At 41.8% G+C, this 72,089-nt stretch overlaps 6 protein-coding genes across 6 annotated transcripts; 2 read left to right on the forward strand and 4 right to left on the reverse strand.

Annotated features, from left to right (window-relative positions):
- Positions 1 to 604: 604 nt before the first annotated feature.
- On the forward strand, positions 605 to 10,362 carry LOC306732853 (LIM domain kinase 1-like; the record flags this gene model as incomplete). The annotated part of the gene is made up of 15 exons (XM_079214026.1): positions 605 to 648; positions 3,400 to 3,538; positions 4,297 to 4,406; positions 4,551 to 4,724; positions 4,861 to 4,966; positions 5,119 to 5,390; positions 5,469 to 5,634; positions 5,769 to 5,855; positions 6,139 to 6,270; positions 6,341 to 6,400; positions 6,486 to 6,551; positions 7,193 to 7,379; positions 7,996 to 8,051; positions 8,549 to 8,706; positions 9,082 to 10,362. The coding sequence occupies 15 exons, from the start codon at positions 605 to 607 to the stop codon at positions 9,611 to 9,613; spliced, it is 2,289 nt and encodes a 762-aa protein (XP_079070152.1). The 3' UTR covers positions 9,614 to 10,362.
- A 3,271-nt stretch (positions 10,363 to 13,633) lies between these two features.
- On the forward strand, positions 13,634 to 20,062 carry LOC306753944 (septin-5-like; the record flags this gene model as incomplete). Its single annotated transcript, XM_079237857.1, has 13 exons — positions 13,634 to 13,682; positions 14,550 to 14,608; positions 15,198 to 15,554; positions 16,142 to 16,238; positions 16,652 to 16,738; positions 16,999 to 17,122; positions 17,355 to 17,489; positions 17,649 to 17,766; positions 17,870 to 17,971; positions 18,065 to 18,161; positions 18,359 to 18,521; positions 19,805 to 19,907; positions 19,991 to 20,062. 13 exons carry the CDS (start codon positions 13,634 to 13,636, stop codon positions 20,060 to 20,062), a joined length of 1,563 nt encoding a protein of 520 aa, XP_079093983.1.
- A 3,406-nt stretch (positions 20,063 to 23,468) lies between these two features.
- On the reverse strand, positions 23,469 to 33,550 carry mntb (MAX network transcriptional repressor b; the record flags this gene model as incomplete). The annotated part of the gene is made up of 6 exons (XM_079235151.1): positions 23,469 to 24,262; positions 24,898 to 25,090; positions 29,503 to 29,614; positions 29,972 to 30,013; positions 30,150 to 30,738; positions 33,478 to 33,550. 6 exons carry the CDS (start codon positions 33,548 to 33,550, stop codon positions 23,469 to 23,471), a joined length of 1,803 nt encoding a protein of 600 aa, XP_079091277.1.
- Positions 33,551 to 37,651: 4,101 nt separating this feature from the next.
- Positions 37,652 to 44,261, reverse strand: LOC306753945 (lissencephaly-1 homolog A-like; the record flags this gene model as incomplete). Its single annotated transcript, XM_079237858.1, has 10 exons — positions 37,652 to 38,958; positions 39,125 to 39,281; positions 39,363 to 39,464; positions 39,839 to 40,067; positions 40,279 to 40,381; positions 40,759 to 40,927; positions 42,314 to 42,523; positions 42,706 to 42,780; positions 42,885 to 42,969; positions 44,230 to 44,261. 10 exons carry the CDS (start codon positions 44,259 to 44,261, stop codon positions 38,885 to 38,887), a joined length of 1,236 nt encoding a protein of 411 aa, XP_079093984.1. The 3' UTR covers positions 37,652 to 38,884.
- A 7,364-nt stretch (positions 44,262 to 51,625) lies between these two features.
- On the reverse strand, positions 51,626 to 65,116 carry LOC306753946 (clustered mitochondria protein homolog; the record flags this gene model as incomplete). Its single annotated transcript, XM_079237859.1, is given in 29 exon segments — positions 51,626 to 51,711; positions 51,804 to 51,877; positions 51,964 to 52,095; positions 52,195 to 52,288; positions 52,507 to 52,628; positions 53,061 to 53,186; positions 53,334 to 53,414; positions 53,546 to 53,685; positions 54,493 to 54,646; positions 55,150 to 55,234; positions 55,401 to 55,651; positions 55,750 to 55,812; positions 56,309 to 56,461; positions 56,710 to 56,810; positions 56,902 to 57,003; positions 57,841 to 57,946; positions 58,048 to 58,059; positions 58,063 to 58,372; positions 58,480 to 58,655; positions 59,485 to 59,703; positions 59,980 to 60,072; positions 60,184 to 60,331; positions 60,571 to 60,696; positions 61,379 to 61,533; positions 61,650 to 61,780; positions 61,878 to 62,018; positions 62,684 to 62,855; positions 62,948 to 63,105; positions 63,751 to 65,116. Coding segments are annotated over 29 exon segments (5,070 nt in total). The 3' UTR covers positions 51,626 to 51,632.
- Positions 65,117 to 68,295: 3,179 nt separating this feature from the next.
- Positions 68,296 to 71,176, reverse strand: LOC306733163 (uncharacterized protein; the record flags this gene model as incomplete). The annotated part of the gene is made up of 3 exons (XM_079214361.1): positions 68,296 to 69,364; positions 70,868 to 70,915; positions 71,047 to 71,176. The coding sequence occupies 3 exons, from the start codon at positions 71,174 to 71,176 to the stop codon at positions 68,649 to 68,651; spliced, it is 894 nt and encodes a 297-aa protein (XP_079070487.1). The 3' UTR covers positions 68,296 to 68,648.
- Between the last annotated feature and the right edge of the window lie 913 nt (positions 71,177 to 72,089).

The following is a 72,089-nucleotide window of genomic DNA, read 5'->3' on the forward strand; positions in this document are numbered from 1 at the left end:
ATGTGAAGCACTTTGAATCGCCTTGTTGTTGAAATGTGCTATACAAATAAACTTGCCTTGCCTTGCCTTACTGTAGGACCAGAGCAGTGCAGTAATTGGAGCATTCATAAAGAGATTATGTCTGTGCTAATAGGAACAGAGCTCATTTCAAAACACACAGACTCAACACTTCTGAGAAAAACACACTCATCTTAACTCTTATAAACACCCATCTAGCTCCACACTCTGCTGAGGAGTGTAACTGTATCTTGCAGATGTCTACATACTAGAAGTAACAGGAGAGGAACGGTGGACCAGAACTTCTATACTGGGATATGTCTCTTTCTTGGCAGCCAGCAGAGGGAGACTGGCCAGCTGGTGTCAGTAGGTCAGAGTGTTTTCTCACATAGCTACTCTGCCCATTAGAGAGTGAACTCAGATGCACAGGAAGCCTCTGAGCGCATGGAGAGAGCGAGAGACAGAGTACAAAAACAACAGACACTGCCTGCTGCCGTGGAATAAATGTAGGATCCGTTAATGACCACATGCAACTAAAAAGCTCCTTTCGTAACTGGGTGGATTGCTTCTGAGAGAGAGCTGTCTACCGGTGAACCGACAGGGCAGAATGTCACGACGGGACCAACGGTTTCGGAGAGGAATGAAAGGACGGTAAGAGCCACTGTCATCAATTTGCTGCTGTGTGTTTGTGCAAGTGAGAGAAAGAAGAGAAAAGAGGACGAAAGCGTGAGTAAAAGTAAAACACAGAATATCTCAGCACATTGTCGTTAAATGTCTGCGATACTTCCTCAAAAACAACTCTGCTGTGACAAACAGACGCATGAGTAACCTGTGGCGCTTCGATATTCTGTGTACTTTCACATCAACTGTGAGTATGTGTATGAATAATGAAACCAAAACGATACAAGGCAACGTTATTGCCTGGTATCCAAGCAGCCTACAGTACAATCCATAAAAAAAAAAGTTTGTTTTTGTGGATCTCTGTTTGTTCTACCCCATCAACAACTACTCTCCCTCGGATCTATATCAGAAGATGCATACATAACACTGCACTCATAACACCATTGAGACAATATCCTTGTAGCACACAAACGCACAAATGCTACCTCTTAATATCTGCAGTTTTCTAAAGGAAATCCAGCAGGGTGACACAGACAGAACACGCAGGAGAATACGTCGTCAGATTCTTAAAGTTCTGACATCACAACATGTTTGTTTTATGTACACTAGGTGCTGGCACTTTTAGTGACACAGGAACATATCTCAGGTGATTTATGAAATGGCTAAATATAAGCATAACACGCAGCAAAAGTCAGGTGAGAGTAACGTGAAGAGATGCAGTAGGAAACAGAGAGAGGATAAATGACTGAGCTTTCTCACGACCAGATGTCAAGGTGGAAATCGCAGATGTGAAGCAGAGAGGCTCCACATCCGTTGCCAGCAGAGGACAACAAAGACAAAGGGTCGAAGAAAAAAAATCTGCAGCTGCTTGATGGCTTTATTACTTAATTATTTCCTCAGCAATTATGATCTCTAACTGTACTTCCCATAGTGCACTGTTTCCCCAGCAAATCTAGTATTTGTTCGGAGTAGAAACTCCTGTGAGTGACAGACTTTACTCGAGTCCTTCTGAAAAAGAACTGCAGCAGTGAACCGAAAGACCATGTTGTTGTCTCTATTAAGAACAAATTAAAAGCGATCCTATTCCCAGTTAAATTAAGTATTTACAATCTCAATAAAATAATATGATTGATTGCAGTGAAATGTTGTCACTGTACAAAATAAGAAACTCTCCAACTAATTTATTCTCAATAGAAAGGCAACCTGTTATTTCTCTGCTAGTCAGCATGACATTCACAGTTGAGGTTGGGAGAGAGGAAACATGGGGCGGTACCCTGTCCAGGAAGTCACTTCCCACTAAGGCTGTTGCATTGAAGCGATAAGGAAACAGGTTTTTGGTATTATTCATCATTCAAGGACAGGACTGGGAGTTTCTGTTTTCAGTTTTTAAAGGAATGAAAGTGAACATGGTTGTGCTGCATTCAAGCAAAATAGCTTTTTAAACTGTTTTCACTTTGTTTAGCTCTATTTTGCAATCTTTGAGTGGGTGTGTCTCTGGAGTGAAGTGAAGACATGTGACAGACCAGTGGCCCTGCATGAGTAGTCCTTTTGTAAGATGCAGTATTAGTTTGGCATCTGGCTGAATGTGCTCTCTGTCACATTGTCTCACAAACGTATTCACCCCCTTGGCAGTTTTTCCTATTTTGTTGGATTACATATTTGAATCATAATGAATTTTTATCTAGATTTTATATAATGAACCAAATAGTCAACATTGGTGAAGTGAAATAAAAAAAATAATGACGTTAGTTTAAAGAAATACAAATTTTAAAAACTGAAAAGCGATGTGTGCTTATGTAGGATTCATCTTTACTATGAACCCCAAAACAAGGTCTAGTGTTACCAATTACCTTAAAAAGTCACATCATTATTTAAATAAAGTCATGTGACAGATCATTTAAAGGAGCACCATTAAATCCTTTGTTCAAAAATGGAAAGAATATGGCACCACAACCAACAAGAAAAATAATAAGATAACACATTTGGAGTCTCCCACACCTTTTGGTATAAATCTATGGAGTGTACGGCTTGAAGTGTCCCTATGGACAGATACTCCAATCTCCTCTGTGGATCCTGCAGGGTTGTCTTTGGTCTCTTTGACGCCTCTCTGATTAGTGCCCTCCTTGCCTGGTGCATGAGTATTTTCCTCATTTGGCCAGTTTGTTGTGGTGCTAGATTATTTTTGTATTAAATGGTCATGTGAGACATCATGTGACACTTATATTGCACAAAGGGACTGCAATGATTACTAACTCTTATTTAGGGGCTTCATAGCAAAGGATGGGGATAAATACTCATGCACAAGTTATCAGTTTGTTTGTTTATTGTTTCACGACGACACCGACACTAACACTTAAAGCAGTGGTTCTCAAACTTTTTTGAGAACTAGCCTGCATGGCTGCTGTGTGTGCTCAGTGCTCACCTGTGTGTGTGCGCGCACGTGTCTGTGCGCATCAGGGGGGGGAACTCCACCGTGCGCGATACAGTGTTAACGCAACCATGTAGAAACATAAATGACAAGCTGTCGTGTTGATAAGATCAATAAAATACAGCCGTTTAGTTTGTTTAATAACAGAACAAGGTGTAGACCTGTTCTATAGCAAAGATAACCTTAAATGACGACTTGTGACCATTTTTTTATAATGGTAGGGGAAACACTGCCTTACTTTGCTCTTACACACCTCTGAAGCACCTATCATCTTACAACGGCTCTCAATCTCCATTTTATCTTGTTTCCACATCCTACTCTCTCTCTCTTCCCTGCTTCACACTGTTCTCTAGGTGTTGTGAATGCGGCTGCCTCCTGTCTCACTGGTACTATGAAAGAGAGGGACAGCTCTACTGTAAGAAGCACTACTGGGCCCGCTATGGAGAGCACTGCCACGGCTGCAAAGAGACCATCACAACAGGACTCATTATGGTGACACGATAATCACTGAACATACCTCAAATTAGGGCTTCAATTAATAGGAATTACTCTTATTATGGAATATGATAGATAATCAAAAAGAGAGTAAAACTGTTGCTTATCTTTTTGTATGTGCAGGCCACACACTTTACTGTTCATGCACTTCTAGACTACATAAGAGGAAAGACTAATTTCCGAACCAGTACTTTCCTATTTTGGGGATGCCTACAAACATTTCATTATAATTAGTCACAATATTGCAGTTAGAGACCAAGCCAAAGCCGCCGAGCGTGTAATCCTCCTGTCTGTTTTTCTGCTTACTCGCTCGAAAACATTTTGTACTCAGCCAATAACAAAATAACAAATTGATTGATAGTTGGTGGGCAAGTTTAAAAATAGCTGTACTATTGATCATTTAAAGCCACCATTTGATGCAACTGAGACGTGGCCATACAAATATCAAAATGTCTATAATGTAATATTCAGTTCTCTTGAAATACCAAATCTAAGTATGATAACCGACTATTCAGACGTTCAAAGCCTTCCTGTCTCTTGGTTTCTTCCTGGTATGAAAGTAAATGCATTTTTTCTTTCAACACTCACACCAGAGGATATCCTCTGAAAACATCCTGACACTACAATGCCCTGTTGCAGGAATGCACAGAAATAACTCTGCATTTGGTCCCTTTACGTACCAAACATCATCTTCTGTATAAAACAATATTATGACATTGTCTTCTGCCACTTATTTTACCACACTGCCTAAACAGGTTGCTGGAGAGCAAAAGTACCACCCTGAGTGCTTTACTTGTGTGAGCTGTGAAATGTTCATTGGAGATGGAGACACCTACACGCTCGTCGAACGCACAAAGCTCTACTGGTAAGTGTGAAGCTGAAAGGAAAGAAATGATGTTTGAAGCTGAATTTTCTCCATGTGGCAAGCTAACAAATGTGTACATTATGTATAGATTTAGGATTCTGATGATTGCCCTTTATTCCATCTCTTGATTTGTCCATTCTGCAGTGGCCACTGTTTCTGTCAGGGTGTAGTATCAGCTGCGAGGTCAGCTTCTCCACTCACCAAGAGTCCCCACATAGTGGCGCTGGTGTCTCTCCCTCCCCATGCAGGTGACCGACGAGCCTTGACTTTCACCACTAACCTCAGCCAAGAGAAAGGCCCTCTTGTCACTGTGACAGCGTGAGTCTCTGAATCCAAGACATGACAAAGAGTGAACTTTGTCTTTAGTTAGTGCAAGTCGGAGCCAATAACACAGGATCGTTGTGTCTTACCACACCTTTCCTGTACCCATTAACTCATTGTCTTTCTCCCTCAGGTTAGACACAGCTGCCCTCAGCCCTGACCTGCTGTCCTCTGTCCACAATGGTGACCGAGTACTAGAGGTCAACGGCATCCCTGTCCACAACATTTCTCCCGACGAGGTAGGCCTCAAACTATCCACCGATTCCACCGTGCCATAATACCCTAACTAAATGAGAAGTGGTTCCACTTATTGGCATCCACAAAAAAAATATATATAAAGAAATTAAGACGGAAAAACGAAAAGGTCACCAAACAATATCCTTTCCTCTAGATAAACTGTGTAATCCATGACACAAGCCGACCACTGCAGCTGACCATTGAACACAACCCGCAGTCTCCCGATGACCTCCTTCGCTCAAACAATCCCCAGAACGACCTCAGCTGTCGTGACCCCTGTGTGCGGGACACACTTTCTTCAACCCACAAACTCCCAAGTCTGGAGGAAGAGCCAAGTCCAGGAGATGAGACAGATGAACCAATCAGCATGAGCCTCTCACCTCCTCAGCACCAAAGAACCATGGGAATGCGATCCAGACATATTCTGTAAGTGCTCACTCTCGGCTTACTTTGATGTATTACTCTTCTTCCTTTCTCTGTCTGAGTCTTTCTTTTCTTTCTCAGACGCAGCTGTAGTATAGATAAGTCGCTTTTATCTCATAGGAGAGACATGGTTCGCTCAGAGTCTCTTCGTGTGGATGCTGGCGAGCGGACCCATCGCATCTTCAGACCTTCGGACCTCATCCACGGAGAAGTGCTGGGCAAGGGCTTCTTTGGTCAGGCTGTCAAGGTACCGCAGTTACTTTTCCCTTTCCTCATTATGGGTGACTTTCTCAAAACATTCTTAACGACTCTACACCTAGTCGTCAGTTTTTTTGTAAGATTGATATTAATCAGCATTGTGATTAACCTTTTGTTGTCAAGGTAACGCATCGGGAGACAGGGGAGGTGATGGTGATGAAAGAGTTGATACGTTTTGACGAAGAGACCCAGAAGACTTTCTTAAAGGAGGTAAGTTAGAGGTTATTAGAGCAGGAGGTTAACCTATGTAAACCCCGCTGGTGGTCATTTTTGTTTAGGAGACTACTAAAGATGTAACAGGTCTAAGTTAAGGAAGATAAGTGCTCTTCTCTATGGAAGCCCACTTTAGCTTTTAACTTGGTAAGAAAGCTGGATGTTTTTTGCTAAGCACAGTTTTAACCTTATCTAGGTCACGATTACCTGTGAGATATTTCCATGCTGCTACGGTGACATGAAGCATTTGCTTCCCCACTCTTCCTCTCAACTTGTACAGGTGAAGGTGATGCGCTGTCTGGAGCATCCCAATGTCCTCAAGTTCATTGGACTGTTTTATAAAGACAAACGGATAAACTTTGTCTCTGAATACATTCAGGGAGGAACTCTCCGAGAGACCATCATAAAAATGGTAAGTTAAAACCCCATGAGGACTGTCAGAGTCCATGGGCACAGTATGCTGATCACTCTGTTTGTTGTAGGGTGAGGATTTCTCCTGGAGTACAAGAGTGGGTTATGCCAAAGACATTGCAGCTGGAATGGTGAGTCGTTCATGGTTCATATCCAAAACCATTGTGTAATCTTGTACCAACTTTCCCTAACGTATATAACATCTCTCCCTTTAAGGCATATCTACACTCCATGAATGTTATCCACCGAGATCTGAATTCACACAACTGCCTGGTCAGAGAGGTAAAGTGGTTCCATCACACACATCAGCGAACATCAGATACCTTCACAACACAAACCCATCACAAATTACAATTTCCCCAAAGTGTTGAGATGTTACATCAATATGTTGATTGCTTCATTAAATTGTATACTTACTGTGAACAAACAAAACTAAGTCTATCAAATCAGTTGTTTTAACCAGCAGAGCCAATCCACAAAACAGGTCATCTAGCCAAAAAGTAATTATGTAAAATGGAAAGAAACTGATTTATAGTTATTTTCGATAGTATATATATTTCTTACATTTTAAACCTACATGTAACTTTTGTTTGTTAAAGTTGTTATTTGGATGATTGATTTAGATATCATTCAAAGACCATCTCCCAGCTAAGGCTAGCCTCTGTATGTCATTATGTTTCAAATTATCAAACTAAAACTAAAAACTAAAAAGACCAAACTCTGTATAGTATAGTTTTAACTTAATGTTTTCCTTCTTGCATACATGGTTGATTTCCAGGCGGCAAAATAAGCTAATGGGTTTATGGGAAATGCTTCAAACTACTGCTCCACTTTTAAACAAAAACAGACCAACATAATAATATAAATGCTCCTAACATGTCTCCCTCTCTCTTCTCTCTCTGTCCCCCTCCTTCCTTGTTTAGAACCAGTCTGTGGTGGTGGCAGATTTTGGACTAGCTAGGCTGGTAATGAAGGAGAGGAATCAGACTGGGACATCCTCAATGGAACGGCCAGCGAAGGGGACGCTGTCAGAGCTCCGCAGGCCTGACCGGCGGAAACGCTACACCGTGGTAGGAAACCCCTACTGGATGGCCCCTGAGATGATCCATGGTGAGTGCAGATCAGTTATCTCTTAACCTGAGCGATTTGACAGAGGCTTGTGTGTAGTGAAGGTAAAGAGATGCCAGTATGATGTAAGTAAGTCTAACAACTTTGGTAGCCTGGAGGCCCTGGACTACATTTCCTTAAAGCTATAATAGAGACACCTAAAAAAAATAATTGTATGCCTCATTACCTTATTTATACCAGCTAAAATATGGCAGATGGACTTTGGATTCATGTGAGACCTCACAGCGTAGGAGTAAGATTTACTTTGGATATATACCTTCCTACAGTAAATGTTGACAATGTTACTTTCCAAAGAATGAAAATGTGCACAGAAATTATTTTCTCAAGTGTTGTACACTATGATGACTTGAGAAAGGTATAAATACTCTAAGTGACGTTTCGAAACAGAACTGACTAACCTCAACTTGCCACTTGATGCCAGAAGTCCTGCAAGATAGCAAAATATGCAAATAAGGGGTGAGCGTGTGGGAAACCTGAAATTATTCTGAGGTCTAGTTGTAGGTTTCATGAATACACTAAAAACATGTCCTCTACATCTCTACCATAGGCCAGTAAAGCCGTGGCTCACATTTTCCAATCTTTCCTCTGCACCTCTCAGGGAAAAGCTATGATGAACGGGTAGACATCTTTTCCTTTGGTATCATGATATGTGAGGTAAGAACATCTGGGCAAAGAAAAATATTCCTAAAAGTGGTGTTGACTGAAGAATTTCAAACAAACAAATATAGTATCCTATAGGCTGGGCGATTATTTTATAATCAAATATCATGATTTTCTTTTTTTTACCAAACACTTCGATATCATTATTGCAACAATATTGTAGATTAGACTATTGGTGCTTTAGCAAAAATATTTACAGAATTGGATTATCAGTAATAATCATCAGTAATGTTGATATAAAGTGGGTAAAGGTACATAGTAGAACAGTCAGATTCAGAAAATTCAGAAAATGGTATCACTACTGTGATGCAATAATTGTAATAATTGTAGTTTATATGTCCAAAATCTAAGAGGATATCTAGTCTCATTTCACGTTATTGATCAAATATAAATATATTGCCCAGCCTTATATTATCCATACTTTTTTGGGGGGGATCAACCAGCTTATCAATTTTAACGCAAAGTACGTATCTATCTCTGTCTTCCTTAAGATTATAGGTCGAGTGAATGCTGACCCCGACTACCTTCCCCGGTCAAATGACTTTGGGCTGGATGTAGCCGGTTTCCTGCAGCAGTACCACCCTCCTCAGTGCCCCTCGGCCTTCCTGCCCCCGGCTGTCCTCTGCTGTGACATGGACGCTGATAAACGGTACGACTGCACAAATTCAACACAACGTACAGTACATTTCAGTTCAGTTTCAGTGAACACAACAACTATGCCAACACTACCTAAAATGTAACTATGTTGGAAAGGAAATTGCGAAACAAAGTATTTTTTTCATCTGTTACACCACTACGGTGAGGATTTTTGAGGTTACTTTCTAGGCAGTTGAGTCTACCACTCTACTACTGTATCCCAATGTATGAACCCATATACTGTACACAAACGGCAAATAATCCAAGCAGTGCATTACTCAAACAAACTAAACTAATACAGTGCAGAATAGTCCACTAAATATTAATTGCTGCATTATAGAGCATGGAAAGCTCTACAACCTCTAATCACTAACTCTTTGTCTTTCAGTCCTTCCTTTTCAAAGCTGGAGGAGTGGCTTGATAACCTGCTGATGCATCTGGACATCGGCCTGCCTCTACTCTCTGAGTTAGAGCAGCACCGCAGAGCCTTCTGGCTGAATCACAGCCATCAAAACAACTCTCGCAACCAGGACAAGACCCTGGATTCTCATGAACAAACCCCCCACTCACAGCCACAAAGACAGAGCTCAGACCCCATGCAACATCCGGACAATGCTAATCACCACATAGAGCCTAATCCCCTCAATCAGAGCCGAAACCAAAATAGCATACCTGAAAGCCATTCGGACAGAGAGCAACACACACATGGCCTGACATGTTACAGGTCGACGTGCACAGGCCACAGCGAGAATGGGTCTGAAACCTACGAATGCAGTAACCCCTCAGGACAACCAAAAGCCGAGGACGAGCCCTTACAGCCGCTAAAGGTTAACAACTCGCTGCTGGGCCGTTCTAACAGGCAAAGAAGGACATGCAGAGTGCTGTGGGACAGATCCACAGAGGACAGCTCTTTTCTCTGACTGCACAGCACGTTTTTGAGGGAGAAAACACTTTTTGAAGACATGTGTGCCTTTTTACACAACTGGGAGAGAAGTGAACGTTTCATAAAAAGGTGTGTGGAGAATTAATGCACGGAGAAAATGCAGAGGCATAATAATGGGATTCATAAGGGATATTGTGTATGCTGCTTGAAAACTATGCTGAGCACATTTGCCTCATATTGCTCTGTGAACCAGTATTCATAATGTTTCAACAAGACCCCCACCAATGCTCGATTTAGTTGATACCCATATTGACATTTCAGATTTCAATATTAATTAAATTGCAGTACATTGGCCGGTAGTTATTCATTAACATAAGCACATAAGCCACAACAGAAACCAACATTGTTGATAAAGATTCCTAAAATTCCTTAACGTTTGTCAGTGTCCTCTGGTGGAGAGACTACGTAATGGCAACACTGTTTCTAAATTACCTCAGTCATATCTCTGGCATTTTAGTGTGACAGTTTATCTTTACTTATCAGCCAACATCTATGATGATGCTAGTAAAAATGTATTGGCCAGTGTATTGGTTGGGCTCCAGTGTCAACTTTGTCCAGAAGCTGTGAAACACATGGCACTTTATACTTACAGCTACACTGCATGGGTCAAGTTTAAGAGAATGCCTTTTGTATTTTCTGTTGAAATGTTTCCGCTCACATTTAACATACTGAGCAGTGAACATATACATGTACAATTGTAACTTAATAAAGATAAATATAAATGAATGTGACTAACGTTAAATCACTACCATTGAATCACCGTGGGAAAAAAGTATATATATACTTTTATATATATATACTTTTTATATATATATATACATATATATATATATATATATATATATACATATATATATATATATATATATATATATATATATATATATATATATATGTATATATATATATATTATTTTATAAGACTATTCTTTCTACTAATCCTGAAGTGTCCACACAGTATTATGATATTTTACATAAATGGTAACTTGTGTAAAATATAACACTAGTGACATTAATACATTTAAAAGTATACTAAGCTGAAAACCTATGAATGGTCCCTGAATCACCCACTTACCTCCTGTGGGCTTGACAGGTGGCTCCGGAAAAAAATTGCAGCTTATTAAATTGAATTTATGCAAGACAAATTCTCCTCTTCTTACCAGTATCCGAGAGACAGCGAGTGTGATTACTGGCAGTGGCAAGCGTGTGGCAAGTCTGTGGCAGGCGTCAGTCAAGTGCCAGGACAACAGCAAGCGAACGTCACTCGTTGGGCACCCCACATATTCATGAGTTCTGAGAAGATGAACACGTTGGACAGGTTGTAAACGCTTCAGAGAGGAGAGAGGGAGCGCTCTGAGGCCTTCAACAAATAATATGCACACACCCCATATCAACACAGATCAATTTAAATTTTAAAGGCATATTCTGCTACCATGTTCTGCAAACCAGTGAATCAATATTTCATTCAGCATTGCTTTGAGTTTGAAAGACAAACATTAAATGTAATAAAACTACAGCCATACTAGTGGTGAAGGTATCATATTGAATAACACATATTGGAAGAATATGGAATACAGAGCACTTGATAAAACATGTTTTCTTGGCCACAAGAATAGCAACAAAAAAATCAAGTGGTGTGATTAAATTGTGTGCAAAGAGAAAGGAGTATATTTCGATGCTCAATGCTTCCTCCTGCAGTATGCAGCATGTAAAAGGCCCTCAGCCGTCCCTTCAGGGGATAAAATACAGCACACCTGGTTCAAGAGCGTGTACCCTCCTACACACCGATATGTAACCGATCTAATTCCACACATCAGGTCACACAAAATCCTTCAGGTTTAGTGTCGTGTTTACAGACAGCAGCGTGTTTCACCTGCATAAACTCATTATGTGTGGACTATTGGTGCTCTACCACCAATTTAACCCAAGATTGTCTACGATGTCAGACTGTGCATAATAAGTGACCATTGCTGTAGAAATTTACTTCTCTTACAAAGTCAACAGAAAGCACCAACTAAATTAATACAAATTATATATATAAATTATATATACCAGTGAATCTGTGTTCAATACCACGTTCTGTTAGACATGCACATTATTTTGGTAATTTGCTGTTAAAAATTAAGGGTAGAGCACCACTGTCAATTATTAAAGTTGTGAATATCCATGATTTCCAACAATTCTTCCCAAAACCCTATATTTAAACTAAAAAACCCAGCCCGGTGATAAAGCTAGCTAGATAAAGCTAGCTAGATTACACGTTAGCTAGTTTAGAAAGTCAGCAGCCAGTCCGTGAGGCCCCCTCCAAGAACACGCCCCCCACAATATCATTAATAAAGTTTAATATCACAATGGACATAAACAATGAAAATGGCTATGATTAGTATCAGTACTCACGTGGTTCTCTCAGCCCTCGCGCTGCCTACACATTAAGACTCCGGTGACGCGCAAAGAGTGCACGGGTCGAGTGCGCGCCTACTCAATCTTTTTTTCCATATATTTTATTGATTGATTGATTGATGTTGGGATGTAATGATAATTTCACAGGCAAGGCAAGTTTATTTGTATAGCACATTTCAACAACAAGGCGATTCAAAGTGCTTCACATAAAATCATTAAAAGCATCAAAACATAATGCAGATTTAAAAACAGTTAAGAAAACATTAAAACAGTCAAAAAGCAAAATAAAAGTTGAAAAAGCAAAATAAAAGTTGAATAAAAGTTGCAGTGCAGTTTAAGAAATAAAATGCAGTAGTGAGATGCAGTAATTGAATCTGGTTCAGTTAAAGGCAGCAGCAAACAGAAAAGTCTTCAATCTGGACTTAAAGGAGCTGAGGGTCTCAGCAGACCTGCAGCTTTCAGGGACCTTCTTCACAGCTACCCAGCTCATGAGACGTTCACTGACCTCCTGAACATAACATTCATAACATAACATTTCCCTCAGTCAGTTAAATACATTGCCATCGGTCCAAACGTTGCTAAGAGCTAACGTGTTTAAAAAATACTCATCATTACACAAATGACTCTATTTGATTAGCGTTAGTCCTGTTCAGATGAAAGTGTTGTAAAGGTTTACCATGGAGCCTATATATACATTTTGGCAAGATGCTAATAGCTGGACTGTCTCCACCGACACTTCATCCTCAGCCAGGAAACAAACGGCAGACAGCCAGAAGGTGAGCTTTATGGTTTCTCTCTTACAGGCAAACCGGCAACGTGAGCTCACGGGAAGCTAAATATAGAGACTTCATATTGTCATAGTAGTTGGCATAATGTTGAGCATGAAAAGTGCAGTAATATCAGTTATTGGTATTAGTATTGTTGTATATGTATTACTGTTATTTTTATTATTGCCATTATTATTATTGTCAGTAGTAGTAGCTCGCTGTTGCTGTGGTACATATTATTGTTATTATTATTATTATTATTATTATTATTACTACTATTGTCAGTAGTAGTAGCTAGCTGCTGCTGTTGTACATTTATTATATTGTACATATTGTTATTATTAATATGACTATTGTCAGTAGTAGTAGCGTTAGCTAGCTGCTGTTGTTGTACATTATATTGTACATATTAGTGTTATTATTATTAAGACTATTGTCAGTAATAGCTATCTGCTGTTGTACATATTGTACATATTATTATTCATATGAAGACTATTGTCACAAGTAGTAGCTAGCTGTTTTTGTTGTACATTATATTGTAGATATTATTATTATTATTGACTATTGTCAGTAGTAGTAGCTAGCTGCTGCTGTTGTTGTTGAGTCTTATCACCGAGCTGTCAGTGACTGCGGTCAACTGAGTCCCTGCTCGGTCTCGTACTTAATAAACAACGTCAGAGCGGACTGCACCCGGAGATCAGTCTGTGCATGAGCCCGCGCGCACCGGAGGCCTCATCACTTTGTGTTAGTTGTTCTATGGTTTGGTCTTTTGGCATCAATCCCAATTTCCTTCCTCTGATCTGGGTACAGGTGGAGAAGCCATCCGCATTATGGAGCACATGTCCTCCCCGGTCAGGTTCCGCAGCAGCAGCAGGAAAGGTAACTTCGTCTGTAACACTTCTAGGTTTCATCACCGATTTATTGTAATAACCGATAGTTTCTGCAACTTTAATTACAGAGCTAATCGAAAAATCACAACTGCAACCAGAGCCAAGTTGTTTAGGTGTTGTTTCGGCACTTAATTGTATTATTATTATATATGCATATTTTACCCCTTAATCAAGTGTAGTAATAAGTATAGTGCATTATTAAGTTTGCATCAAGTGTGTGTGTGTGATATAAACTATGGGAGGAAATGTTGTTCTAAGCCACTCAGTGTTATATTTAAAGTATGTGCATTGCTAGCAGGAGGGTGTCACAAAGCTACTTATTTATTTCACGAGGCTAGCCAACAGCCATACATTCTACTCATTATCCATCTTATACAAGTCTCTATGCATTTGTGTTGTCTTTTTTACAAACATTAAATGTTTTCCCTTTTATGTATTCTATCCTCTGCTCAAAAAAGATGCAACTTTCTCAGAAAAGGAGGTAGGACACGATTGTAGAATAGTCTTTAATGATATTGTTTGTAGCTTGTGTGTGTGTGTGTGTGTGTGTGTGTGTGTGTGTGTGTGTGTGTGTGTGTGTGTGTGTGTGTGTGTGTGTGTGTGTGTGTGTGTGTGTGTGTGTGTTGTGTTTAAGAGTTAAATCTCCAACCCCCCAACTGTCACAGCATTAGAAGCTGGGTTAAGCCTGCTGCAAAGCTTTGTGGGTAATGAGAGCTGACAGATAGAGGGATGCCAGACGAACCCTGATCAGGCCAGCAGTCTGTTCTGTTCTGCTGTCTTTGGGCCTCAATAGGAAAACGTGAGCCTCCTTTTAAAGCAGGTGTGGACTCTCGGGTGTGCTGACTGCTCATGATAGTGAGTGGAGTCACTCTCTATATCACCTGTGAGGTAACCAAAGCAGGTGTGGGCTGCATGGTCAGTCATATGGCACCTGATGCATATTTGTATCCACTAGCTATAACTCCACACTGATGTGGAGTTATAGCTAGAAGATGGACCTTGACATTTTTATTTATTTATATTACTTCAGTTTAGTCAGTATATCCAGTTTGACACTAGTGTCATCCTCCAACTCCAGATGGTGTGTTGTTGGTCTCCCCACACTGCCTGGACAGATGGAGGAAGGCCTCTGTAATGGTATAATGGGATCACTTGTCAGGACTAATTGGTGAAGAAAGGGTAGCCACAGAAGACGTTGTATTCAGAGAGCAGCAGCCACTTAGTCAGTTCGTGATATCAATGTATTAATGTGGATTAAAGATTATTACATTTCATTTGAGGGGAAAAAGATTGATTAACTACAGACTTTAAGGTTTATGTGCTCATTTTATCACTCTGTCTTTTACTTAGAGCAATCTACTTTCTTATTTCTGCCATCATCTTTCCAAGCAGAGCAGGAAATAGGAAAAATAAATAACTCCCCTTTTAGTTTTGATTAAAAGCTAGCTATATTTTTTAGACTTTCGATTATACATAAAAATCCATAATGTGCCTCCTGTCACAGTTGTCCAGTCTGTCCATTGAGGACCAGGTGGACGCTCCGTTTCCTTACGCCATGAGGGATCTGCCTCCCATCTCTCAGCCTGGTGACCAGCACCAGAAACCAAACCACCAGGTACCAGTCCACCATGAGGCAAAGGGAACTGGGACAGCAGCCACTCGGACCCGTGCCTTCCTGTGCAATCCTACTGGCTCTCCGACAGTCCCCCATAGACCAAGTCGCTTGGGATCAAACGCAGATCTTCAGTTCTTGGAGCTGAGGAAGCAGCTCATCTCTCAGGTGTCTATGGATTGTCCACTCAGCCCCGCATCACGCCCACACAGCTCTTGGGGACGCTTTGACCCTTATGACTCTCCAGAGGTGTGTTTCTGTGTACCAGAACCTGTGTTAGAAGAAGCCCCGAAGTTACATAATTTCTGTTTTAAATATGGCTGATGGTTGATAAATCAGCCAATCGATTAGTGAGTGTTAGTACATTTCTTTGATCGAGGACAGCCCTAGTTTTATACATTTCCTAACAGTGTTGAACTCCCACTATGGAGTTCAGAATCATGGAGCACATTTTTAAGTCCTAGTATATTTCTAAACTCTTTGGAAACCCTTTTGTAGCTGCTACATGTACACTATCAACATCAACTAAATATAAAGTTAGTTACGGAGATCAGACATTAACTTTCAGATCAATTCAGAGCTGCATGTTGACGTGGTTAACAGGTATTAGACCAGACTGAGGCGGTCTGGCCCCAGTTAGAGGATGCAGATCAGCATGAGGGACATATTGTCCTGGTCAGGCCGCTACAGTGATGGTTGTTACTAGACTACAATGTGTTAACATGACTATAACGTAAAGCATTAGTAGTCACTCAGTACAGTACAGCGAGTACACCCACAAGCCTTACTTAAAAACAATATGCATGACATGTTATGCTTGTGCTTTCATTCTGCAGGATCAGGACAAAGAGTATGTGGGTTTTGCCACGTTGCCCACCCAGGTTCACAGAAAGACGGTGAAGAAAGATTTCACATTTACGCTTCTGGTGGCAGGTGAGTCCTTCCATATGTCTGCTAATGGGATACTTTAACAGACTGTTATCATGACAGACTTTAGCATCTCTCCTATAATGGAGATTGTGTAGCACACAGGATTTTTATAAACACAAATCATACCACCATCTACAAACATCGAGAAGATCCAGCTGGTAACATCAGCGCGATGTCAATTAACTGATACAATGCTCAGATATGCATTCATCAGTGTAGATTACAGACATACCTGCTCTGATTTCTTCATTTCTCAACCACCACAAAAAACGATCCAGTCAGTGTGTCATCTCGTTTGATAGTTGTTGTTTTTTTACTTTATTGAAGTAGATTATTCAGAGGAATACAGACATTGCACACTTGGATGTGATATTTTACTCATGCTAGAGGTCTGAGTTGTCTCTTTCTCTCTGTAGGGGAGTCTGGCCTCGGTAAATCCACACTCATCAATAGTTTGTTCCTCACGGACCTCTACAAAGATAGGAAGGTTCCCAATGCACAAGGTGAGATTAGTTATATTATTTTATATTACGTGTGGCTCATGTTATGTTGTGGGAAAATAAGTGGAACCGGACTATGCAATCAATGGTATCTCTGTAGAAAAAAATGACTTCGCTAGCTTTCTTTTTTGTTGTGTAAAATGTTGATGCCGCTACTCCTCTGAACCCTGAGGTGTGCGTGCGTTCTTGTACATGTTTGCACACACTGTTAACTTGTTGCCTCTGTAGATTTAGTTACTTTGCACTCATGTATGTTTCTGCAGAACGGATTAATCAAACAGTCGACATCGTAAAACACAGCGTTAGAATTGAAGAGAAAGGAATCAAAGTGAGGCTCACCATCATAGACACACCGGGGTTCGGAGACGCTGTCAACGACATAGAAAGGTGAGGTTATCAACATGCGCCCGCAGCATTTTTCTCCTCCTTTAAACTCAAGGCATCAGATGTGGCACTGTGTTGGTGGCACTGCTGCTCTCTTGGACAGGGTTGAAAGTTATATAGCAAAGACAGGCCCCAATGCATCACAAGCACACTGAATACTCATTTTCTCCTCACGTCTTAGTAGCTATCCGCCAGGATTGTTGTTTTACTCACAGATGTTGTTCATCTGTATCAGCTGGAATCCAATAGAAGACTACATAGACCAGCAGTTTGAACAGTACTTCAGAGATGAGAGCGGGTTGAACAGAAAGAACATCCAGGACAACAGAGTTCACTGCTGCCTCTACTTCATATCTCCATCTGGCCACGGGTATGCTGACGACATGTTGTACTTCTGCCCATGAGGCTAAACTAGTAAAACAGTACTGCTACAGCCTCACCTAAAAGTTGTTCTATACCTTTTTGGCATGTTCCTGCTTGTGTGCAATAACATGCAAAATACATGTGTTTTTTTGTGTGGAATCATCAGTCTCCGGCCTCTGGATGTGGCGTGTATGAAGGCTTTGCATGAAAAAGTGAACATAGTTCCTGTTTTGGCTAAAGCTGACAGCCTGACACAACCAGAGGTCCACAGAAAGAAGCTGAAGGTATGACATCATTAAACAGACACTTAATGGAGGAGGAGTTTCATTTTTTATTTCTGTCTATTTCTCTCAATTGTTATTGTTTCAATGTGTCCATGTACTCTAGATCAGACAGGAGTTTAAGCAGTTTGGGATCAAAGTCTACCAGTTTCCTGCGTGTGATTCTGATGAGGATGAAGACTTTAAAAAACAGGACCAGACACTCAAGGTTCTTCCAATGACTCTTAATTTCACATTGTTTAAAAGTGCCGTCTCATCCACGTTTAGACTAACAGTTTCTTGTTTTTGATTCTCTCTGAAGGAGAGCACCCCATTTGCAGTAATTGGGAGTAATGTTCAGGTGGAGAGTGAAGGTCGCAAGTTCAGGGGCCGTGTCTATCCCTGGGGTGTGGTAGAAGGTAATGCACACAAACACAGTTTTGAATTCTTTGAAATGTTTTCCAGATATATTTGTAATTTCTCTTAGTCAGCTTTTACAGTGGCTTTAGACATGTTGTACTTGATTTTTGTATCAGTTTTTCACATTACTTTTGTTCTATTTGATAACAAAGAAAAAACAGTCTGATCTCGTATCGCCTTGTCGTTGCATGGTCAGTGGAGAACTCGGCTCACTCTGACTTCCTGCTGCTGAGGAACATGCTGGTGAGGACTCACATGCAGGACCTGAAGGATGTGACAGAGGAGACACACTATGAAAACTATAGAGCCCGGTGCATTCAGAATATGACACGCATGGTGGTGCAGGAGAAAAAACACAGGTGGGTGGTGTCAGGACGCAGAGGGCCACCGTTTGATTGATCATTAACATTCTGTCTCTGAAGTTGCTTATTTGTGGGCAACCATTTATATTTCATATAAGTCTTGATGATTATTTCACACACTTACCTTTTACATTGGTGTTTCTAGGACAGGGATCACTGATAGGCAGACCGCAGTCCAGGTCTTGAACCAGGAGCCGTTGTTTCCGGACCTATCCCCAATTCAATTGAATTAAACCATTGCATTTTGACTGAGGGCTTCAATTTTAACTGCTGTAGCTTTTCTAGCCTGCGGCACTCATTCAGCAGTCCAGGAAACACACCAACCATAAGTTGTAAATCACATCACGTGAGGCTACTCAATCAAATAGGTGTATTCCAATAAGCGTCGCAGCTCCAGTGAGATATAAACAGACGGTCGAAAGGAGGAATAGTGCGAGAGTCAGAGAAGTTGTTTCACATGTTGTTCTCCAAAAAGAGAAATGTAAACAGGAAGTTAAAAACCAGTGTTTTTTCATATGTTCAGAGACTGTGTCGATTATTAAAAGCAGCAATATGATGTGCTACTAAGAGACAAAGCACACATCTTTTGAGCACTCACATCCAAAATAAAAGGCACAGAAAATATATAAGAGTCCAATATGATCAGAACCCTAACACTTTAATTCACTGCTCAACAATGATGTTAACAGAGAGGCGAAAAAAGCTGAAACACGTGGTTTCAATAACCACAGATAAAGTCCTTGCTCACAAATTTCGCTTATTAGAAGATGAGACGGATATAATATTGTGGCTTTTTTGGGTGAAATCACTTAACACGTGAATGAACGAAGCTGCAGGGCAAGGACAATTTAGTTATATTCATTTTCTTTAAATAAAGTGCTTTCTTTTAAGATAAACATTTTTCAAAAGCTTTCTTAAATAATTGTCTTTATTTTTAAATCCAGCCCTTATTGTAAACATTGATTTATTATTAGAGTATCTATTATTTATAATTTATTCAGTTAAATTTGAACTTTCTTTATTTGATTCGACAGTCAGTTGTTGTGATACAGCCGTTAATACAACTGTTAGCTACCTTAATAATCATAGCACTATAAATCAGAGGAGGAGATGGTTTTGTTTACAGGATGTTTTTAATACAATATAGGCCCTTTAAAAAGAACAATACATCCATGCAGCACATGTGCACTGCACACTGATATTTTCTGTGAGGATTGAGTTCGATGCTCACGCAGGTTGTGTCTTCTTTGTATGCATGTGGGTGTGAATCTGGGTTTTAGTTTGCGCGAGAAGCATCGAGAGCAGAGCGAGGCCGATTTTCCTCTGCCGCTGGCTTCCCCTGATTCTCAAAGCTTGGAAAGACTATTTGAGAAAGACGAAGAGGTATGTTTCTCTTTCCAACTGACTCATTCATCCACTCTGTTACAGACGTTATCACCACTCACCTCATGTATTCCTCTCTGTAGCTGAGGAGGATGCAGGAGGTGCTGGAGAGGGTCCAGGAGCACATGCAGCACAGCCAGAGAGGTGGTTTCTGATGGAGGAAGAGGAGAAGGAGACGACAAACTAGGAGCACCCAAGAACACAGAGGAGGCCTCGTCTACAATTTAATGACCATCAAAAAGAGATGGAACAGAAGTAGCAACGTTGAGCACTGCCCCTCCCCCCCTCCTAAAAAAAAACAAGTGAACTCTACATCCAACTCTGAAAGTATAAGGACGCAGCTACACAAACTCCTGCGCATGTTGGCTTACCTGCAGCCAGGAGGTGGTCCAGACTTCAGCAGGCCACACTGGCTCACACGTGGATTCTCTGTGATTTCCAAAGACCACAATCATCAAACATTTTCATCCAGAGACAATAATTACCTTTATTCCATTAATATTATTAATGTGTTCCAGGACTGCAACTTGAGTAAGGATGTGACTGTTGGGTTTAAAGTTTGTAAACAGCATTTTTTTCATGTTTATTACTTGAGTCAACTGTATTTTTTATTTTGAATCTTACTGAAGAAAAAAAAAGTATCATGAAAAAAAAAATCTTTCTAACTGCAGTTTGTCTATATATTCACACAAGACCAATAAATACAGGAGCAAGATGTGTTGTAAATGTAATAAGATTTATTAAGAATCTTTATTATTTCATCAGCATAATTTTTCATCATTAATATGTTTTATCCATTATCATCATTGTTATCTTAAACAGTGGACAGTTAGATCTAAAAAGGCAGCCCAAAGTGTACAGGCGATATATAACTTAAAACTTTCTCCATAGGGAAAACATGTTTTTATATTCATATATAATATCAATGTAGCATGAGGTCCAAGATCCTGCCCACGTTATACAGTATTGTACATGGTCCCAAAAAGAAACAGAAAACAAAACGTTTAAACAAAAAGTAAACTAAACGGCAATCTACATGCAAAACAAAACCAAAAAGAAACAAGCATTTAAAATTTTAAGATGCATACACTCATATGCCAGAACATGCATACCATCACAAATTCACAAATCTTTCATACGTAAATACAAATATTACAAAAAAGTCAAATTGAATATTAGACATTATGTTATCAAGAAAAGAGCAATAACTTTTTTTGTTTTTTTACTTTTTCCACTCCACATCTCAGTCCAACTCACAAAATGGAAAACTTAAAAACATAAAATAAAAAAAAATTAACAATCATGACAGTAAATCTTTGTCTCATCAGTCGCTCAATGTGTTCGTGTTTTGCCGGAGTTGTCACAGTGTTCAGGAAAACAGAGTATAGGCACACACGATAGCATTCAAACGGGCTCATACCATAAATCACTTTTGTGTAAAAAAATATCTTGCTTGACACACACACACACACACACACACACACACACACACACACACAGTAGGATTAACTATAGTACAGAATATAAAACATATTGAATACGCTCACATATACAGACATAACATACAGAAACAGCAGAGGCAGATCCACGCGACATTGAGTACGAACGCATACGATGACGGGAGATTTCATGGTGCGACATGTATAGGCTGGCAAGAAGGCTGTGAGGCCATGAACGTTGTGAGTATGAACACATGAACACACACACACACACACACACACACACACACACACACACACAAAGAAAAGTAGGTGTCACAATACATTTTCCTTTTTGAAATAGAAACAGATTTCCTTTAGAGGATTTGGCATTGTGTTTCATATAGTTTGTTGTGAAAAAATGACCATGTTGCTGCCAAATTATTCGCCACAAAACTGCAATATGTAAACTAATTGTAGGCCTAAAAACGATACTTTTTCCAGTCTATTTAACATTTTTTTGTGCTATATCCACAATGTCGCATGAGACAAATCTATCTTACCTAGTTTGACAAATAACAATCTTAACTCAAGGTCCAGACTACCATTCTGGAGGTGCCACCACATCTCACAATCTTACAATCTTCTCAGCAGTTTGAGTTTCTCACGTGACTGTAATATAATGCAGTTCAGTTCTTGAGTTAAGATTTGTTTTCTTCTTCAAAGACAAGAGGGAACTCAACATGTCTCTCATTGTTCCCCCAGATTTTAAAAGCCTGTGGAGGAAGTTTGTTTTTGAGTATCATCAGTATGAGGTCTGCATGAGGCAGCAGAGGGCGCTGTTGCATTAGACTGAAGAGGGTGAAGCCAGCGGAGCCCTGGAATACCTGCCACTGAATGTTTTGAGAGCAGTTGTACAGAATCTTTTTCGGTCTTTGACATTGAATTCACCACACATATTTTAGGCATTTGGGATAACGTAGATTCTTGTTCAGCATCATGTCAAAACGGCCTATAACAATATATATTTCAACGGACTGCATCGTTAAGTCTGAATCTCCAATAGCCAACAGGCAAAGGTCATGTTGTCCCCCGATATCTCCAGTAAAAACCAGATGATTCTGTATGTTGAGCAAACCAAGCAATCATTGCCCAAATTCTTCCCCTTTAACCCTGCCCCTCATGTCTGGAGTTGCTCCGTATTTAATAACAGAGACGGAGTGGATGAAAACTCTATTATTGAATGGGACACAGGGGACCAAAGTCGATGAGGTTTTCCTTGTCTTTGTCTTTTTAAACTGCAGATCTGGTTTTGTTATTGCACTGTTCATTCCTTTTGCTAAACTATTTGCAAGATGTTTGGTACCAAGTGAAGTGGCAATGAACTTTCGTTTGGAGGTAAATGGAAATGGCTTAACAGTCACTTCGTGGAGCAAGATCGGAAACAAAAGCCAAAAAAAAAAAAAACTGGATGCAACAAAAAATAATGAAAAGTGAAGAAGACTGTCGCTCAATTCAGCCAACTATGTAATGGGATCTACTTTACACCTGTGAGCCCACTGAGCTCCCTCCTCCTGCTCTCAAACACATCAGTGACATTATTCCACCAGAACTGTCCCACGTGACATCATGATTACGAGTATAAAAACGGGCACAAATTTAATTCCCACGCAACAGTCTAACGACACACAACTCTCTCTCATTTTCCCTCAATGAGTGGATGAATAGTTAAGGTAAATCCTTGATGCCTGAGTGTGAACTGAGCTTATTATGTTAGTGCTTCTGGTTGTAAAGGAAGGCGGGGAGGAAGGAAAGGAAGGATAAGAAGGAAGGAAGGTAAAACAGAGTTCCTGTCTTTGCAGCGCAGACGAGTGTCTTATTTTCACAAACAATGGCCTGACCCACTGACTGCTTTCATGTTATTGTTCACAAACTAAGAGCTGTGACCAAAATATCTTTGGAGATATTTATCACAAGTTGTCCAAAAAAACAATTCATGTATTTCTTTGTCAATTTTGCCCGCCAGAGATTCTCTGCAATTGATTATTGATCGGAGTGTTGAAACGCATCCAGAAGTCCTGAACTTTTCTCTCCTTCAACTGACTTCCATCAGTCCCACCTTGATTTCATTATCTTTTTACCTTCAGGCCAGTTTGAGTGTGCCGACGGGGAAGGTTGGGACTGTAACCATGGTGACAGGGTTGAGGACGGCGGCCTGTCCAACCAGATGAGGGTGGGGGGCCAGCACCGCCGTGGGTTTCCCTAGCGACGGGCTCCCCTGGCTGATCACGGCCGCGGTGTTCATCTGGGCTCCGTTAGTGTTGGCTTGAGGATTAGCCTGGACGTGCGGCAGGGCGTGATGGGTGAAGGTGTGAGTGATGTGGCCCATCATGGTGGGCTGGGAGACGGACATGCCCTGGGGGTAGAGCGTCGGGAGGTGGGATGGCAGGGGGCCTCCCAGATGAGCCACCGGGTGGACGGTGATGTGTCCGATGGGCTGGGCAGCCATCGGATGGGCAGCCGGTGCCGCCACGATCGGCTGATGGATGGAAGAGATGGGGCCGGGCGACGGGGCAATGTGCGTTAGATACTTGTGATTTGCTGGCAGGCTGTGATTGACCGCCTGAATGACTGAAGGGTGGGAGACGGCGGCGTGAGCGATCACGGTGGACTGGAGATGCAACGTCGGGGGCTGAATGGGATGCTGTGGAGGGGGCGGACCCGGGGGCGGACCCGGGGTTGGACCCGGGGCCGGAGCGATGGCGTGAGGGGGAGCAGAGGAGCAGGGCGTGTTCAGGACTCCAGAAAGAGGCAGGCTGGCGTGCTGGATCGACAGGTGATGGTTGAGGAGAGGCTGGGCCTGCAAGATGGGAGGTGTTGGTTTGGGAGAAGCAAGGACGTCCTCGTCGATGTCCTGCTCAAAGTTGTCTTCTCCTTCTGGAGACCAGAGAGGAAACCGTTAGTCATCATGAAACCATCCCAGTGCCATGAGTGTGTACCTGAATGCTCCACTGAGACAGTCAAAAGGCTAAAGGATTAGTTAATTAAGGAAATTCAATGCACATCTAACCACCACCTACACTCCTGTGCCTGCCCTTCTACAAAAACTAAACTTCTTGTGGTTAGTTCTGTAGAGTCTCAGGATGCATGCATGTCTGAGAGTTAAGAGATGCACCAATTTAAATCTTCTTGACCGATTCAGATTTGTTTATATGTCAGACCTGATTTGGATTGTCTTTCTTTCTAAGAACTACAATTGACAGCATATACAAACAATTTTATAACTTTTCTTTCATGGAAATATGAAATGTAATTGTATATTCTTAAATTTTCCAAGTTTAAAATGTACAAGTTATCTTGTTTTTTAAGGTTCTTCCTCTGCGACTTATTTTGGACTTGAAGGTTACAAATTGCAAGCTTTACGTGGCCAACGATGTGTGCGAGTGTGGCTGTGACGATATTCGCTGTCCAGCTGTGTGTGTGCGTGTGTGTGTAAACTACAGCAGCACTACATTTTACTTTCAAAAGAACAAGTGATATACGAGACTGATCAGTGCATCTCATCCCCGTACCTGAGGCGGTGGACGTGGAGGCCTGGTCGTCCTCCGGCTGGATTGTCTGACGGAGGACTCGGTCGATCTCGATGACATCCATGCATTGGCTGAGCTCGTTCTTCAACTCGGCCAGCCGTTGCTGCGTGGCGATCTTCTCTCTGGCCAAACGCTCCATCTCGTGCTCATACTCCTTCTCCTTCCGCTTCAAAGTCTAACAGAGGAGATACAAACCGAAAAGATTAGGATCACCAGCACACCTAAAAGCACCGACAATCACAGTGTATTTAAGATACTGGGACTGGTACGTGGTTGGCACATGTAGGGCATCGACTCTCTAATACAAGGCTGTGTTCAGACGAGGCTCCAATCTGCAAAAATAAAACCGTCACAATGGTTCACATCACGCAGGTTCTGCATAATATTGATTTCAACAGCAGTATTTTCATCAGTACAACAACAGTCATGCAACAGTCGACCTCGGAGTTTCTCTTTCCCAATAAATTAGTCCTCACTCATGATTTGTTCTGTTCATTTGTTGCATTTGAAGCTGTTTAAGTAGTTTGCAGATATTTTCAAGAAAAGCCTTTGAGGGAAGTAGAGGGATTAAGCCCCCTGAAATACTGGGCACGTGTTAATATGAAACAGATGGAGTGTAGGAAGATTAGTGCGAGTTTGCACTAATAGTTAACACCAGCAACAGCAAATCAACACGGAAAACAGCAGCAGATTATAAAACAGGGAAACAGGGTAATAAAATATACTTTAAAAAACAGGCCATTATTACTCTTAGAATGTACCTTTTGTACAGGCTGTGAAGCTAGAAGCAGTTTTAAACATTTTCCAGAACTGTCACTGCAACAGAAAAGGGAATTAAGACCAAAAAAAAAGTGTCTGCTGAGTCTTGGCCACGCCCACATTTCTCCAAGTTTGCACAATCCTGAAACAAAATGTTCCCCATGCTCTCTCAGTTTCATACATCAGAAGGAAGCCACGCACGCAAATTCAAGCATGTTCACACTGCTTTTGTTGCCGTAATCTACTTAAGCTCCTCCCATTTCCTGGATATCATGCTTGTTTTTCGAGTCAACGGGGTCAGAGTAGGAGTAACCGCCCTGTCGTGTTTTATTTCCACCAATAACTCAAGTTTACCATCATCCCAACAATTCTAATGTAAATAGATTACGTCTGAACATTACAGTCACATACGACTGAATGGAAGGATTCATTCTGAGCACAGCACCGTCATGCGCTGAGCTGCATGTGTGTTTGTAGATTTACAAATGAAACAAGCAAGACAAACACAGCAGTAGAAACAAAAAGACAGAAAAATAAATAGAAAGGAAGCTCTGCCAGTCCCACCGTGCGGTCTCTGTGACCTAGTTTCTGTGTGGGTCAGCTGATGCATGAGCACCAAACAGCATGACAGGCTAAGGTCATTAACAGATTACTAGGAATGAGGGAGGGAGGGGAGGGGAGGAAAATGGAAGGGAAGGGCGTCGAGAGGTGGGAAACGATGGTCTCTAAGGCATGGTGGTTACCAGAAACAGAAACCATTCAAATGCTGGGAAGCTTTTACTGGTTATGTCTTAGCATCACCGGAATTAAATATCCGGCTGAGCGGTTAAATGATCTGGTGCAACCAAAAGAGAAAATAAGGATGGAGATGCATGACTGGGAATAACTAGTAAGCACATGGGGACACACCGTCCTCCGACAGGACGCTCACTCTCTGCAGCCATGCAATGACCTCATCGCTCACATCCGAATTCACAGCCCTCTTTACATCAGCTTGTTGCAGCCGAGTGACAAGGCTTTGTAACATTGACTTCGAAAAGTTATTTCAGCTGCTTTGTGTCTGTTATTTCATGTCTGATCTATCTATTGCACACTGAATATAGTGTCTCTCCATGAGTTCATGACACACACACACACACACACACACACTGACTTACTTCCTGGCTCAAGCTGGCAACAGAGGAACTACAACTGCTTGTGTATGTGCACATGTGCATCCATGAGCATCACTCCAGGGTCTTAAAACCCAGACACCATTAGGCATGCAGCAAATCACCAAGGAAACAGCTGTCACCCATAGCAGTTTCCTTGGCAACCTCATCCGTGAGGATTTGGCTGCCTGAGCAGCAGTTTGTAAAAAAAAAAAACACACACAAGGAGCGATCTAATTGGGTGAAGCAGGGAGGTAATTACATAAAAGGAGTGATGTGACTGGTTGTTGCCAGTCGGGTGCTTCAGACCCCCCCCCCTTTCCTGCTCCTTCATCCATCGCTCCCTCGACACCCTCCTTTACCCCTCCTCCCCGTTTCATCTATACCTCCTTTATCCTTCCTCTTTCAAGATGTCTGCCCTCAGAAAAAAAAAGGTGAAAATGACTTAAGCGTGAAAGGTGTCTCAATCACACACGTGGTTTTATTACATGTGGTTATGAGGACAAGGCAAACAAAAAGTCTGCAATGGGAGAGAAAGGAAACCAGCAAAAGACTAATAGAGCACACATACACACACAGGCCACCTGCTGCCTGTTGCTATGGTTACCAAGAGACAGCCGGGAGAAACAGGTTGAGTAGGACGGCGACATAGAGAAGAAAAGGTTGAGACGACCGGGGGTTAAAAGACAAAGCAAATCTTATACAGCTGTTGCAAATCTGCACCTACTCCAGTGTCATAACCATGGAAACGCTGCTGCACCCGACACCTATCGCCAGCCTCTCTGCAGTCAAGAGGCGCAGAGCAGATCGGAGTGGGTGAGCTACGGTGACGTCACCAGGCTCGGGCTAGCCATGTGCTCCGATCTCACATGGCTCCAGGAGGGGGAGGGGTGAAAAAGGGAGGGGGTGACACGAGGAGAATTAGAGAGACGGTGGGGAAAGACGGGGCGAGCCACAATAAAAACTGATTAGATTATAGATCAGAGAAGACGGTGGAGAGCAATAGTTAGATATACAGCTATAAGCAGTTTAGGATTAGTGCAGCTGTGTAAGGCTGTTTTGGTAAATGATTCAGTCGTATTGTTTTTGACTTTCAGTAGAATCATATTATGTGCGCATATCAACACATTGTGTTGTTATTAAAGTTTGCAGGTTAAAACACCAAGAAGGCATCTCGGTTTAGATTTGACATGTGAAGAGTTTCGTCAGATGTGATGAAGTTGAAGGAGTGAAACAAGTCATTGGGCTTTACCATTTCAGCCATATCTTGATATTGAATATTCCTTTAAATATTGTGTGTATTTCCCCACTAAGCAGTCTCAGTGTGGGCTGAGGGAAACACTGGAAGCAACTGTGTAGCATCTACTGGTAGCTGTGTGGCTACCCAAACTGCAATGATTATTTGTACTATCAATTATTCCACTAATGCAATTTTTGATTGATCAGAAGATTCTTGAGTAAAATAGTGAGATATGGCCTAAATACATTATTAGAACCCAAAGGATAATTTTCAAATTGCAGTTACTCAATTTACATTCATATAAAATAGAGAAGAGCAGCAAATCTTCACATTTGAGGAGATGAAGTCACTGGATATTTGACATTTATGCTCAATAAGTAATTCATCAGTTCTCAAATCAGTTGTTTATTAACTGTTTAGTACGATCCATCCTGTCTGCATTTGTTTTTCTGGCTGATGAGAATAGTCACTTTATAAACTGTAACTTTATTTAGAACACATGGAAACTGGAACTACACTGTATGGATTTCCTCAGCAGCCGCTTGGCTCTGTCTTTTATCAAAACCATCATAATCTCATGTCTGCTGTGCTCCGTGGCGGCAGGCCCACAATCTTGCAGCTTGAAGTTCTTCCATCTCGTGGCCTGATTTAGCTCCTTTCCACCGACTCCCCATTGCATATTCCACTGAAGCTTCTGCTCCACTAAAAAGGAACCACTGAATCGAGCTCCAGGCTGCGCTTCATTCCTGCCACAGTGCAGAAATCCTCCCTCCTGTACTTTTGTTGACAAAAAAAACTCAGCTCTTCAGGCTACACAGTTCCCATCCAACCCTCAGCAACGCAATGCTGCTTCTCCACACAACTTCAATATGAAAGTATTTCCCCACACAAACATGTCACTCCATTATTCTTTACAGTTTGTTTAGTTCTTTACAACCAGACCCTCTTCTATAAACATACTTCATGACACTACATGACTCGAAGATGGAGTTACACAACAACACTTCCACTTTATAAGAATCTCAATGAAATGTTTCAAAAGGCAAACTACTGTTCTCGGGAAAAGTTAAACTCCAAGTGTGTTATTCAAAATACTCATTACATTGTACAGGCTCAAGAAAACACAGGATTTATTCACTACTTGATGGGCTGACTCGCCATTATTTGGAGGATGCCGTGTCATCAGTCACAAGAGACTGACAACACAAAAGAGCAAAATGGTTCACAAACAAGCAATGTTTATCGACTGCAGTGGACCAAAGCCCGTGCTGTACCTTGAGCTGAACCGATCAATTCAAGACCGGAGAAAGAGGAAAGCAAAAGGATGAAAAACAAGAAGCGAGTAGCACCCAGAATAATGCGTCGGACCGCACCAGTATGTGAAGGCTGTCAGCCTCTCCATGCTGGGAAAGCTGAGAAAATGTATTGAAACTCTACCTGTATGTAACGCAAAGCGCTGCGGAGTACACTGAGGTTGGAGGTTTTCTTCTCATCAACATTTGGAACGTTCTTCTTCAGCGTCTCAAAACACTCTTTGAGGTGCGCTCGCCTGAAGGGCCAAGAGTCAGAAACGAGAAAGGGTCACACTTTTGATATGGTTGTCATTAGCTTACTGTCTTGGAGAATATTCACCATTAATTAGCAAGGCTTGAGAGTTTTAACCAAGTTGTGGTCATTAAAATAGACTTCATGACTCCAATTTTGCATGCTTGAGAGGGATTTCATGGTTTTGTATGGGATGAGGAAATGTCATGACTTTTGGGCTGATGAAACTCTTTCACAACAAACTTGATAAACACAAAACTTTGTGTGAATGTGGTGGTCAAGATAAAACAAATAGGGCTGCTTCCCTTATTCCTGATGAGTTGACACCAACAACAACAATGAGAAGTTTATTATGACTAACCTGTTCTTCTCCAGTTTATTATGCACCTCTCTGGTCCCCGCTCTGGAAACACAAAACAAATGATCAATACAACCATGAACCCATGTACACTTTAATACCAACACAAAAACACGTGTGCGCACACGCACACGCACACGCACGCACACGCACACACACACACACACACACACACACTGACCCTCCCGGTCTCCTCTTCCCCTCCATCGCTCTCAGGTCCTCCATCGTTACTCCGTTCGGCCGCGGTTGAGATGAAGGTGGGAGTTGATGGGGGACCAGTGCATGTAGAGAGCCAGCTCCATTAGTGCTGATGGAGGCCGAGTACTGAATCTGAACCTGCGGCGGTGATTGGCTGGGCTTTGCACCAATCAGCTGTGGACTAGTCTCTACCTTAATCTGGTGAGCGCACAACAGGTGAGGAGAGAGCGGCTGTTGCGGCTGTTGCTGATGCTGCAGTGGAGGTGAGGAAGAGTTCTTGACTTGTGGCGAGCCATTGAGCAACGTCGCCGCCGCTGCAATCTGCGCTGTAAGTGGAAGGGGTGGGACAGAGGGTGTCGCAGTGACAACTGGGACCATTGGGATGACAGCGATGGGGATGTGAGGGGGTGGGACAGAGGGGGAAGGAGGGTGATGCGGCTGTTGGCGGTGAGTGTCATTGCCCCAAGTGACGTGATTGGCTCTGATTGGCTGAGACAACGCGGTCACAAGTTCCACGTGCCTTAACTCGGACTCCCTGTTGATGAGCTCCTTCTCTTTGCGCTGCTCCTCTTCTGTATGAGGTGGGGAAAGAAAATGTACAATTTAGTGAGCAATAGAAGATGGAAAAGAAGGACAGAGGGTAAGAGTGGTTGGAAGGGGAGACAAACGGGAGGACGATTATTGAACACTGGACAACCTGCCCTGAGTTCAAGTTGAGGATAAACTCACGGTTGACTATACATGTTGGTTAAATCTGCCTTTCACACCCGAACAGACAGTATGCAACGACACTGACGCACAGACACACAAACATCCACACTGATTATAGAGAATTATTAACATCCAGTTTGGAAATCATTAATAACGTATCATTAAATGTATCAATCAACAGAGTGTAAGGGTTTCCGGCAGTATATTGTGCAGAACACACAAACGGTACACAGAGAAAATAGAAAAAAAATCACACTCCTGTTCAGACGAATGATGTAACAGTATCGTCTTCAGGTCGTCTGAGACGTTTCATTGGTGAGCTACAGATCGTTTTGCCAGAGCGAATGTCACTTTGTTTGTATAATGACCATCTCTCACACACACACACACACACACACACACACACACACAGAAATGATGTCATCAGGCAATTGAATCGTGGAGAGGGGGAAATAATCGCAGAAATCACATCTGCATCTGTTTCCTGAGGGGAGAGAACCCCCTCCCCCCCCTCTGTCTGCGCCGTGATTGGACCACTCCGGCTCCGAGCATGCTGGGTAACGTCAGGGTCATCTGACCAACAGCAGTGGACTGTTGTCAAGGAGCCCCTCTGCTGGCCTGGGTCAACTAGAGTTGGCACCATGACAACATATAAATGACACATCGTCGCAAACAAAAAAAGCCCCCAAAAAATGCAATCTAAAAGTCACATCGTAGGACGGGAATGTTCCCACGCTATGCGCACACACATGCGCACACACACACTGTAAATGTTATGAGTGAGTCTTTATTGCACACCGCAGCAGGCGACTCAAAGCAATGTGGAAAGCCCTCCGTCGTCATGGAAACAGCAACATTAGAGACAGAAGATCCCAGGGATTCCTCAAATCTGCACAATGCTAACACACAGATCAGCCCTCGCCACCATTATGAAGAGAAAAGTCACACCACATGACAACATGCCTGACTGCCGGTTAAGTCATACTTTCATTTCTTCTCCACGGGAAACTAGAAAATGATGCAATTCCCCCCTCACCGGCAGAGACGGCTTGCACAGTTTAGTCTGATGACATACCTTAAAAACATGACACTGCACTTTTTAATTCATATTGTGTGTATTAATTTGTGGGATTTGTCAACAGTTAGTTGAGTATTATTAATGCTACCTCAGAGAAACAATGTTACTCATCAATTATTCATGAGCTCACATATATTCTAACTCTTGCTGAGCCGTGGAAGACAGTCATACACGTACAACTCCCTCTTTGTGAAGCATTGTGCTGGCTTTGAAGTCGGACTGCATGGGATATCGTCACAGTATCTAGAGCTTAAAAAAGAATTTCAGATATTTATTCTATCCAGGGTCTGAGACAAAAAATAAAACAGTTTAAAAGTTTAGTCTCCTGTCATGCCACAGAGGAGCCAAGTAGCAGAAGTAAAAAAAGAATGTCCAAGATAAGTTGACATTTACTGGTCTATACCAATAGTTTCTCTAGATTATAGCTTATGCCCTGAGAGGCAGGGAGGTCGCCCTTCTTACCCCTCTCTCTCTGACCCGCCACTGTCAGTAGACTGAATGGGAAGGGCGGGGCCGAGGAGCGCGTGTGAGTGCACGTAGGTGTGTATCCAGAAGAGGAGGGGGGACTATGAGCACGTGGTTGTTGTGGGCGGATCCTACCACGCGTTAGGGTAAGTATGCTGGGGGAAGGGGGTTGATTTGTCCGACACGTCATCAGAGGCGAAACACACAAAAAGCAGCCCCCAGGTCTCCTTCTAGCAAGTCACGGATCAGTATCTCAGTTGACTCATCATCGTTTCAAATAAATATAAGGAGCGCAAACAAATAAGTCTATATGCTCGCACGCAGATAAACAAAAAAGGGAGGCAGCGAGCGCGCGAAGGCCCGCCCCGGTGCGTGTCACAAGATAGCTGAGCAATGTCAGGGTATTATGTAAAGAGCAGCCTCTGCTCGCCACCGCCCTGTCGGGACTCGACGGACAAAAAAAATTGGGCAAATTGATCTGCAAGAGGTTATTTGTAAGAGATATGTGAGCCTGTGCTGAAAACGATCACAAGCGATGTAGGGGGGAAATGTATTTGAGCCTCTAAATGCATGTTATCCTGCAATAAACGGCACAAGCAGCCTTCACTGAGTTACTTCATAACAAAGATACAACAGATAAATGGACCTCGGTTAATGACAGGAACTCCTCTGCGGTGCATCTCACACGCACACAAGCGCGCGCACACACGTACGGTGAGTCACTAGTGTTCAAACTGTCACACATACACACATCAATAGCGCGCAAAATAGTTCCGAAAACAACTTAGCCCGTTTCCGCATTAAGGGAAGACACATTTGTGCAACAATTAGCGACTCGGGATTCGCCGACTTCAGTCTCTCCTTTTTTTCTTGAACCCAGGACGATGAACAAAAACTGCAAACGCCTTCGTTCATCATAGGCGGGTCGGTTGAAAATGCAAAGCCCGGTCGCTGGTAGTAACGGGATACGGCCCCCCCACCCCCAAACGCAGTTTAGGATGAAGCACGCACTGTCACGTAGGTCCGGCGCGATGCACCAGTCTGCTGTTGAACTCACCACGTGTGATCTGTTGTTGCTGGGCTTGCCATTCCAGATATCTGGCCGCCTCCAAAAGTGTGTCGATGCTCATTGCGCGAAAACCCTCACGACAGGCTACCCGGTGGCTCGGGACGGAAGGAGGAAAAAACCGAGGGGGTAGGTAGGTAGTGTCCCCGATAGGAAGCGCCGTGTGCACGGTTCACACCCACAGGCCCGAGCTGCTCGTCCCCTGTGCTTCTCCTGAAACCAGACGGTCGATTTTTAATCCGACCGAACGGAAAGTAGATCCTCGCATACGTAAAAAAAAAAAAAAAATAGGATTGCAACAAGATGGCGATGTGAGCACGGGAATACACACAACAAGGCGAGTCGTGTTCTCGTTAGGACCCGCCCTCCCTGATTCCAGCCCCGCCCTGTTACTACGGCTTCTGACAAAACCCGGCGGCGGCATCGCTCCCTCCGACTCCGCGCTGTCGTTCAGGCACCAACCGTTAACTCTCCCAAATCATGTCAAACTTTACACTGACACGGTCTAAACCGCTGTTAAAAAACTCCAGGATCGAATGGGGCTCACAGTGGGCTCGCGTATCTCCGTGGGAATCGAGAAAGGGAAGTTCGGTCCATGTCACCGGTAGTCCATGTTTTCGTTCTCGCCGTTGGCCCGCAGCGCATGAAGAACAATCAGGCGCCGGCGAGCCAATCAGCGCTCAGAACAACAAGGCATGGTGCTGGTCCACATGGGCACCCGCCCGGCCTGAGCGCGGCTCATTTACATGTCGAGAGCGTGACTGGCCACCCTGCTGTCTCGGGATCAGAGATGTCAATCAAACGACGAGGGGCGGGCTTAGTCGTGTCCGTGTGTGATGCTGAGGACAGGCAGCCGGCCAAAATGAGTTGTTATCAATATTATTATTGTTATTCAGTTGATTGGTGTTTAAGCATCATATAGCAACCACAATACTAAGTTCAATCAATTCAATACAAACGATTTTTTGCAATTTTACAATTAAAATGGTGTGTGGGGTATTGATAATAATGTCGCTTTATTCAATGATCCCACGTAAGGTTTTAGAAGAACCACTATGAGATTATATGCTTCTGAATTTAAAAAACAAGTAGATCTATTTTAGTTTCCCCTAAACAAAATGTAATTGTGATTTTATGGAAAATTATAAACTATAATTAAATACATATATTCTTTACACCTACAAATGATGTATGTTAGGTGACCGTAATATAAAAACCGTAAGGATATTTCTGAATGTTTATTACTAAGTTATTATTAGTACTTGCAGTTTCTTATGTTATTTTATCATTATCTCTCTTTTATTATGTCATTCATTTCACTTTATCCTTTCCAGTTTACTGCATCTCTTTTCCAGATTGTTTCAACTCACGCCCACTGTTTCTGTCTCGCACACTGGAATAACATTTTGCATCACAAGGATTTCCTCTTTCTTTTTTATTTCCACATGGTATGATGCATGTAGTCTCCTTATAATGTAGCATGCTGTGACCAATGTTGGATGTGTTATGCGCTGTAATTATATGTAACATGTGATGCATGATGTGACTAATCATTTAAGTTACAGTGTTGTGTTTGTGTCACATATATACAGATGCATGTATGCATAGTGTATTTGTTGCTGCATGGTAACAGTCGTTGATTGGACAACGCTCAGTCTTATATATCCTTTAACACATCCCAGGTTCTGACTGTCTCTCAGCCAATCAAAACAACAGATCAGAAGAACACAAGCGCTGCCTCCCCCACGCCACGTGCCCTGCCTGCACATACAAACCTACTAACAACATTTCTATTTAGACTGTCAAACCATGAGCGTGCGTGCGTGCGAGCGAGCGAGCGAGCGAGAGAGTGAGAGAGAGAGAGAGACTTTGCAACAGGCTGTATTGCAGGATGGATGACAGAAAATGAATTAGGCAGAAAAGAAGGAAGGAGAGAATAGGGAAGAGAGAGCTGCTGCACATGGTAAGCACATGAGCTGCGAGAAAAAAAAGTCCATAGAGATGTTATGCATATACGGAAGAAAAGAGGAGGAGGAAAGGGGTGGCTTGGAGAAACAGTGAGGGGGAGGGATGTGAGGCATTGATGGGGCTGACCCAGTTAGAAGTGCTGCATCACTAGTGGATCTACAGAGAGACGCAGAGGAAGCAATGCAATACAGGGGACTTTATGCAGAGATTGCCTTCAAAGATTAAATAGATCTAGCAGCAAAGAGTGTCGGGAGTCACAGCCTCATGGGGGGGGACTTTATCTATATTGTATGTGATGAATGTGTAAAAAATAGTGCCCGTCTATATCAGGCGGTTCTAACATTTCTCACACACAAAATAGGGAGGCCCAAAAATATATAATTTACAATCCAAACCCCAAACCTTATCATGACTGTCACCCAAACACTTCCATGAAGCGGTTTGTATTATCGCCACCAGCCTTTCTCTAGTTGACTTCCTAGGTGAGGAGTTGAACTTCTTGGATATTAACACATTATCAGAGCTTGGATTAATTCTGGTGTTGTGTTTGACAAATACTTGTCCTTCCCTCAGCCTGTAGTCCTAGACTTGATAAACACGACGGAGCCAAACAAAGATCCTGTCACGTACTGTCTCTGTCTTACTGACACTGTTATCTTTTCCATGATGCTAAGTTGTGCAGGGAAACGACAAGTTTCTTTCCTTTTAGGGACATGGGCCTCTCAACACATTCTACACTAGAGGGTGCCACATCCTGGGGAAGAAATACCTCATCCCACCATTCTCCCCCAGCTTTGGAGGGATTAGAATGCTGGTCACGTAAACTACAGCGGGACTCAAGTAAGATATACGGGAATGACACACAAACCTATATATTAACACAGACCCCGCAGCTGTGTGTGCCTCGGTCTGTGCACAAGACTACCAGTATCTGTTTGCATACGTTATTAAAGGACATCCAGCCTGCCGAATGACAGTTTAATCCTCTCAGAGAGAATCGATACTGCTGCATCTGACAGAGACAGGTCGTATACAGTGACCTTGAAACCTCTCAACGGGTCCATATCACGCCAGCTTATCGGAATCAAAGCTGCTTTATACATCTCTGCTGCTCCTTTCACTTTCGCTCTTTCGACCCATAAAGAGAAACGGGTGACCCAGAAGAAATATAAATGAGAAAGTGAGCTTCTTCCTCCCAGTTTTGATGTATTCAGCTTGCATGAGAGGGACATGTGTGCAAGGCATGAGAGTGGTGGCTGGCAGATGTAGGCCAATGTTTCTACTCCTGTGCCTCTGTTGAGAAACACCAGAGTTTCAGACCGTGACAGGTTGATTATCCTTTTATTAAGTCCCATGAAGCCACTTCTCTGCGCGCGCGCACACACACACACACACACACACACACACACACCATACTTGGTTTCCGTCGACAGTGTCTTTTTACTACATGAACCTTGTGCTGTAGTTTTTGGCATCTGCATCCTTCTTTACTCCCCCACTCCCAGTTTCTCCACCCTCAGACCTGCAGGACAGAGCAAGGTGTGGTGCTTGCAACCTTGCAACTGTTGCCAGGATACTGCAGAGCACAGAGAAAGAGTAATTGCTGTGTGGGTGAGTGAGCAGGTGTGTGTGTGTGTGTGTGTGTGTGTGTGTGTGTGTGTGTGTGTGTGTGTGTGTGTGTGTGTGTGTGTGTGTGTGTGCGCGCACACACACCGAAGTAGGCTGGGGTACCGTACATAATTGATAAGGGGGTCTGATCTATCCCTTTTTGCCCCTCTCGTCAGAGCTTGCAATGGAAGTAACTGGGCCGTACCGCAGGAATACAAGTCAGAACGTATTATGCTATTCTCTCCACATCCTCCCAACTCATCTTTCATAAAAAAACTAGATCAGGACTGATCTATTCTTTTATCAACTTCTGACCCCAGCTCAGATTGAAGTTAACTAAAGATGCCAAGAGGCCACAGTGCAGCACCAGAGCAGATAGGTATACATAAAATATATGCATTGCCTAGAGCAACGGTCTCTCGTGACCTCTTTCTTTCAGACCAAACTCTTTTATTAACATAAACACTTAATGTTGTGGGTCACAGGCTGTCTCCTTGTCCACGAAACAATATGTCTGAAACAACCAAAGGTTTTCCTCCTTTTATCAAAGAAAGCATACAAATGGATAACTTATATTTACAGAATTTTATTTCATTATGTTGCAAACAATGACATCCAGATATATTGATACACAACTTTTACTGTGCGTGTATGTGCATTTGTGAGTGTATGTGTGTGTAAAGAGAGCAGTGAGACCACAGAAAGCAGAATGAAAATCCCGTGTGAGGGAGCCCTCAATGGGTTAACAAGGCAGAGATAGTGAGCAAGAGGGCACTGGGCGATTCTCTGGGGCGACATACACACACGCACACGCACACACAAACCTCATAGAAGGTGAGCAGACGTTTTCCTCTGTAAAACACACTTTTGCTATGGGGCATGTGCCTGTGCTCTCAGCAGCTTAGGGATCATTAAGGTCCTGTGAGTGTCTACGAGAAAGCAAGTTTGTTAAAAGAGATGAAGTAGTATGAATGAACACAGTGGATGAGAAACTTTGCCTCCTTTCGCTCTCCTCTGACCATCAGAGTAGAGACGATGGAGAGATTCTCCTGTCATAATATACAAATACACACACACGCGCACACGCACACGCACACACACAAAGTATACACACATGTACACGTGCAATCGCCCACAGAACCTAATGTGATTCGACTAGGGAGCTGCTTCCTGCTTAGTTTTTTCTTCGACTTGTTATCATCTACCCCCGGACAGCTTCCACTCATTCTTTCTTTTATGCTTACTTTCCTCACACCTTCTCTATCACCATCCACGCAGTGACAGACTACAACAATGAAAGCATGGAGAAAAACGAAACAAAAACTAAACCCCCTCAACAAGGGGGGCCATTGGTTTCCGTGCACTGTCAGTTAACTGGAATCCACCTGCGCCAGCACACAAGGATATTTACCCTTTGACCTGACAGGAACAGTATGCAAGTTCGGCAAATTTAACAGTATACATTTTTTTTGTTTGAATCACCATGCAAGGAATACTTCTCTTCTTTTGAGTGTGTTTATGTGTCAGAGATTGCGTGACATTTATTAAGCGTACCCTACATCCAGAATAATTTACATAAAAGGACAATAGTCATCTTAATAGGGCTGGACCGATGTAGGGGAGGAGGAAAGGAGAGTGGACGGGGAGAAGGTAAAGCGCGATGGTCAACTATGGTTTGGAGTGCGACAGGTAAGGGCTGGGCTGGGCGTCAGGACAGAAGGATAGGGCTGAGGGGCAAGAGAGGGGTGGGATAGGGCGGGGCCTAAGGGCTGCTTTTGGGGTTGGGGAGGGGGCCAGGACAGGGCAAGAGATGGAGACTGTCTCAGCGGCACTCCCAAACTTTGACTGTCTGATCGACACTGCCCGTCACCACGTAGGGAGCAGTCTTGTGGAAATCTGCAAGAGAGGTAAACATTTGTTCAGGTACACTGCAGTTAAGATAATTTCAGGCTGAAATAAGTTTGATGTGCGAACAAAGTGAGCATTTCAGCTTCTGTATTTTCACAGGTTCAGTGCAGGTTAACATTGGATGTTTTTAATCCTATTCATCACTGTGTCTTACCCAGAGAGGTAACAAAGTGTTCATGGGCATACAGGGTCTTCATGCAGCGTTTGTTCTTGTAGTCCCAGATCCTAAGGGTTTTGTCATCAGCACAGCTCACTATGAATCTTCCTCCAGGATGAACCAACAACCCACGCACCCAGTTGTCGTGTCCCTCCTGAAGACACAAGACGATTACCCACCACTCCCCTCATTGCAAGCACAAACACGAGACTGACGTAGAAATCAGACAACTCACCAGAGTCATAAGGCAGATGCCAATGCTGATGTCCCACATCTTAATTTTTTTATCTCTAGATCCGGAGAGAAGGAAGGGGCCAGGTTTCCCACTCTTCTTGCTCTGCCAGACAGAGACACAGGGAAGTTGTAAGAAACAGAGATTGGCTAAATCAAAGTTTGTCATCAAAAAACGCCAACATGTGATGTGAAAATCTGACCAATTGCTGAAACCTGTTGAGTCTGAAAGACTGACTGCATCTAATCTTTTGGAGATAAACTCACTTACTATCTAAATAACCCATTTTCACAAAAAAACTCACTGGCTTCACTTAAGAGCTTTACAGTTCCAATTAATAAAAGTGCATTAATGTCTTATGAGGCACTCATTACTTGCGCTGCATATGGTATAAATAATTGGGAAACCCTCCAGTTGAACCAAACATACACAAACATCCTCTGTCGGTAAATATTAGATCCTGCAACAGCTGTACATACCTCTGAGCCTGTGGCCTCCAGGATGGTGGGGTGAGCACTGTCAGGGGCCCAGGCGATACACTCGACCACATGTTCATGCTCCCGCAACTCGGCTTTGCACTCTTTCGAGGCGACCACCCAGACACGCACCGTCTGGTCGTTGGAGCAGCTGGCAATCAACGAGCCGTCCTGGTTAGGACGCACCATCCTCACCCATTCCCTGTGGCCTGTAAATGTCTTCACGCAGTACCTGTAGGCGTAAATATTATAAGTTAAATTATGAGCAACTTTTAGCAAAAATGAATTGTGAACTCATGCAATATTATCAGGGATATAATTCAGACCATGTGATGGAAGATGGACAAAACATGTGACAAAACAAAAGAAAAAACATTCTCAAAAAGTCTTTCTGAAGAGTTTGTGGTAGTGAGAGTTCAAACTCCAGGCTCCAGCTAACTTACCCAGTGGCCACCTCCCACATCTTGATGGTCTTGTCTCTGGAGGCCGACACTATGTGGTCACCATTTGGCATGATGGCTACAGACGACACATTGTGATCGTGGCCTGGACGAGAGAGTCAAGAGTTTAGTTGTGTAAGTGGTCAGAGTTCATCTCAATACTTGAGCCACCAAGTCAGAAAAGTGTCAAAAAGCACTAAAATCCTGAATCAGGGGGAAATATTTTAACTCTGTTTAAATAATCTGACATACTAACTTCCTGCACCAAGTGTATCAAAAGTGCAACCAAAATAATTGTGAACCCAACAACATTAATTTGCTCGGTTCATTTGTAACTTTGCACAATTACACTATATCAAACATTTAAAATAACAAATTGTAATATTTCGAAGTCAGATTTCACTAAGCAAAAGTTGTACTTCTGTATTCGCTATACCACTTTTACAGGTGCTCCTGTTGGTTATTTCTAGAAGTATCTCTTACCATGCATTGTTCGAATGCACTCAAACCCCTGAAAGTCCCAAAGTTTGATGCTCATGTCAGCTGAACACGAAGCCAGCAACTTTCCCGTCTGGTCAAAGGAGATGTCCTGCACAGAATCTGTGTGGCCCTTCAAGGTTCGCTCAAAGTCCCCTGCCTCATAATCCCAAACCTAAAATCAGGGTTGGCAAAAGTCAGTCAAGGAGGCACTTCAGTCTCACCCAATCATCCAGCAGAGACGTATATCTTACCTAAAAGCAGATGTGACTATAACATGATTTGGGCCACTTTAATTAAGTCTATTGGGCTCACAGTAAAAAATAAAAATCGCAATATTGACATAATTGAATGTCAAGTCCCAAATAAAGTAAAATTGAGTGATTACTCACGTTTTCATGGCTGTAAAATCAGATGCCAAATGTTTTTGTGTCTAATTTTACAGGCAGTGCATGTTATATAATGCATTTTGGCATTATGGGCATGTAGGTTAAACTATTTAAACACAGTTTAAATGGTTGAGAATATTCTTTCAGCTAAAATTACGTTTTATAAAATTTAACAAAATATATAAATAGTGGATGAAAATGAAAGAAGGGGTTGAAAGAGAAACAGATTTGCATGCTTCCCAAGGTGCTGTGCTCTGGGAGTGTTGCCTGACAACACAAGCATCAGCCATCTCCACATAGATGATTAGTGACAAAGCAGAAAAAAGAAACCGTGAGGAAGGAGGGAAAGCAGGGAGGGGTAGGAGGATAAAGGGAGGAGGCAGGGGGTGAAAAGTGTGTTGAAGCAGAAGCACTGAGGATAAAAAGGCTGAACAGCCTCAGATCTGCAGTACAGCTTTGATCTAAAGGGTCAGAGCTGCAGAGGCTATGTTGTGGTGCACTGAACCGCTCAATGATTTTGCTTACAAATGCTGCTGCATGCAGCCATCACTTTAATAGTCCTGGTAGAGACACATTTTCAAAGTTGTGCTCTCCTTAGAAACAATATCTCAAAGACATTACATCATCTGAACAGAACTCTAGGAGTTCTAGAGTACAAATGGGGCCTTTTGATGCAAAACATATCGTTGTTCTTGAAATTGATGGATAAAGATAGTCTTTTGAGGGTACCATAGAGGTAGGTCACGATTGGGCTTTCCCCCTAGTTTTCTTAAACTTTAAAATACATGTTTTCATAATAAATATTACTTTATCACATATAATTGATCCCAGTGTACTTTGACTGTGATACATTAGAGAGTTGCTAGTTATAATGCAGGCACACCAAGCTAAATGTAACACAATCTCATATCAACAGCCCAAAAACAAAACCCAGTCAACAGGTATTGCTCAATCTGGAGGCTGTAGTGATGCGAATGGTATTGAAATAGATTGAATGGTGTCGATAACATTTTGCTGTCCCCTGCAGACATTTCAACAAAAAAGGGATATGATAAGATTCATAAAGTGAAGATTTATAACATGGACGTTGTACTGAATTGAATTAGATGTAGCCAAATGTACCTTATAAAATGGCAGCTTAGTGTGTAAACCCTATTTCTACACACACGCACCTTGATGGTAGCATCCTCGGAGGCTGTGACCATGACAGAGAAGACAGGGTGGAATATGACACGTGTGACCGGAGCGCGGTGCCCGCTCAGGGCGTATCTCTCTGGGGGACGGGGGATCCACTCCTTGGGGTCTCTCTTCTGACCCACAGGTCCACCACCATGTGTCATCTCCTCCTTTGCCTCATTCAACTTAGATTCCAGCTCCATCACCTGTGGCAGAGCGTTGAGAAGGAGAAGTCAGAAGACTAGGAACAATTTTATACGATCTTGCTGTCCAGCTAGTAGTGTAGACTTTTAAAACGTTTTTTCATCAACAAAGTAGGTTTACAGCATTTATCAAACATCTCAGGCAAAATTGAAATACACTGAGATCGTGCACACATATTCCTTACCTTCTTCTGTAATCTGATGACTGAGGTCCATTTCTTTTCCAAAAGGCCTGCATACTTTTTATCTATCTCTTCATTCTATGGATGGAGAAAATCAAGACACTGAGAATGGATCCACATTATTTTTAGTAAAAATTAACTGTCATTTGTTTTTAGATTTTTGTGCCATCGTCTCTCCTTACCATATCCAACTCGGCCTCTTTCTTGAAGGTGGAATATGCCTCCTCGTATCCATTGGAACGGAGATAGTCAGCTATAGCCCGGTTTCTGTGAAGAAGTGGAATAAAGCATACTTTTGACAAATTTCAGGTGTTAACTGGTCATCAATCACAGATGCCTCTACCAATCTAAAGTGATCAGTAGCAGTGCAATTATATTTCTTACTGTTCAAAATACTAAATGATTTACCGTGAGTTATTAAAGTCAAAGTGAGGTTGTCCTTTATTAAATATTAGCTCTACCCAACAGAACTCTAACAGAAATGATGGCTCCTATTTAAAAGAGAGAAGGCCACACCCTGATTAACAGATGGGAGAAAAGGGATTCAGGGTTTCACAGCTCAACCTCAAAAGTCAGCAAATTTGAGTAAGTGTCATAAGGAACTACAATTCTTCAGTGAAGAAAAATAATGTAAGGGTTGAATCACTGGGAAACGGTGTGTTGTGTTGCTATGGAAACCAGAGACTTGGACTGATTATGGACAACATGAGGCTAGGGAAATCACAAGCACATGGAAACACACCCTTAAATAAAAGTATAGACTTGCACACAAATACACACAGACGTACGAACTAAGTAATATAAATGAGTGGGACAGCTCTTTCATGAGAAGAAGGGTGAATATTTCATGAGTAACGGTGCTAAATTTAGGCTACAGCTTCGGGGCCACTTTGAACAGCTTAGAAATGTAACCCTGATAAGACTGTTTGAACATTGGGCTATCACTGAGAAGGATTTCCCCTAAATTATCCCAATCAAATCCTTTGTTGAACTCATCAGAACATTAACAATTCAGATTTGCTTGACCAATAAGGGTTACAACATGATGATAATATTAAACACCTTCTGTTTTGTGCTGTCTGGACTGGGGTGTATTGAAATAGGGTGCATATTGAATCAGCCAGGCACACTCCTCCTCCCCCATCCCCCTCACTTCTTTGCCCCCGTATTGTGGGCTATGAAATATTCACTAAGTAGCTGTCAAATGAAGCACCTTGAAGCTCACATCTCTTCACATTTCCTCAATGATTACACATTTTTGTAAAGGTAGGCGCTTTCTCACCACATCTGCATTAACCTCGTCTGGATTATTGAGCCCACACAGCTAAACATAGTCCACCGATCTCCATGTGTCATACATCTGTGCTTGTGGTAGAACTTCGAGGTATTGCTAAAAAGCCGACATGTACACACACTTTAATTCAAGTGCAACTCTTCATGAGCACTACATGTGTGTTCGTCTACATGTCTGTTCTTGTTTGCATGTGTAATGAGCCTGCATACACATATTTATATCCCGGCACTCACAGTTCATCTCTTTGTCTCTGTGACAGCACCATGGTGGCTGCTGTTCTCTCCCTCTTGGGGGAGGTGAGGTTGAGGTGGTGTTCTGGGGAACTCTGGCTGGGAAGTGTGCGGTGGGGAGGCGTCTGATCCCTCAATGATGTTCTTCCTTCAGAGACTCTGAGGTGTTGAAAAGAGTGCCACGAAGAGGGAGGTGAACTGGAGATGCTGCTGTCAATCAACTGTTGAGTCAAGGCTCCACGAGTATTCAGCAGCCCCAATCTTACTCAACAATTCATCACCTGATGAAAAAAAGAATGGAAAAGTGGTTAAAAAAACAATAACGGATGGCCAGCAAAACACAATACATAGAGCATACACACATGTATATACATACTTCCCTACGTTGCCTCTCTGCCTAAGCCTTGTTAAATCTCACACTCACTCACACATACACACACACAATGATATAAGGAGAAATCAGTGAGTAAAATGTTTAATTAAACAATGGAAAGGGAAGTGGGGAAAACATCTTGGGGGGCTATTTCACTTCAGAACCTTCAATGCTGCCACTAACTTCACTACATTACACCAATTTACTATTCACATTAATACAATATAATTAATACTAAGAAAAAATATTCGTTCTGCAACTTAAAAACTGGACTCTTCTTTCTGCACACCTGATCTGAACGCCTGGCTGTTGGAACGTTTTTAATACCCATTTTGGTACAATGTGACCATTGTAATAGAAGAGCCCAGATCATCAGCACCAATGACAAATTGAAAAAACACCACTTGGTGATTGTGAAGCTCTTGAGACTATTTACTTCCTGAGCTTCAACACTGCTGGTACCTTAGTGCTGTTGTGGCAATAGCACTAAGCTGCTTAGTGGTTAGACCAGACCCATATAGCTGCCAGTGCAATGTAAGGAAGGTCTGGGACAGTGGCTAACAGGACTCGTCAAAATTATTGTCTGGTGCATTGTTCTTGTCTGTTTCCTCATCTGTGAAAGTTGCCACTTCTGTTTTCTGCATATATTTCTATTTTATAGATGAGCAGTTGAGTATTTGTCTTCCGTAAAAGAACTGCAGCCACAGCAGACAACAGCAGACAATATTTACCCAGGGACGTTTGATGTGTCCTAGAAAGAACTCTTCTTTCCTACATGATGAGCGCTCTGAGCAGACAAGACAAAGCTAATAATTTTTTGGGCTAAATAGACCAACCTCCAAACTATTATATAACCAAGACAATCTCTGTAGCTTCTGCACCCGTCTGAGACTGTTGAGCTTCACCAGCAATTGTATAAGATAAATGTTATAAATAGGAACACATGAATAAACAAGTGGCCGTATGAGGCCTGGTTTCAGCCAGTGAAAAAGTAAGAAAAGTCTCGCAAAAGTCCTCCAGTTATTGCATCGAAAGGCAAATGTAGTTATCTAGGCTCAGTGGGAACACAGTGGGAACATGATCAGAGTCATAAATAAAGAGGAAGTGTTCAAGGTCCTCTATGTGTCATGCTTATCAAAAAGGTAGTAACGTAGGGGGGATACTAGTGATAAAGATATTTTGCCTTAGGACTTCAACCTCTAGATAAGCTTTATTATTTCAGTATTAAGTTAGTATGAAGATAAGTGGTCAGGAGTTCGGCCATGAAAGACTGTTTATAGAAAATGATTGCTAACTATTCTTGAACTAAATGCCTATTGAAGTAATTTATAACCAATTTAACTTAAATTTGACCAATCAACAAAAAGAAGTGTTATTCATTTGAAAGTTGGTTTTGAAAACGGTCATATCGGGAAATAACATGGCAAGTCTGTTTTAGTTAACATTTTAACAGATAACAGGCCCATGCTCAAAGAACGACCCTGGTCATTAATAATTAGTCTAAAACAGGGGTGTCAAACATACGGCCCGCGGGCCGGATCCGGCCCGCCAGGGGGTCCAGTCTGGCCCGCGGTGACGGTCCTTTTCAACGTCAATAAATTAATGTGTTTATTTGGAAAAAAAAATGCCGTGATATACCGTGAAACCGCCAGAATCTTACAAAATACCATGATATGAATTTTTGGCCATACCGCCCAGCCCTAGGGCACGCTATACGTTGACCCAGAGTCAGAATTCATCAGACCACTGACATTACTATAAATATTGCTCAACTGCGAGGGAATCTGCAGAGGAGAGCCCAGGCAGGTAAACAGTGGGCTGATGTCTGAATTTTTGGTCTTTATGTTTCTAGTTTATTGTAAAAATACCTTAAAATAGGGTTTATCATCCAAAAACCTTCACCAATGATTTAAACATAGAGAAATATTGTCATTATGTATGCGTTAATATGCTGTGATTTTACTAGTCCGGCCCACTTGAGATCAAATTGGGCAGCATGCGGCCCCTTCACTAACATGAGTTTGACACCCCTGGTCTAAAAGGTCCCGATCCCAATGAGAATCCTTTATCAATGGGGATCTGCCAGAGTCAGATTCAATACCTAAATGTACCTAAAATATGTCACACTGAAATAACAGACTAGCCTACTAAATTCAACACGCCTTATGTATCATGAGAAAAAAAATCATTTCAACTGCTCTGAAGTCAGTGTAAACAGTCGAAAACTCTAAATGTTATCCCTTTACTTTTTTTAATAGTCATCAATGGTTTTTCTTTTCCTTCATAAAAATATACAATTAAAATGATTAAGAAATACAAGATTGTAATTTGATTGATTAAAAAAAAAAACATCATTAGTAATTATTAATAATGTATTATAAACTGCTTAGAGCTTGTGGAAGTTAAACAGGTTCATCTCTAATATATATTTTATATTGCTGTGATTTTCCTTTGCCCAATACTCATTTTCAACGACCAAAGCTTGAACGCATCATAATGTAGCTGAATAAAACCTCTGCATGTTAGTGGTGCTGCCAGCCTTACTAGCTCTCCTCTGGTCAATCTCAACAAGGATTTGTTGTTCAGTCTAACATTATAACATCGCATATTTTAACTGAATATCAGCCCAAAACAACAGCCAGTAAAACTTTATTTCACACTTTCATTAATCCGTGGTTCAAATACATGCAAATGTATTTTTTTTAAGTGTCTGACAAGTGTTTCCATAATAGACCAGCTATACAATGATTGCGTAGTGGAAGGAAGAGTATACCCCACGACTAAAGGACCCCTGTTTGATATCTATTGCAGTCATAATACAAAGGGAAGTATCCTTCAGCAAGATACTGAATTGAACCGCCTACAGGTGTGGTACCATGACCAAGCTGAAATTGTAAACAAAACAGAGGGGAATAGGTAGCGTTATATTACTCAGGTAAGTTGCAGATGTTAGATGGCTTGGAATAAATTTACAAACTAGGGACAAGTGATTACTAACCATTGTCAAATCAGCTCTCTGTTTATATTGTGATATTATGATTATTGTATAACGTTACTCTAACAAACTTCTGCTATCAAATACATATTTAATCATAATTTAGGTAAATATGGGTATCAGATCAGACATAGCACCAGCAGATACCCAATAGTTAAGGACTCGCATCTGGATCAGAGTCAGGTGTAGATGTCAGGTACACGTGTCTATGTAGAGGCCCATGAAAGCAGAGGCAGCATGATGACCACATTTCTTTTACCTGCCACCGAAGAATATTGAGATGCCATTAAAAGATGGAGCAGACTCACATATTTCTGCAATTACTCATAATCACACACGGATATAACAACTTGAATGTCGTTCTGCTTCTCTCAAGAACTACCAAATATTATCATAACATGTCTTCTTGTGAAATATAAAAAAGATAAAACAGATGACCTGACTAAGCTCCCATTAGGCTACAATATCAGACTACGACTATATGATGTGACTCATACTTGACCTCTTTTCCAAATAAACAACACTTTCTAAATCTTGATATGAATGCAGCATTCTCTAAAACTATGTAGGAATGAATTTGTAAATGTAAATGGTGTGATCCTTGTATGACATGAGGACAATTTGACTTCATCTACAGGGCACCCCGCCATGATTTTTGATCATGATGGTAATCTGTGAAGAGTTACTTTCTGCCTTCCTTCAGATGGACACTTAGTCAACAACAAATACCAATTATACATTTTAATAATTAATTTAGTCTATCAAAAATGTTAATCGAACAGAACCAAAAAGGCAAGGAAACCCACCACAGGCCTACATTCTGGGGAAATGTACAGCTTCAGTCATCATGCTTTGTTTGTGTCAAGCTGTTGTACAATGCCCCTCCTTATGGGTGACCTTCAGGCTAAACAAGTCCCTGCTGACAAACTGAACCACAAGGCAATGTTTGATTACAAATCAAACCTCAAGGCAAATTATGTTTTCACTTAAAACTGGCAGCCTACACTACATCATTACAGTTGTATTAATCAGTGGTGTCTCTCTCTCCATAGCAGGATTTCTTACAATACGAGTCTATTCCCCTACAATAAAAACACACAAGTTACTCAACCTTTATCTAAAACGTAGCACACGTGTTATCAATGCCAACAGTCCAATATTTAGGACTGATAGGATATCAAAACAAGTTTGACAGAATGGCAAAACACAATACCAGCAATCTTTGATTGTCCACTTAATTAATAAGTATTGTACTTTAATAAGTGAAGAGCTTTTCATACAAAAGGAGAAAAGGAATAAGTTGTAATACAGGATGACAGGAGGAGTTCAAACATATCATAACATCCTGAGAGAGGCTCATAACCTTTTCTACAGACGCAGACCCTCACATGTAATGCCATGCAATAGCAGCTAGTGGGCAATTACTAGGGCATTCAATTATGTAGTGAAATGCAGCTCAGACAGTTGAAGACATCTCCCTTGAAATCTGTAATGCTTTGTTGATTATCAGTATTTCTGGTCCCTTTTTAGTCTCCGCCCTGATTGGGATTTCTCAAACCTACGGTCATATTGCCTTTAGGGAGTTTGAAGTATTCGTGAAAATAACCCAAATTTGCTTTAATATTGTTTAGAGAACAGCAACGTTACTCGGTTGAAAATATCTGGCCCGAGTGACGTCTTTCCAGGCTTCTATGGCCACAAGGGCAAAGTTGCAGCAATGGCTCAGCAACGCCCTTTCAAGCTAATGTTAGCTTAGCACGACAACGTAGCTGTCAGTTTGAGCAGACTAGATTTATACCACAGCCACGCGACCAAAACACACGAAGGGCGTTGGTCTGGGACAACAAGTATGCAAACTAGCTGAGCAACACAGTCCCATACTGGACATAAAATAACAGTTATTTGTTACCAGATGGGACAGAATATGTAACCCAAGTTTGGTTATCAGGCTATTAGCTGCTCTTCCACAGTAACGTTAAGACAACATCACTGTTATAGTAAAACGTCATTCGTACACACACGTAGATTTCCACAACAAACACGGCCAACCTCTCAAATAAAAAAATTGAGCATTGAAATCATGCATTTTCTGGCAACATCATAATATTCGCACGGGGCAATAAAAACCGGCAGCAGGCTGCCAGTCCCTCCGTTAGCTTCGCCGGCTAACACACCACGTTAGAGAGTACTTCCATAAATAGACGTCGCTAACGTCTCACGCCAAATGTTCAGTTGGGCTCACAACAAGTGGTAGCGTTAACCTACACGTCACACATTAACCGGGAAGCACCGAGCTGGGTTTGAGATGAAGACCACGTTCAGCGTAGTTAAATAATAACTACATTATCTTGACGTTCAGTTTTTTTTAATCGATGCTCTTGTGAATGCCAACTTTGCCACTTAGCTTAGCTTAGCTTAGCTTAGCTGTCGGCCTCTCCGCCATTTTGAGATCGGAACGGGAAAGCGCAGAGACTGCAGGCAGTCCGTCGTCAAATATAACAAGTCTTTCTAAGTGGCAAAACTAAACTGTAGACGTGTGTAGAACAACACTAACTTACCCTTTGACGAATAGTCATTCTCATATCCCATTGACAGGTCTAAGCATGCGACTGCGATCCCTGGTTTTGATGTGATATTGTGACTTTTCACATCACCCGGCACGGTCGGTCAGATTGTTCTCCTCCTTGGTACCACCGCATTCGGCCGCAGCTAACGGTCGCGATTGGATATCGGCTGCGCGCACGTAAAGTTGAGCGGAGGCGCGCAGCGTGCTCTTCGTTCGCTCTTGGAATTAAAGGGAACATACACCATACATTTGGTTTTCAGGATGTTTCTTTATTGTTATGTACAGCCAAGTTTTAATTCGAGCACATTTTATTGTCAACAAGTTTCTCACTGAGATGAGCAGCGACGGGACAACCTGTTGTGAAAATGTCTCTGATTTGAGACAAATCATTAAGCTCTATTGATGGTGAATATTGGAATAACTCCCAAGAAACTATAACAAAACTGCCAACACATTTAAAATGTACTATCTTTGTACATTTACAGATAAATAGTTGTAAACCATGTATTAAAATAGCAGTTATTTAAAAGAAGAAGAAAGAAAGAAAGTATCCTTTATTAATCCCCTTGGGGAAATTCTTCTCTGCATTTGACCCATCCCTGTTTGGGTGTCTTGCTCAGGGACACTTCAACATGTGAGATATGGGGGGACTGGGGATCGAGCCGGCTACCTTGTGGTTGCGGGACGACCACTCATCCCCCTGAACAACTGAGTAATTTGGTGCCAGTGGACCAACTCAACAAAAAGTAACTTGACAACAATACATTGTTGTCAAGTGTAATGCTCCCATTTCCAGTTTAGGGAGCATTTAGATACCATTAATATGACTTTTTCTTGTAGAATGAAAATATAAGATTCCTGGATGTTTCTCTACAGTCACCTGGATATTAATGACAACAACATGGATTAAACAATAATGGACAGCTAATACACATCCAAAACAATTAGAGATTAATTTAGGAACATCATGTTGTGAGAAGTGTCCATGGCACAATTGTGAAGCCCAGTGGACACACAGGGGACTGCAAGATGACAGCACGTCATTTCAAAATCTAAGAAATTTGAATACACTGTTGCTGTGTTTTTTTTCTCAGTAGAAGTAGGCCTAACGTACTGTGCTTGTCTATTCATCTAGCAGTATAATTTGATTTGGTGTGGAGGGTTTATTCATTTGTCTGATAAAAGGAAAAGAGTTTCTGTATGATATTCATACATCCATCCCACATACTGTATTTCAAGAGCTGAGTCATAAGGCTCTTCTCTCCTCCACACAGAACAAACTCCTCGTCCAAAAGGAGAGTGCTGCATCTGTTTGTGTCTTGGCTTTGTTCAACATATTATGAACTTGTTAACAGCATCAATTTGCCAGGTTTCCAATTGCCATTGTTACTCATTGTCCGCAGCCATTTTCAGGAGTTTGACTGATGCTTTCGTCCCTTTGGTCCATACTTCAGGGTTGTTGTCTGCAGTTCTTAAGTCTTTTTCCAGTTCTCCCATTGAACTTTTTCCTTTCCTTTCATTTCAGTCCTCAGGTCTGCAAATTCTTTTGCACTACAGAGAAAGACGTAAAAGGTGAGATGAACATCACCACCAACAAATTAGTGGTTATTTTGGATTCCATGTGGGACTTTTTCAGTGTTCACCTGAGTGTAATGAGAATTATTCCACATGTCAGGTTGAGCTGCTGAAGGATTGTGGGAAAGCTGGGTGTGGGAAACTAGAGAGCAACACAGATTAAATATATTATCACACAACCGGATGTGCTTGCATGCATGTGTTCGTGTGCGACAAAACTGTACAAACCTTTGAAGGTGGAACACAGACAGGTGTGTTACTGTAGATGTGGTTGATGGCTTTCTGAAGAACCACAGCCTGCTGAGTGAGGCTCTTTAGGTACTCTGAGCTTTCCTTCGTACTGTCATGGTTCTCCCCAACCTATATGTGTCCAACAATTAAGTCTCTCAGTTAAAATGATGAGTACATGACATAAATATAACAACAGAAACCATGGCATTCTAGCATTTTAAAGCGTACCTGGCTCTTATATATTGAAAAAGCCTCTTTTTCGTGTTGCAGAGCTGATCGAAATTCTCCTTTACTCTCGTACACAGTGGCAAGCAGATGGTGGCTGCACAGAAGATAGATAGAGACATGCAGTGAAGTAATGAAAACTTTGATGTAAAGAAAATTAAGGAAGGGAACTGTATATGAATAGGACAATCACAGAAACCAGTATTTTATAGCATGTCTAATTTTCTCAGATCGTTTGTAATTTTTATCTAATGCAATCTTTCTGACTGCTTCTGAAGTAAGAAAACAGAGGAACGGGACGACCACCTGTCTTACCTTTGTGCATGTTTCAGGGAAGTGGCACCGTGGTATTTTGAAGTTGACGTTAAGGCATTCTTTAGGAACTTCAGGGAAAGCTCATACTCCATCAGGCCATGAAGCACTAGACCCAGCATGCTCTAATGTAGTGGAGCACAACAGGGACATTAACAGAAGCCTTGTCTGGTTTCTGAAATACCATTGAGTTATCAAGTAACTTTCTCAGCGTTGCGTTCAGTGTTTTCTTTATTATGTGGCAAGGTAGACAGTCACATAAACTTAAACAAATCTACTGTTCACTTTTCTGAGTTTGTAAAAGTGCAAAACAAAATGATAATTTGTTTCTTCCTAACTATTTTGTTGCATTTTTTTTATTATAAGGATTTGAGTCACCACTTTATCTTGGGTTATTTTCTTAACTAACCAAATCCTCAAAATACCGTGAAGCACAGACTATGGAGTGGTTTCAAACTAGCTTTGATTTCCAAAGTAGGAAGATAAGATAGACATATATTATTGTGCTAAATAAAGTAGAAAGAAAGAGAGCAACACTTTGCTGTGAGGTCACTTACATCCAGCAGTGCGACTTGTGGATGGTCTTCTCCACTCACAAGCAGGGTGAGGTACCGCGTGCGATACAGAAGCTGAAGGGAGGTCGAATGCCGTCCACCAGCAAAGCAGTACAGGGCCAAGTAAGTCTGAATCACACATAAGAGAATGCTTCCATGTGAAGTCGCAAGTGAAATATGACAGAGTTAAGTAAGGCGTTTGTAAAAGAACAACAGGGTTCCACGTAATGAACCACCAATCTGTTTGTGGATCAATACAAAGGTAAAGGAACTCACATAGTCTTGTATGGTCTGTGGATGGTCGATACCTTGTATTCTCTCACTATTCATCACAGCCTTTTCCTGGTGGCTGAGGGCCTGTGAAACACGGAGAAATGAGGGAGCATTACTTTATGAAAGCTCACAAATTGGTGTGGGTAATGATTCAGAAGTCTGGAACCACACTAGGTAAAAGCTCATGGTAGAAATTAATTGTAATGCATATTTACATCTCCATACTCCCCCAGGATGTAGCAGATCCGTCCCAGGAGACGCAGGCACATGCACACGTCCTCGTGCAGGACACCACATACGCTGCTGAACAGAGTCAGGGCCTGGCTGATCAATTCATGGCCATCTTTGAGAAGCCCTGAAATCAAACATAAAACACTATTAATGGACAAAAAACATGAAGTACACCAAATCCTGTTGTTTGGCAGTGTCCGAAGAAATGTAAGTATAGCGAATTTTAAAATATTTTTTCTCTCATCCAGAAACATGATTTTAAAATGCAAAACAAAACACGGCCATTAATTCACAGTTATTCCACAATGCCCATGTATGTTGTTGTGCTCTTAAGATATAGACCACTTAAATGTAAAATATGTGTTAACTTTACCGCTTGCATCAAAAACATGACCTCATGAATTGTATTAAGTATGACATTTCTGCCAAGTGTGTGCATGTTATACGCTAAATAATGTGATACTACTGTGTACTGATGCTTGTGGAAAACATTTTGTTGCACATCCCTCACAGTGCCTGTGTAGCTGTTAACGATGTATTTCGTGCTGTGACACTTTTCTATATGGGCCCTTCATCCACCCATCCATCCATTTTCATCCGCTTGAACGGGGTCAGGTCGCGGTGGCAGCAGGCACAGCAGGCTGACCCAGTCTTCCCTCTCACCCGCAACATTTTCAAGCTCATTCTGGGGGATCCTGAGGCGTCCTCAGGCCAGCTGGGAGATATAATCCCTCCAGCGTGTCCTGGGTCTTCCCCAGGGTCTCTGACCAGTTGGACGTGCCTGGAAAACTTCTAATGGGAGGCGTCCAGGATCCACCCAGAGCCTTCAATTAATGGTAAGTCACTTGAAGTCCCAGACAAGGCTGCCATGCTTCCCTAAATGTAAATACATGCTGCATTTAAAGTGTATGTTTTTGTGTCTGTGTCTCACCTTGCTGTACTGCCACCTGTGCGTGTCGCACAAGCCGTGTGGCGTCTGTTGCTGTAGGTTTGAGATGTTTGACCACAGGGAACATGTTGACAACATCTTCCTCAGCAAACACTGGCCTGTGTCGAGACTCAAACACATACTCCCTCAGCTGCACCTAAATACAGAGAAAAGGGAACCATGAAAACAGCTGTATTTTAAAGATTTATGAGATAACGTTGCATTTTGGCAGCCCAAAGTCAATGCTGGAAATACTTTAATTTTTTAAGAGCTTGTTGGACTTTAGCAAACACAGAAGAAGCAACAATTAGTGCAGCTATAAGGTGAGATACCCCATGCGTTTGAGATTGTGGGCTATTTTGCATCTATAACACGTCAATATAACAAGTGGAAAAAAAACATCAAACATGCATTTAGATTTCTTCTAAATTTGTCTAAAGTTAGAATTAGATAATGCATCTTTTGCATATTTAAACATAACATTTCAGAAAACCTACAAAATAATGGTCTTAATGTAATCAACTAAGGACATTTCATGGTGATAATTATTAGTTATCTTATTTTTTTAGCATATTCACCTGGTGTGTCTCCCCTTAACACACACAGACTTAATTAAATTCCATTGGTAAATATATTGTGAAGAGGCACAAGATGTCTGACCTGGATGCCCGTCTTGATGGCCATCTCTCTCAGGAGTGAGATCCTTTGAAGGTTGTGCTTTTTTATTACTTCATCTATACTTTCACTGGACACAGAGAGGTTGGCAGGGTAAAATCCTGTTGCACATATTCAACCACACACACACACACACACACACACACACACACACACACACACACACACACACACACACACACACACACACACACACACACACACACACACACACACACACACACACACACACACACCTGTCTATCGTGTAGTGGTAATAATCTCCGGCCTCAGTCCTGATCCGGCCCCACAGCTCGCTGGGGGTCAGTCTAGCCCACACACTGTCTGTCAACAAGGCGACTCGGCTCCCGTTGCTCCGTCGCCGTCGACTCCTGCGGCGAGAGATAAGCTCATCGGAGCAGAAGTCTGCGAAGCAGGAGGAGGAGGAGCTCAGGAGGCAGTTTAGAAAGTGACTGACAGCAACTGAGAAAGCTGCAGGTTCCACGTCCTGGGAGAAAATAACATGTGTGGATATTAGAAAATGCATGATAGATTGCAAAATGCTATTTTAATATTGTACTCATTAACATTATTTGAGCACTGCACCTGTAGATACGTCCTGAAGATGTGTTTTGCACTTCTGATGATGACTTCACTCATAGAAATTCTCTGTGAGGGAACATTTGATCAGTTATGTGATCAGGAGGATTTTAGCATCCTAACAGATAGTTGGCATCCTTTATTTCATAGTGTTTCTTTCATGTTATATAAAAGATAAAGTTGTATTATATTCTATCATAATATGAAGGACAGCAATCAGAGATAACTTCAGCCCTTGACCAAGAACTTTAGAAATAAAATCTTTGATCTTAAGATTGAGTTGAGATGGAAAGTGGACCTCAAGAGTCAAGGACAGGAAAACAATTGTGCAGTTATAATAATAATAATAATAATAATAATAATAATAATAATATCTTCAGTACATCCTCATCTTCTGCCTTGAACACAATGTAGAGATCTGCCACTCAAGTCAGGCCATACCTAACTGAGAAAAATGTGATTCAAGTGATGTAGTGGAAGTCAATCTAAAAGTAAACTCAAAAGCAAGAGGTAAGCGTCTATGATACATACAGGTATTGAGGGTAATAATAGCTGTATCAAGTACCTGTATGTGGCTGAGTCTTTCTTTGTCCTCCACCCTGTCCAGCTCCCTCAGTAGGGTGCACAGGTACCGCACGTTCACACCCCGCTGATGTAGCACTGAGGTCAGGGTTGCTCCATCCATTGGCACTGCTGAGTGGTCGAGACAGTCCCTCAGCTACCACACACACACACACACACACACACACACACACACAGACACACACACACACACACACACACACACACACAGACACACACACACACACACACACACACACACACACACACACACACACAGACACACACACACACACACACACACACACACACACACACACACACACACACACACGCAATATATATCAGTATATTAGATAGTATGTTGGATTTCATCTGAACGTTTTTGCTCCACACGCCACTCACCACTGCCGGAATCTGATCGGACAGTAAAAAAGCAGCCACATCCCATAACAACTGCCGCTGCCTCTGAACCTCCTCAACACACTCAGAGGGGAAACAAACACCTGCAGCAAAGACACATAGTTCAATCTGATAGTTTTTTTTAACTTTATAAACATGACTGTATGTGTGTCTGCGCTCAAGTGGGTTCAATACCCGTAGAGCAAACATCAGGGTTGAAGCGGATGTCGAAGCAGGAGTCACTCACTGATCCAACAGCCTCGCAGGCTTTCATTATCACATTTCTTCTCTGAAATTCTACAAAAGTAACACATGGATGCATTAATAATCGACACACAATCAATCTATCCACACCACTTTCCTTGGCCTCAATCATTAGTTAACAATGAATATTTAGAAGATCTATTTGTGATGTCTTACTGGAAAACCACAGAACACTCAATTAAAAGGTACAAGCACTGCATTCAAAATATTTACTTAAGTACAAAAACAATATAATTATTATCAAAAGAAATGTATACTTAAAGTATGAAAATTAATTGTGCTGCAGAATGACTATTATATATTATATAGCCTAAGGAGAAATTAATTTTTAACACCGTTGGGTAGTTTAATTTATAACAAAGAATCACGTTTTAAGAACTCAATTGAAAATGTGTATGTAAAATCTTAATTTGCTAAATAAATATTAACTATAGGAGTCAGGAAAATGTAGCGAGGCAAAAAGATAGAGCGTAAAAGTAAAACACAAGAGCAAATGTACTAAGTTAAATTTCACCACCGGGGATGAACTTCTAAATTCAGCTTTGAAGCCAACATGGATGATAAGTACTTAGAAAACTGAATATTTCAACTTTTATAATTAAAGACAACTGAGCAAACTCCATCTGCTGATGAAGATCATGTGATGTGATTGAAAGCTTAAGAACATCAACTAAATGGACCCTGTGATGACATTGTTTTCTCAACTGTTGTTGACAGTCATGAATTCACTTCCTCACACGTGTTATTGCTGTATATAGTTTGTTTGGCTAATTTTGTACCTTCTCACTCGGTTTTCAGCATGATTTAACTTTCTGGTAACACAATTTCTCCTGGTTTATCATTTCACGTCATTTAGCTGGTCTTATTCACCCTTATCAGCACCAGATGTGGCTGTATCCTCAATTCTCTGCTCCATGGCTTTATCGTGTTCTTCTGTTTGGATGAGATCCTGGGACACAATCTTGAGATAAAGTTCCTTCCTGCAACAGAAAACACAAGTCTAGAGGGATGAGAATGAGATGCTTCATTTTCAAAGCTCAGTTCATCCTTTTCCATGGCAGCTGCATTTGAGTCCACATCTCCTCTATCTCACCTGTGCTGGACGAAGGCCTCTATCAGCTCTGGTCTCAGGCTGGCCAGGCTGTGATGGTGCCGCCGTGGGTAACCAAAGATCTGGCACTCCTTCGGCACCTCCCCACTCTCCTCTGTCTCTGAGAACTGGAAGTTAAGGTCAGGGGGGAAGGTTCGGAGGAGGTCCAAAATGTAAGGTCTTCCGTCATTACCCAGGATCCCTTTAGTCTCGATGCCAGAGCAAAGCTCCACTGGGCTGTTGCTGTGGTCGAGCACCTGGTGACGTTGGATTCTTAGTGGTTCACTGGTTTTATCCAGGAGCTCCAGAAACCTGGAGTAATGTTGAGAAAATGAAAGGTTGCATGTTTAAATGTACACTTTATTATGCTAAAAAGATATAAAACATAACACGTTATTGTTTTTTGTGAGTTGCATTACCTGGGGTGAGTAAAAACAGTTTTTCCATAATCATTAGAACCATAGACAACACTCTGCTGCTGATTTTTCTCCAGTATCCCAGGAACAATGGTCTGCGCGATAACACGGATGCCACGATAATCCACCACAGCCGTCCCAAGTGTGTGAAGACCCTCTACGTCTACAGATGCGTACGCCTGGAGCAGAGCAACATATTTATATATTGATGGCAAGAACATGAAGGGATTAAATCATTGTTTCCCATTGTTTGGGAGCAAAATACCAAAACAATACAAACCATTGAAAACCAATTAACAACAGGCCCTATCTATGAATTGTAAGAAGAGCCAATTTGTGCATGAATTAATATTCCTGACCATTTTTACTGCCATTTACACGTCACCTCATATTATTTTAGATAGGCAAACAAGACATTTTGAAGAGATATACTGTATACGTTGAAATAATTCAGAAATTTGTTTTACGCATGTGTTATTGAAAACATATTCACATATTAAATACTACATCAATGAGACCAAATTAATGCACTTAGGCAGTGTGAATAGCCTATTACTTAATTAAACAAACAAACAAACAGAATGTTAGCTTTTCATATTAGATTAAATGATATAAGTAGGCTACAATTATCAGAACAACACAAACAATTCAAGCTCCCTCATGAGCCACCATACTGCAGATATGAACGTTGAATAAAATATAGGGAAGAAATTAATTTGGTGACCCGAATAAAATCGAATAAAATCTCCAGCAACCCACCTGTGGGTTGTGACCCAGTGTTTATGAGTGAATGGATTAGATTACAATCAGTATATTTGAAAGTGAAAATATAAAACAGGACAACTTTTTGTGTTTGACTATTGAATATTGTTTTCCCCCGTTAACATCCACGTCATTGTCCCCTTACAGAACTGGGTGTAATACAGTCCTGTCAGGAACAAAGAGATTAAACAGTAAATGCATCCCAAAGGCTTCACAACTTATGCAGGTATTGCTGTGAGGACCTACTTGTGCTCCTCTCAGGTCACAGATGGCAGCAGAATGAGCAGCAGTGTTGCCCCCTAGCGGGCTGTAGTGCTCAGATATGTCGAACCCAAGGCTGAAGAACAGGTTGTTCCAGATAAACATCTGCATGTGAGGTGCCTCCCCAGGGTTTAACGGCATGACGTTACCGTCGATAACGGCTACAGCACCTCGTGTTGCAGCGGTAACAAAGTCACTGTTTGTCTGGATGGAGAGATTAAAATCTTGGTTAACATTTTCTCTTCCTTGTGTTGAATAAAGAGCAACACAATCTCATCCTAGAGCAGGAAGAGGAAGGAATAATCTCAGGGAATTAATTAAAACACTGAACAGTGTGTAGAGGAAGTTAATGAGGAGAAAGAGATCTTAAACATCTGTAGGCCTGGATCCTGCTTTAGTGATGCTCACACAGTCACAAGTTTGCTTCTCTAATCACTAATCAGATGGAAAGGAGATGTTTAGAAATCTGTGGCCCCTCACCTTGAATATGCTCCTCTCTCTGTGCAGGCGCTCCTGAAGTGAGGTCCTAGCGAGTTCCCTGCATCCCTGCAGCTCCTCATTCCAGTCCCGACTCTGTGGTCATAACACACAGCCTACATATCAGCATCAGCATCCCTAACACTGAGCATCAGATGTTCCATGAAACCTGTAAGTGCATATACATGCACATTTGATGTCTGTAACCTGCCCAGCTGTTTGCTCGTCCTGGCCCATGCGACTGGTGTGCGTCTCCTCCGCTCTGACACAGTCGAGGGTGTGGTCTCCATGACGGGCGATCCAGGTGAACACCTGGAAAGGTGCTGCGATCTGCTCATAAGGGTGTTGCTGGACTCTGGTTCACAGCAAGTGACAGAGAAAAATATTGTATTAGTACAGCGTTTATAGAACTGAGGATATCTGTTTTAATTGTTATTTTTTATTGTCTTGTACCATCAAACCTCCAACTCTAGAAATGTAGACGACTGCTATTACTGTATTCCCATCTACATATTATATTGATATTAATAGTTATGTTACACGTCACTTGATCTTGTTTTAGCATTTAGTTCCAGCTTGATTAGCAAAGCTCACCTCTTCTTCTGCAGGGCACTGAAGGTTTTCCTGAAAACAGGGCTGACTTGACTCAGCAGCTCAACTAGAGAGTGGCAAAGGATTTTGGGAAGTGCAGGTTTAGGGTTGAAGTTGAAGGTAGTTGACCTGGAGCAGTCAGAGCACAGCACAATTTGAATACAGGTACGTTTCTACTGTCCTCAGCGTACATTATTGTTGTTGGTTAACTGCTCTATGTGGGCGCTGGTACTCGAATAAATACTTAAATACAACATGAGAGAGAGACTGAGAGTCTACAGCCCTTCTGACGGCTTTGTGAGGCTGTACTTTAGCACGGTGGTGCCTCGAGCTAAATGCTAACATGCCTGAAAGGAGCACAGGTAGGTCCTCATTAAGCAAGTGTTGGACAAATTGCAACTTTGACCTGATGATTGCGCAAGATGAAAAGTGAATTCACCAAAGTGATTACGTTTCATGATGACATGAACGTCTGCACCAAATTTCATGGTTATTCATCCAGTAGTTGTCAAGATCAGATACATCGTCTGCAAATCCTGAGAGCCAAAAATATATTTCTCAGGATAAGAGAAGACTTACTGGTGGCACCTGAGGAAAAGTTACGAAAAGCTCAAAATCATTAGAACTCATCTTTCGGGCACCACAAATGTCTGTATCAAATTTCATGGCAATCAATCAAATAGTTTTTCATATTTAAATCTGGACAAAAGTAGTGGACTGACCGACATTGCCATCCATCAAGCCACGCTGCTAGCATAGCTAAAAACTCTTCAACTTTCATAGTTTAGCAAACAAATGTCTCAACACTCACTGGTTGAGGTAGAAGCCACGAGTAGAGGATGTAATGTTGAGTTCTTTGTCCTCCATAGTCAGGACATTGAGGTACATTAAGTCCCCATGCATCTTCCTGTTTCCTGGAGGAGGGTTCCAGCTGCTCATGGTCAGAACCCGCAGGCACTGTAATGGCTGTAATGATACTTATATAAAATCCATCTGTTGCTTCACTACAACTTAGTACATGTTTCATTGCATGTTATATATCTAATCAATCGTGTTTGCGGTTACAAAATCTAATCGCTCACCTTCCAGTCATCTCTGAGTGGATGCAGTGGAGTTAGTGGTCGGTCCTTACATCCAGGGAGGATGTATTCTGGAGGGCTGCAGTCGGCAGACTGCTTTTCAGAAGCTTGCCTGTTCCCCACACTGTCACTGTCTGAAGGGGTGAATATGGAGAAGAAACGTTGACTAATTACAGGTGGAAATGCTCAGACTAAACCTGAAGTGAGGAGATAATAAGAGAGTAATATTACCCTTGTCTCCTCTAGTGTAAAAGGTGAGGTAAGAGAGTGAGCTGCAGTTCACTCCGTTGTATGCATCTGCTGGGTCAAGGCTCCTCAGAAGGTCACGAACATGTCTGAGATGAAGACGAGCATCGCGCACTGTGTAAGAATCTGCAACAACAACAAGACCAGAAAAGACGCTTTTAAAGGGTTTGATTCAATTTTGCACAAGACAAATGGAGGAAAAAATATATTGCTGTGTTGCATTTCACGGAAGAAGAGAAATAAATCAGTATACAAACATATATTGACAATAGAAGACTAACTAGTGCAGTATAAAATGACTATAAATGGTAGTGATATAAAGTGGAGAAGAACTTGTGTATAGGATCTAATGATAACAATACATTAAATACGGATGGCTCTATATGACCAACATAAGTAAACAAGACCATCAGTGAGAAGATTGGCTATTTCGATACAGTTATTCTTAATGCTTGTCATGCAGTAACATTTAGAGGTTTTCTGAAAAGACTATGGTGCTCGTAATCACTACCCCTTTCGCTACAGGGACCGGCATTTTCATCATGTTTGCACAGCCTCATGAGTCTTTGCAGTTTTGGGACATACAGAGAGAGCATCTGTCTGATGAGAGGTCAACATAGTTCATACTAAAAAGGGCCTCCCTGTGATAACATGTTATACGGGTCCACATGATGTGAAGTCTAATAAACCGGACTCTCTCAGATGCTGACAATGTTGCACTCCAAAGTGGACGACACACTTATCACTAAAACACAACTTGTAAAGAAGAAAGAAAAGGATGAGGCAGTTACCCTCCACCACCTTGATCAGCGCTCCGTCCAGGAGGCCCTGGATGGAGCGCAGCTCTGTGAGGCTGTCGAGCGCAATGCCTCCCACCTGGAAGGAGAAGCATGTGCAATGGCAGCTGATCTCGTGCTCCATCAGCACCTGGTGCAGCTCGGCTACCAACATCTGGCCTGACACCTGAGAATGGCCGAGAGTCGGATTGGAGGGATTACGAAAAAACATGAATGTACATCTTTAAAAAAGGTATATTCAAAAGAAAGCATGAGAACCTGAAGCTCAAAACTTTCTTTTCCAGGAGGTTGAATTCGGACAGTAAAGTCTGTCTCCTGCAGAGCGATTACGTCCCTGATGCTGAGTTTCTTTTCATCAGCGTCACACTGCTGTGGGCGAACATCCTCAGGCCTTTCTTCAGTTTGACTTGGAGGCGCTGTTGGTAACAGAAGAAACTAAATACAACGTGAGGATGAAACATTTCAATGCAGGATAATAAGGTGATAGTTAAATGTTAAAAAAGAAAAAGGAAATCATATACTGAAGTGATGAATATTACTAAAAGAGAACTTCAAAAAAGAAAGGTTAAATTTTCATCCCTTAAACGAAAAACAACAATAGCTTGAATGTAACAAAAATGAATTTAAACATTTAATTGAAGAGGAAATCAATGTGAAAAGGTTAAACTAAATATGTTAGCTTTTTTCTACCCTCTATTTTATGTTTGCCCATGTTCATTTATTATTCCAAATTTAGCATTTGGCTTTTCACTTTTTCAAATGGTCATTTCACAATATCAATCTGCCATTTCAATACCCAATTTATTTTTTCTGTTGACTTTTTCTTATTAACATTTCATTATGGCCCGTATATCCTGTAGGCCACTAAAATATAATAATAGTAGATATGACTTGAGCCATTTTCTTTTTCAATTTGAATTGAGAATAAAATTATCCTCCAAAGCGTGATGGTCATCTGTACGAGCTGCAGGTAGAATGTTTGAATACCAAAGTGCACCGTCGAAAACACACTGCATTGTAAATAAAAGCAAAGATAAACACAATAAAATAAAACCACTCACCTTTAACATGTGGTGCGGCCACAAACAGCTTGTCGACTAAAAACAAGGCTTGCTTCATCCCGGCCTCTTCCTCCTCCTCATGTGGTGGAGCGGTCTTGTTGTGGTCGTCCTCTTCTCTCTTCACTGGGTCAGGCCACTGAATGTGACCAGCATTTAAATCTGACTGATCTGTGTGGGCCTCGGACAGATCCATGTTTGTTTTTGTGTGAATAATGTCACAGACCTTTTCATTTACATTCTGATCCGACTCCACAGGGTTCTGTTCCAACTGTTCAATATCCGGATGACTCTGTTGAGTCAGGTCTACACGACACTCAGCAGGGTCAAAGTTCTCCACAACTTTAGTGTTGTTGATGCTGCTTTTTGTCGGCTGAACTTCCTTCAGTGACCCAATGTCCTCGTCCATATTGTTGTGGCGTTCAGTCGGCATCACGGAAGTGCTCTCTGATTTTGTAACATTCTCCTGTGTCGGGCCCACCCGGACAAAGTCTGTGTTTTCCTGAGCATCAGTTGTCTGTTGCAACTTAAATACGTTCCCTTCATCAGTGTTCAACTCCTCTATTAACTTGGTATTTTGTTTGGTTTTAAATATACGCTTTGTTGAATTGGGGGCTATCAGTTCTTTCTGTTCAGCTTTCTTGTCCAAATCTCTGAAAGCCAGTTTGTTTCTCTCTGTCTGTTTCTTAAAAACGTCCAAGTCAGCCCAGGTTCCAGAGTCTATCATTTTCTTTTGTGTCTCTGATGACATTTTAGTGACTATGTCTCGAGATGTTTGTGCCTCCACGAGCACACCCTCCTGTCTCAGTATTTCATGTTCTTCCACAACCATCTCTTTATTACCAGTATCTCTCAGTGTGTTTACTTCTCTCTCCACAGTCTGATTATTGCACACATGTATTTCTGTCTGTGCCTGAACGTCTGCCTGTGACTCTGTCTGAGTCTGCACCCCCGTACCAATCTGTGTCTCCACTTCAGTCTGTGTCTCAACCTCCAAAAACAACTTGTTTCTCCACCTGTTGAAACTCTCTTGTCCTTCATCTCTTGGCTCGTCCACCCTCGCTCCGTCTTCCTCCTCAGACACCAGCAGACACACCATTGGCTCCACCAGAATCACATCCCCTCCCAGGTTGCTGCTTAGGATGATGTCAGGAAACAGGAAGTGCTCTGGTTCGAGGCCAGGGTTTTTCCCGCCGCCGGAGGAGAGGGTTAACAGATCGTCCTCCAAGTCATCCGGCATGCTGAGCCATTCACATTCACTATCTTCGCTGGATAGCAGAGGGGATCTTTCCGCCTCACCTTGGGCCGGTGTATCCTTACACTTAAAGTATTTTGACAGTGTGTGACAGCACTGGACTATGTTTCCCATGGTGCCTTTGTGCAAGAAACCGCAATGCGGGTTTGCAGGTGGCCTATGGAAGAAAACACCACAGTGTTTATACATACAAATAATATATATATAAATATATATATATTATAAAAATTAAAAAAATAGCTAGCGGTTCTATTAGTTATAGTTTGGTTTTGCCTGGTGTTAATATACTTTTAATTTTAGATGCTGCATAGTATAAAAAGTGTGTGTGTCTGTTTGTGTGGCATGTGTAAATGCAAGCAGCTAAGAGCCTAGAGATTAGACAACAGCTGATGACAGGGAGATTATGAAGTGTTCCTGCAGTAGTGTCACCTTACAGAGGAAAGGACTGGAAAACCTTGGTGAATAAATCTCATTAGATGGGCTCTGGACTGATGTTGGATGTATGGGGATCCTGGAACACAGATGAGAGGGGACATTGAGCACAATTTAGTGGGTATAGAGTTACAGTTATTTGGCTACATAAAAGTGTCTTTATCAAAACAGCAGAATCTTCTAATTTGAATTAGAATGAGTTTTGATAAAAGTAACACACCTTATTCAAGCTCATGGGAACAAGGTGAAGCATAAAGAATGTGCATGTATCTCAAACAACAGAAGAATAACACCACAGCGTCAACATGACATTCGTGTAATCAATCTATGGACCCTACCAGCCAGAGACGAGAGAGAGAGAGAGAGAGACTGCCAGTCTGTGTCATCTTATCCAGACTCCTCTGCTGTCATCCTGCTGAAATCAGAGAGCTGAGTTTCCCAGTCTGTCCTCTACAGCAGGAGGCTCCCCTGTCCTTGCTGTGAAACCACGTTGCACAAATTGTGTCTTGCGTGTGTGTGTGTGTCTGCCCTTCATGGGCGGAGAGGAGTCGGGAGAGAGCATGCAGGCCCTCTATTCACACACACACACACACACACACACACACACACACACACACACACACACACACACACACACACACACACACACGCACACACAAACACACACACGCACGTCCAAACACTTAGTAGCCTACCTATTCAAGTCCAGAAGAGGGCGACCTCTCTGCTATGATGATGTAACTTCCTGTATTCAGACCGGCCCATGCTCTCTCTATCAAGCTTGGATGTGTGCACGTGCAAGAGGCGTATAAATAGCGGAGCAGTAGCAGGAGGTCTGGATCTTCTTTATATTTTAAAGCTATACTTAAGTTGTGACACAGCAAACGTCTCCCCAAACTCAAAGTCCTGGGAACAAGCCTCCAGCATCTCGTCTCCGGTCCTCTTCACACACTTTCATCCATGAGCGCTTGAATGCAGCCCAGCTGTTGTCATGGCAGCGCTGCAGCAAAAAAAATTAACATTCTGAGCACAGTCTCCAAGACAACTGTGGGAACGATCTAGAATGGGACGTTAGCTAGGGGAGAAGTTACACCATCCAACGCTACCACGTGTGAGCGATACAGTCGGTTGTGTCAGACTCAATATCTCCCCATGATGGTCAATAAATCAATCAATTAAAAATGTTACTTCACAGAATAACAGTTATTCCCTTGTATTATTTGTATTTTATGTGAATTCAAATTGGATGCTTTGTATTTATACTTTTCCCCCAATTGCTTAAATGTGACTATACGTGCATTTGTCATGGTGATTTATGTCCCTGAGTTTGGTGCATTGATGACTGATTCTGATTCTGAATGCATCTTATTTAGTGCATTGAAGGTTTTCGACTCATTTCGACATAGTTCTCCAACCTATTCTATTTATATTTTTTGTAATTATATTTTAATTGTTATAACTATATATATATAGAGGATGCCGAAAGAAAATATGGATACACTGTTTATGGATGGATTTGTATTTGTATTTGTTTCAGTACACATAATGTTCCTTTGAATAAAATATATATAAAATGTTACTCAAAATGTATTTTATTTGTATTTCTTTCCTCAATTCATCTGTACATTTTCCTGTTTACTTAACAGATCTATGCCAGTTTAATGTAGGTTATTTTTTAGTTTGCATCATTCAGTGGACTGCTATATCATGCTGCTAATAAATATGTATGCTTAAAAAAGATGCAGATTGCAAATGAAGGATAGTCAGACTGCGTCATCAGAATCTTCCAGCACGCCTACTTAGAGTCCTCTGAACTCTCCACATCGTCCCTCTTTTTATATTTAGTTTCAGCCTATAAATGCAGTGATACTTGTGTTTTGAACTGTATGTGTAAGGGTTTTCCTTCTTTTCCTTCAACAAAGCACTCGGATCTGGATATATTTTTTTATCCCTCTTAGGGTTTGGTTGTACTGCCACCCAGTGTAGGATTTGACATAAAAGGTTTTGAGCAGCACACTGTCGCAGATCCAGAAGTGGGCTGTGAACCGTTCTGACAGGGTTATACTGATATATGATATTGTATTATGTACAATTCAGTGCAGATTGTTCAATTGATCTGTTGATAATTTTTTTATTAAAAAAAAGTAAATTGAAATGCCTATAATCATTTTCCAAAAACAAGTGACATTTTAAAATGGCTTGTTTTGTTTGAACAACAGTCCAAAACCCAAATATATTCAGTTTAATCAATATTAATATAAATGGGCAAAACCTGAAAGATGCAGAATATCTAGTGTTTTTGCTTGACTAATGACGTGTATGATTGATTGCTATTGGTTGACAACTCGATTAATCAGATCATTGTTTCAGGTCTTGTACAATTTGAGTAATAATCAAAAAATACAAATGAATTAATTATTGATTTAAAAAAATATATAGATTTCAGAGCAGTTGGTCATAACATCTTGTGCCACACAGGCATTTGTCTGTGAAAATAATAAAAGGTGAAAATAATAAAATCAATGATGGATGGATTCCATTTAGCTGTGTCAGGGTCCCAGTGTTGTTCATGCTGGCTCACTTTCATAGTCATGGCTTACTCAATTGGACAGAACAGAGCAATTACTAAAGTTATTATTGCTTATTGAGTATTGCTGTAACAAAGACAGACTGAAACTTTTAAAACACTAAGACAAAAGACAACAACACACCAGAAATAATTCTCTGCCACAGGCACATTGCATGAATTTAATAAAGTGCAAATCATACAAAATGTCCCAAGCCTTCTAGAGTGACTTTTCAAACCTGGAATGCAGCTAGTGCAGTGAAAAAGCAGGTTGCCATGTACGTCAACAGTACGGTGTGTTCAAAGTATTCATGGCAAGGCTACTAATTACAAGCAAAAGCCGTGATCAACAGGGTTAAAATCAAAAAGGCATCCATATGAAACAGGACCACTATTCAGCCGTTCTCTTGACCAGCTCTTATCTTCAAAGTACATGTTGTACCATCAATGTGACAGATTAGGTTAATACGTTGTTGTGATCACACGCTCTGGTGCAACTAACTTCTAAATATTTAACTTAATTCCTGAAATCTACAGACAATCACAAGGTTAAATCTTGTCTTAAGCTTTTTCTAGAATAACTGCTTCAGTTGTTGGTTGATCTTGGCCAAAACCTGCTGGAAGAAAACTTTGTCTTTTCTATCGTCATCACAGAGCAGTTTCTCCCTCTCCTGCTCCCATGTCCACCCTCCTGTGCACCCTGCTGTCCTCTATATCCTCCCACTCGTCCTCCATACCTTCTACATTCTGCGTTCTGATTGGTTGGTTCAAGCGAAGGAGGCGGTATCTAAGCGGCACTAGGAAGAGGGCGGGGTCAGGCATAGGGTGTGGCCTCTGTGGTGACGTCACTCTCTCCTGGGGGACACACGCTCTGACCCTCTCCTCCCTCGTGCTGACACGCCTCTTGTGTCTCGCTTCTGGTTGACTAGGAGAGGCCGGAGGAGGTGGAGACAAGAGCCAGTCTGAGCCCTCCCCTTCATAATCTTCATCCTCCTCACCTTCGTCTTCTTCATCCTCATTCTCTTCTTCCTCTTTTCCTCTGGGTTCCTCTTCTCCCTCAGCCCCAGTCTCTGTGCTCTGCTGTTGCTGGAACAGTTTTAAGCGTGCGGTGTGGAGCTCGTGGCAGAGGGTTGTCGTGGTGACATTTTGCCGTTGCAGCTCTCGACTCAGTAGTGTGATCTTGTGGCTGCGACGCTTCAGTTCCTCCAGGAAGTGCCGCTCTTCTTCTCTCAGGTTCCTTCCCAGTGCGGATGTCCGTACCCGGCCGGCCCGCAGCTCCCCACGCGCAGCGACCATAGTGCACTGCTGGTCCTCGAGGAGACGCTGTGCGGCCTCACAGCGTGCTGCCAGCTCTGCTTCTTGCTCTGAGAAACATAAACAAATACAGTTTAAAGATAATGAAGATACAGAAAATACTGTAGATGTTGAGGAGATTATTGTATGCATTAGGATGTCATCATTTGATCTGGTTTTCTATCCTCTAGATCTCTTTCCATATGTGTCTGCTTAATCAATCTCTCTCATATTACATTTCATACGTTTTTCTTTTCACTCTGCCTTTCTGTGCTCCGTCCCTTGCTTCATCACTCAGTCAGACCTGGCTAGATAAATACAATACACACATATACTGTAATTTACTTCCCTATAAGTGACCATTGTACATTTGGGGGCCAGGCTGGTGTCACATGTGTTTTTCAGTTTCCAAAATATACAAAGCACAACTGTTACAAACCACCCCCACCCAAATAGCTTTAGTTCTTCAAAAGATTAACGACACACATAGAACAATAAACACAAGTATAATCATTCAGGGTCAAAGTACATTTTAGATATCAATCCCTATGAATATTACTACCCTCTCTGGAGACAAATGTTGGGTGAAAAATTAAAATATATCCTATTCACACATACACTTGTTTAATCTGTTGCAGATTAAGTTTGAAATTACAGTGCTTGAATGTTCTCAATAAAACCAAGGCTGGACTAAAGCACTCGACGGACATAGATACATCGATAAAACTTGCAATGCACGCCACTCAGAACAAAAATATGCAAAACCAAGTATAAATGCAGTCTTGTCGGGAGAAACAGTGCTTTAAACCCAACAAAATGTTGTCGTAGCTTCCAACTTGTTTATATGTTTCTAATGCTGCGGCACATAGTTTGTTGTTTCTGGAACATTGATTTTTCTTGCAGGATAAGAAGAGCACATTGTTCCATCCAACATTTTCTTTTCAAATACTGATTCCAGTACCTCAACTGTATCTGCCGATACAAAGAACCGAATCCAACACCGATGGTCTATTTTATATATTGTACCTTACTGCCTGGATCTCATTGTTTTGAATTTAATGAGATCAGTCAGCAGTTTGCTGTGACTGACTGAATATAACTAATAGCATTAACACTGAATTGCATGATGTTATTTCCAAAGAAACAGTATTAAATGCGGATAGATCATGTCATGGCCGATAATTGAACCGCTTCATAACATTAGTATCGGTGCCAATACCTATTAATAGGTATGGACAATATATATATATATATATATATATATATATATATATATATATATATATATATATATTTATATACATATTATTATTATTATATACCTAATACAATGAATAAGATATAAGGCAAATGTAAACAAATGAGTTTAACATGTCATATTGCCAATATATCAAAAGGTCAATCTAAATGTACTGTAATAATGTTGCGTCGTGTCGGGTCATTGTACCCATTTCTATCATGAGGTCCTTCTATCATGAGGTGCATTCTCCTCCTCTGCACAGATTGTGTGTGTTCCTCTCCATAACTCCTAAGATCATTTCCCATTTTGTCATTAAGGAATTGTAATTTCTTACCTTCTGTGCTTCGGTCAGGAAACCTGGAGTCCAGCTCACAGCTGACCTCTGCAGCCACGAGGAGTGGACGCACAACAGGCAGACAGACAGAGAAAGATAAGACAGGGTGACAGACAGACAGTCGAGTGGTTCAGTGACCCATACAGAGAAGGAGAGCAGCAGGTCGCTGCTAGACTGACCACGACAGCGCCTCCTTAGGTGTGTGATCTCCAGCTGCAGACCCGTCAGCATGGCCAGGTGCTCCTGCTTCAGGAAGGCTATGCCTCTCTCCACACTGGCCACCTGCTGCTCCAGCTTCCCAGCATCCATGGCTGCACCACTCCACAACCTGCACACAGATGCAGGTAGCTGGATGTTTTTGGATTAAGGTATCTCCCAGTGCAGCTGTTTTGTGTCCAATTTGAGGACTGGCATAGAGCAGAGCTTAAATAGGCTTACTGAGTGTCTATTCCATGGAAAGTAAATAAAATCGCTTTTATTTATTAAGCTAGAGTAATAATCCATCTGTTAGTAGGCTCGATATTCTGTTTTACTCAGATTTTCTGCAATAGCTATATAAGGTAATTATTAGCAAATTGCCTACACTCTCTTATTTAACCTAATGCAGTAGTATTTCTCGCCCATAAAAGCCCTCTCGTTTTTGCACAGTCGGTGTCTACCTGTAACTGTGCACGCATCACTCTGCCCGTGGCCTACCGTGATACAGAAGCGGTATCCTACTCAGAGCGTGTCTCATGGACCCTCGTATCGCCGTGCTCTCTCTGTTCTCGATGCAGCAGCGATGGAGAAAACAAAAGACTCGTGCAAAACGTTCCGCGTGCAAACCGGTGCTTTACGCGTTTCTTGTGCACTTAGGGGAGCTGTTTCACTGTTGCAGCAGGCCGACGTTTTCCCGACCGCGTGAATGGATCCTGCTGCAGTCTGAGTCGGAATAACCTCCTCATAACCTTCTGCTGGTACGTGCAGTGCGGCTGCTGTACCCACAACAAAGCAGTCCGGTATGAGGGGTGATCAGTGCCACGGAGCAGCAGCAGGAGGAGGAGCTCCATGGAAGTGATGCTACCAGCTGTTGCAAGCAAGATAGATAGAATGATAGATAGATATCAGGAATGCAAAATACTCAATATTTACAACAAAACAGCAGAGTGTATTAATTTAGGAAATTAAACAATAAAGCAAAGTGAAAAAAATGCAAAATATGTGCAGTGCATATGAGTGTATA

This window comes from Taurulus bubalis (assembly GCF_910589615.1).
Source record: "Taurulus bubalis genome assembly, chromosome: 2".
Taxonomy (NCBI): domain Eukaryota; kingdom Metazoa; phylum Chordata; class Actinopteri; order Perciformes; family Cottidae; genus Taurulus; species Taurulus bubalis.